Source organism: Schistocerca gregaria, chromosome 7 (genome assembly GCF_023897955.1).
Source record: "Schistocerca gregaria isolate iqSchGreg1 chromosome 7, iqSchGreg1.2, whole genome shotgun sequence".
Classification (NCBI taxonomy): domain Eukaryota; kingdom Metazoa; phylum Arthropoda; class Insecta; order Orthoptera; family Acrididae; genus Schistocerca; species Schistocerca gregaria.
The window spans coordinates 297,306,255-297,378,343 of NC_064926.1; positions in this window are offsets into that span (position 1 = coordinate 297,306,255).

Below are 72,089 nucleotides of genomic sequence, written 5' to 3' on the forward strand. Positions count from 1 at the left end.
TGATCACATAGCGTAGCATCTTCTACACTGGTCTACTTGAGAAGGCGTTTGACAATCATCCGCCTTCTTCAGAGTTTCTGATTGCAGCATAAACAAAGATCTCATCCAACCATACCACCTAGTCAGCACCTTCAGCGAATACTGTTTCCTGGGTGACGGATAGCTCTCTTCTTCATCTGTTAGACAGATAACTCAAAGGTCAGGACTCTACTCACCCCTTAAAAATTTTTCAGAAGGATGCCAATGGTATTATCTTTCTTTATCAGTATCAATTTCTCTGCGAAAGATGGACATATGTAGGTCGACTGGGCATTTTCTTTGCGGATAGTTTCAGATTACGAGAGATAAGTAGTCGCATGTACCATCTGTGAAACAGGTGACTTACGGCTGTGACAGTTGTATCTCTGGACTTGTGTATCTACGGCTCAGGTGTGGAGCGGAGAGTAGTCGAGTATTGGACGTGGGGTAAGCTGTCACGACTTTTAGCGTAGTGCATATTGGGGGAGGATTTTACTGAAACGAATTATTAGGAACTATTAATGCAACGGAAACGCAGCATTTATGGACCAGAAAGAATGGATTTGCATTATGGATATGTTTTCAAGGTAATAATTTTTGCTGGCGCTTACTAATAATGTTATGGACTCATGCAGCGGAGCTGTCCACCTCTCCACGAAAGTTTAATTGATTTCAAATTGCATAATCATAAAATCATTACCTTTTTCTGTGAATTTTATGTTCTTGTGAAGCAAGAGTTTAAAATATGGCATTGTCATTATAACGAACGATTAGTGTTTCCATTTCAAGAAAGAAGTTCTTTTAGTATGAGAAATCATCCCAACCTTTCTACCATAGTTTAGTTTTACTTTAGCATACTTTAGCTAGAGTGATTTCTTCATGCTGTGCTGTTGCTGCTGATTATGCTGTAATTTTTCAGTCGAGATTATTTTCATACTTGTTGGTTCTTTCGCTTCTCTTCTCACATTTCCACTGTGCAAATTCCATGCATTTCTTGGTAATTCTTATTTTTGTTGGCCTTGTGAACAGTGTGTGTTTCATGTGCTGCTGCGTAGTTTCAGTCTTTCAATATGTTTGGGCAGCGCAGAGTCTGATTTTGGTTACGGTTTTTGAGTGATGGTTTTGAGTTAATTTACTCCACAGTGAATGCCAGTCAGTCTTATCTTTATGTAAATGTGTGCACTGAGACACGCTGTAGGCAAAATTGATTTCAATGTACACCATGGTGCCACTCTGGTAGTAATATAGGGTTCAACCTGGGTGGGCAAGTCGAAGTGTGATTGCAAAGCACATACGGCTACTACAGATGTATTCCACGGCCGCTGGCGAGTTGCTTCGTAATATCTTAGCAAACAATGATCACATGTTTTCAACGATTGTTAGATTTAGAGAATGTGCTGATGTTTTCACCGTTTGCGATATTTAGAGAACGTGGATGCCAGGTTACCAATAGCAGACTGCTAGAGAGGTAGCTCAGGAGGGCACAAGCTGTCTTAAATTATTTTCCTGGAAGATAACGCAGTGGAGCATTCGCAAACACTGCGTAGCCACCGACCGGAAGACATCAGAATTTTAAATATTGCTGTTAAAATTAGCACCATGGCAAGCGTAACGTGATCGTCTTGTGTATCCAGTAACCCCTTAAACCATCCCAAAAGGCACTGTGTCTGCAGACGGATGCAATCTGGCACCGATTGTTATATCCAGAAGATTCCACACACAGTGTAAGTAGGCTGTTTAGGTTTTCTTATTGGTAACGCCACGTAGCGCTCCGTATGAAAATCGCTGGCTGTGCTGTGTGCTGGTTGTCATTGTTGTAATACTCGCCATTGTAACGTTGGGCAGATGGATGTGAACAGCGCGTAGCGCTGCGCAGTTGGAGGTGAGCCGCCAGCAGCGGTGGACGTGGGGAGAGAGATGGCAGGTTTTGAAATTTGTAAGAATGGATGTCAAGAACTGCTATATATATATATATATATATATATATATATATATATATATATATATATATATATATATATATATATATAGAGGTAAATACATTCTTTGTTCTCTGTCAAAATCTTTCATTTGCTAACTATGCCTATCAGTAGTTAGTGCCTTCAGTAGTTTGAATCTTTTATTTAGCTGGCAGTAGTGGCGCTCGCTGTATTGCAGTAGTTCGAGTAACGAAGGTTTTTGGTGAGGTAAGTGATTTCTGAAAGGTATAAGTTAATGTTAGTCAGGGCCATTCTTTCGTAGGGATTCTTAAAATTGAGATTGCGTTGCGCTAAAAATATTGTGTGTCAGTTTAAGCACATTCGTGTATAATTGTTCTAAGGGGACGGTTCAACAGACACGCTCATAGTGCTGCTGTAAGCAGAAAGTGAACTCCTCTGGAGAGACTAAGGGCTGCGCCTCCTGTGCCCAGTGTTTTTTGTGCGTACCACTGTCGGTGCAATCTCTCTCATTTGCCTTGTCAACGGTAGCCGCAAAAATGATCGATATGCTGGAGTTGTGTTCCAGATGTTGTCTCAAAACCACTGCGGGTATATCTTTACGGTCCAGCACGGCTCAGCGATCAATAAGCGCTACTGAAAGTTTTTGGGATGTATCATTCTTTCGCCTATGTGATGGCTTGAACTCTATACAGGACACTTTCAAAGAAACGTCTGTATGTGAAGGAACGGCGGTCCATTCTTCGTCAGGGGGCTGAAAACAAAGGTAGTGATGCCGCTCACTAGGATCAGGAGCGAGATCGATGCTCTAACTGATCCCAATTCTTTCCTTCGGTTTCAAGTGCAGATTATGAACAGGCCTATTCACTTCAAGAATGTCACTGACCACACACCATTGTTTCATAGACTCTGCTTTATGACAGGGAGCAGTAGTAGTAAGTTCGGAACGTGTGGAAGTTGTGGTTTGACATCGCAGATAAGACCGATCTTGGTGGCGCAGTTGTTAGCACACTGGGCTCGCATTCGGGAAAACGACGACTGTTCATACACGCATCCGGCCATGCAGATTTAGGTTCTCCGTAATTTTCCTAAATCGCTCCAGGCCAATGCCGGTATTATTTCTTTATGAACGCCGCCAATTTCCTTTCCCATTCTTGAAACAATTCGAGTCTGTGTTCTTCCTTTCGAAGATGCGGAATGACGTGGGTAGACCTGCTACCAGTAGATTCATGCACCCCTGTTACACTACTGCTTCCTGACAGAATCAGTTGGAATGTGGGAGGTTGTTGGTTAGGGATTAGGCCGCTGTTATTTTCTTTCTTAGGGAACCGATTTAATCTTTTTTGTTTCACATGTAAAATGGTAACAACTGGACTGCTGGTAGAACTTCGGAACCCAAGAGAGTTTCCTTCCGCTCATTGTATACAAGTTTTTAAAAAAATCTTCCAATGTTCTTGACAGCTCCTGTCCGTCACTACATGAACTTTGTCTGATCCTCGTTTAACGGTGTTTGTTGTGTTTCCACTTGATAATTACATCGTCAACAGTTGACTTCACCTGTTGTAGGGCGGTAGAAGTGTCCCTGATCGATCGGTTTAGCAGCCCACTTTCGAAGTCACTGCTGATCTCTGTTGAGCGAGTAGTTCTGCTGTAGCTCCTTGTCTACTGACAACACAGCACTCCCCTGCCGTTTCGGATCCGCCTAGTGGTCAGTTCCACGATACGTATTTATGATGAAATAGTGTGGGTCAAATGGTTCTGAGCACTATGGGACTTAACTTCTGAGGTCATCAGTCCCCTAGAACTTAGAGCTACTTAAACATAACTAACCTAAGGACATCACTCACATCCATGCCCGAGGCAGGATCCGTACCTGCGACCACAGCGGTCGTGCGGTTCCAGGCTGTAGCGCCTAGAACCGCTCGGCCACCCAGGCTGGCGATTAAATAGTGTGTCTGTCCTGTGAAGTAAGACCCTAATCTGCTCTTTGGTCCTCGCTGAACCATCGAGTATATAACGGTCACGATATCTCGAGCAATACCATTATCAGCATCACGAAACAATTAACACTGTTCTCGATATTTCACATCGTATCTCAATGAAGAACTTGAAATTGTTGGTTCTTTTTGCTACGGATGCACTAACACAAGCGAAAAGTCACCTGTTACTTTTAGCCGGTAAATGCTGTAGCTAAACATATAACAACTCTTAGCCTGTATACTCTGATTTTAGGACACATAGTTTTCCAAAGACACCCCAAAGCAAAGTTTTTGGATCAAGGAACTGTGAAGCAAAGACTGGGAATACAAAAAATATAGCAGAATAAGCTCAAAGCATTTCCGAAGGGCTGACACTGATCGAAAGTCGTGATGTTTTTGCCCCAGAGGCGGCGTCATGCTATGCACTTTCGTATCACTTCCCTCATACCTAGAGAGTGAAATTTGCACTAAATCTTTCATACATGACCGTAACTTTTAGGTGCATGATAACTACTTACATAATATTATTGGCTGACAGTATTGTACCATGTGGTATTAGCGTGTCCTCTTAATTTTACGTTCGGCCACAGCTCGTGGTCTCGTAGTAGCGTTCTCGCTTCTCGAGCACATGATCCCGTGTTCGATTCACGGCGGCATATGGGGTTTCACCAGCGCTGAGATGATTGGGTATTGCTGTGTCGTCTTCATCATCATTCACCCCCATTACGGTCGGAGGAAGGCAACGGCAAACCACCTCCACTAGGACCTTGCTAGTACGGCGGTGCGGGTCTTCCTCATCGTTCGCCTACGCTCTGTCAAGACTTCGTTTGTATTTTTTCCATTTCCGTTTGAGAGAATGCATTGAGTGAATATGGTGGCCAAGACCAATCGTCCATTTAAAATGTTTAACGTACACTATGGAAAGTCATCGAGTAAAACAGAAGGGATTTCTGGTGTTTCCAAAAGTAGTGTAATAGGCCCTTTGCTGTTGTTTATCTTTATAAACGATCAGTAAGACAATCTGAGCAGTTGTTTTAGGTTGTGTGCAGATGATACAGTCGTTTATCATCTAGTAAAATCATCAGAAGATCAAAACAAACAGCAAAATCGATTTCGAAAAGATATTTCAATGGTGAAAAAATTGGCAGTTTGACCATAAATAATGAAAAGAATGGGGTCATCCACATGAGTGCTAAAAGAATTCGATAGGCTTCGAGTACACGATAAATCAGTCTAAAGACAGTAAATTCGATGAAATTCCTGGGAATTATAATTACCGACAGTTGAAATGAGAAAGAACACGTAGGAAACGTTTTGGGGAAGACAGACCAAAGACCGCCTCTTACTGGAAAAACACTTCGAAAACAGATCTAATAAGAAGACTGACTACACTATGTTTGTCCGTCTTCTTCCGGAGAACTGCTACACGGTCTGAACTCCTTACCAGAAAGGATTAACGGAAGACATCGAGGAAGTTCAACGAAGAGCAGTATGTTTTGTATTATCGCGAAATAAGGGAGACACTATCACAGACATGGTACACGGTTTGGGACGGACACCATTAAAACAAAGGCGTCTTTCTTTACGGCGGAATTTTCTCACGAAATTTTAGTCACATCCTTTTGTTGGTGTTGACCTACACAGGGAGAAACGATGGCCGTAATAATGTAAGGGAAATCAGAGATCGCACGGAAAGATATAGGTGTTGGTTTCTTCTGCGCGCTGTTCGAGAATGGAATAATAGACAATTATTGTAAAGGTGGTTCGATGAACCCTCTCAGAGGCTTTTAAGTGCGATTTGCAGAGTATCCATTTAGATGTAGATGTAGATTGTGATCATTACATTTGTCCACGTAATTGTTGTAATGATTGTGTTAGAGTGTTCTTATGCTTTATGGAAAAACTGTAGATATTGTGATTGTTTGTAAAATATGTATTTCATTGTGAAATTAAGGAAGTATCTATTTTAAAATGGATAAACGCGGGCTGCTGAGAATTACCTTCTGATGTGTGTATGCTACGTGAAGCAGCCTGAAAATATTCGTATTACTGTTTTCTTATACGTGTTTTGTTGAGGTGACTAGTATAGGCAAGATTCATTTATAAAACATAAATGGGATGTCATCGTTAGTTCCGCTCCATTTAATAGTTAATTTCCAGTGATAAACAATGATATATATGCTAATCTCTTCACATACTTCCCCGCAGTGCAAATTTCTACCCACGTCCTGTTATCTACACTCCTGGAAATGGAAAAAAGAACACATTGACACCGGTGTGTCAGACCCACCATACTTGCTCCGGACACTGCAAGAGGGCTGTACAAACAATGATCACACGCACGGCACAGCGGACACACCAGGAACCGCGGTGTTGGCCGTCGAATGGCGCTAGCTACGCAGCATTTGTGCACCGCCGCCGTCAGTGTCAGCCAGTTTGCCGTGGCATACGGAGCTCCATCGCAGTCTTTAACACTGGTAGCATGCCGCGACAGCGTGGACGTGAACCGTATGTGCAGTTGACGGACTTTGAGCGAGGGCGTATAGTGGGCATGCGGGAGGCCGGGTGGAAGTACCGCCGAATTGCTCAACACGTGGGGCGTGAGGTCTCCACAGTACATCGATGTTGTCGCTAGTGGTCGGCGGAAGGTGCACGTGCCCGTCGACCTGGGACCGGACCGCAGCGACGCACGGATGCACGCCAAGAGCGTAGGATCCTACGCAGTGCCGTAGGGGACCGCACCGCCACTTCCCAGCAAATTAGGGACACTGTTGCTCCTGGGGTATCGGCGGGGACCATTCACAACCGTCTCCATGAAGCTGGGCTACGGTCCCGCACACCGTTAGGCCGTCTTCCGCTCACGCCCCAACATCGTGCAGCCTGCCTCCAGTGGTGTCGCGACAGGCGTGAATGGAGGGACGAATGGAGACGTGTCGTCTTCAGCGATGAGAGTCGCTTCTGCCTTGGTGCCAATGATGGTCGTATGCGTGTTTGGCGCCGTGCAGGTGAGCGCCACAATCAGGCCTGCATACGACCGAGGCACACAGGGCCAACACCCGGCATCATGGTGTGGGGAACGATCTCCTACACTGGCCGTACACCTCTGGTGATCGTCGAGGGGACACCGAATAGTGCACGGTACATCCAAACCGTCATCGAACCCATCGTTCTTTCATTCCTAGACCGGCAAGGGAACTTGCTGTTCCAACAGGACAATGCACGTCCGCATGTATCCCGTGCCACCCAACGTGCTCTAGAAGGTGTAAGTCAACTACCCTGGCCAGCAAGATCTCCGGACCTGTCCCCCATTGAACATGTTTGGGACTGGATGAAGCGTCGTCTCACGCGGTCTGCACGTCCAGCACGAACGCTGGTCCAACTGAGACGCCAGGTGGAAATGGCGTAGCAAGCCGTTCCACAGGACTACATCCAGCATCTCTACGATCATCTCCATGGGAGAATAGCAGCCTGCATTGCTGCGAAAGGTGGATATACACTGTACTAGTGCGGACATTGTGCATGATCTGTTGCCTGTGTCTATGTGCCTGTGGTTCTGTCAGTGTGATCATGTGATGTATCTGACCCCAGGAATGTGTCAATAAAGTTTCCCCTTCCTGGAACAATGAATTCACGGTGTTCTTATTTCAATTTCCAGAAGTGTATATTGGATCGATCTAGCTTCATATTTATTGCTCAAATGGGTATACAAAACAGTTGAGCGTGGTATTTTAATGCTTTAGTAGTTACAAATAGTGATTTTCAATCAATTACACAACTGCCAACAAGTATCTGTGTTAAATATTAGTCCTCCAACCAGACAGTTATTTGGCATCACAATGGTGCCAACCCGTTGTCTTATAAATAAAGTAACTCTGTTATATGTCAAAAATATTACAGTTTCAGGTCGTAGGACTCGAGCATAGCCTGCTGAATACATGCTGTCTGTATATTTGGGCAAATGTTGTAATGCAGCAGGTTTCCAAACAGAGAAATGTTTTGCAGTAATCATCGTGGGAGATTATCCTATGTATAAAACAAGATGTAAAGGTGAATCAACAGTCAAGAAGACCTCAAGAAAGTAACTTTTACAGTGAATATCAAACAACTAGTGCATAGTTCAGTGTTTTCCAACTTTTTTCTTCTCTGGATCTCTGTGATGAATTTGTATGGCGATGCCTCTTTAGCCTGCCTTACATCTTGTTTCCTACTCGTGTGTAAGATTTGTGATAAGAGTGCGGGAGAGATCGAGTTTTCATTTGACTTTATTGTAGTGGGCGCAGAGATCTTTAGGTTGAGGGCGGGGGGAAGGCTGTATGCAAAACAATTAGGTATTATGAGGCTAAGGGGCTGATGACCTCGAAATTTGGTCCATTTTAATCACAACAACCGACCAAATAGGCACAGAATAGAGATTGTTCACTACTGTCCCAAAAACGATAATCTATGGAATTAATAATTTTGTAACATGTTTTGATTCTTTTTGCATTTCATGAATCTCTTTGTTTCCTAGTTTTGCCAGAAGATGGTTCCATCAATAAACATACACGACACAATGGCCATACTGCTCATCTGAAGGGAAATCTGATCGGGGTGTGAAGAAAACAAATAGTATTCTAAGAGGATAGAGTTTATTCCGGAATAAAAGCAGTCACCTCAAGAAGCAAAACACTAATTTGAATAATATAATGAAGCCACTTTAAAAGAAGAACTATGTGGAGGAAGAAAGTGTTGAAGTGCTAAAAATTGTATCAGGATTCAGTAAACAACCGTTGGCACGACTGTTTGCAACGACTACAGGTTCTGTTGTTCCTAGTAACCTTTGAGGTCTTTCGTTTTGAAGCTTAATTTTTATTCACCAATAGCTTATTATTGTATCAGGAGCACATTTGACACCTGCTTGCCATATCCTCGAACAATAACTAAGTGGTGGCAAAGTGTGGATGGGTGGGGCACCAGGTTTCGCACATGAGACATCTGAACTTTCGAGAGGGGGAAGCTGCCTCAAATAGTTTAGATTGTCCTGTTATTTGTAGTCTCATAACCTAGGACATGGCAATATGGTACCATGTGGAGTGTGATGGCTATAAGTACTTCGGCTATGTAGACATGGGTTCTGATACTGAATCAGATAATTTACTTTTAATAAGAGAGGTAATGGTTTCCATGCTTCTGGGCATAAATGGCAGTTGGAAATTGCCAATTGGCTAGTTTTTAATTGAAAGTGTGCGTGAAGCTGAAAGAGCAAATTTGGTGAGGAAATATATTGTTCCTGCACGGTCTGCCGGAGTCAAAGCTGTATCTTCGACGTGTGAAGGTGCATCGTCAAATCTTGCCATGACAATTTTTCTTGGTTGCTCCCAGGACCCTTTAACTTTATGTACTACTTTGAAGGTTATTACTATAAACACTCCTGTCTCACTTTTCCTTGATCCACCTTATATGCTTAGGATGGTGGGGAATACCTCATAGGACAACAAGGAAGTATTTGATTCTGGTGGTAATATTATTCCATGGAGTTACACTGAAGGGCTATATAAATTTCATGAAAGTGGGGGCGTTTATTTAGTCAATAAGCTATGTACAAGTCACATTATTTGGTTCAAGAATAAGACGGAATTTTCAACAGCTGCTCAGGCTTAGTGACTGAGTTGCTGATGTTCTGGAGGAGTAAGTGCATATGCCCAGTGCTACTGCCAATGCATTGGAGATAGGAATCGCTTTTCGACATAATTAATTGAATCAACATGGTTCAAACTAATTGGATGAAACCTATGATTACTGCTAACTTAGAGGAAGTTAATGAAGTCCTCATTCAAGTGTGCCAATACTTTCACTAGAACTGAAAGTTACTGGTGAACTGATTATGCAGTCAAAACGCAAAACTGATTTTGTTGGTTTTCTGGTTTTCATTTCAAGTTTTCAGCATCTTTATGCTCAATTAATAGAAGAAAATATGTATGCAACTATTCTTAAGAATTTGCAAATGCACAAATGTTCTCAACATTATTTGGAAATTACATTTTGCATCATAACGTCAAGCAGAAATTGGAACAATTTTGACTGTACTGATAACTACACATTGAAGTTTGAATAAGGAGGCTCGAGACCCCACGTGCTATGGCACAAAGATATACGTATTTTTTACACTCAGCTTCATTGAGTGGCCCAGAGCTTTGGCTGCTCTCAATATTTCGCCCCCCCCCCCTCCATGAACCGTAGACTTTGCCATTTGTGGGGAGGCTTGCGTGCCTCAGCGATACAGATGGCCGTACCGTAGGTGCAACCACAGCGGAGGCGTATCTGTTGAGAGGCCAGACAATCGTGTGGTTCCTGAAGAGAAGCAGCAGCCTTTTCAGTAGTTGCAGGGGCAACAGTCTGGATAATTGACTGATCTGGCTTTGTAATACTAACAAAAACAGCCTTGCTGTGCTGGTACTGCGAGCAGTTGAAAGCGAGGGGAAACTACAGCCGTAATTTTTCCCGAGGGCATGCAGCTTTACTGTACGGTTAAATGCTGATGACCTCTTCCTGGGCCGGCCGGAGTGGCCGAGCGGTTCTAGGCGCTACAGTCTGGAACCAAGCGACACCTACGGTCGCAGCTTCGAATCCTGCCTCGGGCATGGATGTGTGTGATGTCCTTAGGTTAGTTAGGTTTAAGTAGTTCTAAGTTCTAAGGGACTAATGACCACAGCAGTTGAGTCCCATTGTGCTCAGAGCCATTTGAACCATTTTGAAACTAACTAACCTAAGGACATCACACAACACCCAGTCATCACGAGGCAGAGAAAATCCCTGACCCGACGGGAATCGAACCCGGGAACCTGGGCGAGGATGACCTTAGAAGTTATATCCCGTAGCGCTCAGAGCCATTTCAACAATTTTTTCGTCCTCTTGGGTAAAATATTCTGAAGGTAAAATAGTCCCCCATTCGGATCTTTGGGAGGGGACTACTCAAGAGGACGTCGTTATCTGGAGAAAGAAATCTGGCGTTCTACGGATCGGAGCGTGGAATGTCAGATCCCTTAATCGGGCAGAGAGGTTTGAAAATTTAAAAAGGGAAAGGGATAGGTTAAAATTAGATATAGGGGGGAATTATCGAAGTTCGGTGGCAGGAAGAACAAGACTTTTGGTCAAGTGAATACAGGGTTATAAATACAAAATGAAATAGGGGTAATGCAGGAGTGGGTTTAATAAAGAATTTAAAAAAATGGTGTGCGGGTAAGCTACTGCAAATGGCATAGTGAACGCTTTATTGTGGCCACGACAGATGCGAAGCCCATGGCTACTACAGTAGTACAAGTTTATATGCCAACTAGCTCTGCAGATGACGAAGAAATTGAAGAAGTGTTTGATGAGATAAATGAAATTAATCAGATAGTGAAAGGAGAAGAAAATGTAATAGTCATGTCCGACTGGAATTCGATAGCAGGAAAAGGAAGAGAAGGAAACGTAGTAGGTGAACAAGAATTGGGGGGAGGGGCAGAAGAGAAAGAGGAAGCTGCCTGGTTGAATTTTTCACAGAGCATAACTTAATCATAGCTAAAAGTTGGTTCAAGAATCATGAAAGAAGATTGTATACATGGAAGAAGCCTGAAGCTACTGATAGGTTTCAGATAGATTATATAATGGTAAGACAGAGATTTAGGAACCAGGTTTTAAATTGTAAGACATGTCCAGAGGCAGATGTGGACTCTGACCACAATCTATTGGTTATGAAATGATGATTAAAACTGAAGAAACTGCAAAAAGTGCGAATTTAAGGAGATGGACCTGGATAAACCTACTTAACCAGTGGTCTTACAGAGTTTCAGGGAGAGTATTAGAGAACAATTGACAAGAATGGGGGAAAGAAATACAGTAGGAGAAGAATGGGTAGCTCTGAGGAATGACGTAGTGAAGGTACAGGTGATCAGGTAGATAAAAGGACGAGGGCTAATATAAATACTTGGGTGACAGAAGAAATATTGAATTTAATTGATGAAAAGAGAAAATATAAAACTGCAGTAAATGAAGCAGGCCAAAAGGTATACAAACGTCCCTAAAATGAGATCGACAGGAAGTGAAAAACGGCTAAGCAGACATGGCTAGAGGACAAATGTAAGGATGTAGAGGCTTATCTCACTAGGAGTAAGAAAGATACTACCTACAGGAAAATCAAAGAGACCTTTGGAGAAAACAGAACCACTTGCATAAATATCAAGAGCTCAGATAAAAACCCAGATCTCTGTAAAGAAGGGAAAGCAGAAAGGTGGAAGGAGTATTTGAGTGTCTATACAGGGGCGAAGTGCTTCAGGGCAATATTATGGATATGGTGGAGGATGTAGATGAAATGGGAGATATGATACTGCGTGATGAGTCTGACAGAGCACTGAAAGACCAAAGTCGAAACAAGGGCATGGGAGTACACAACATTCCATTGGAACTACTGACAGCCTTGGGAGAGCCAGTCCTGCAAAACTTTACCATCTGGTGAGAAAAATGTATGAAACAGGCGAAATACCCTCAGACTTAAAGAAGAATATAATGAATCCAATCCCAAAGCAAGCAGGTGTTGACAGATGTGAAAATTACCGAACAATCAGTTTAATGAGCCACGGCTGCGAAATACTAACACGAATTACTTACAAACGAATGGAAAAAGTGGTAGAAGCTGACCTCGGGGAACATTAGTTTACATTCTGTAGAAATGTTGGAACACGTGAGGCAATACTGACCCTACGACTTATCTTAGGAAATGGATTAACGAAAGACAAAACTACGTCTCTAGCATTTGTAGACATAGAGAAAGCTTTTGACAATGTTGACTATAATACTTTCTTTCAAATTCTGAAGGTGGCAGGGGTAATATACAGGGAGCGAAGGCTGTTTTCAATTTGTACAGAAACCAGATGGCAGTTATAAGAGTCAAGGGGCACGAAAGGGAAGCAGTAGGTTGTATAGGAAGTGAGACAGGATTGTAGCCTCTCCCCAAAGTTATTCAATCTGTATATTGAGCAAGCAGTAAAGGAAACAAGAAAAATTCGGAGTCGGTATTAATATCCAGGGAGAAGAAATAAAAACTTTCAGGTTCACCGATGACATTGTAATTTTTTCAGACACAGCAAAGGACTTGGAAGAGCAGTTGAACGGAATGGACAGTGTCTTGAAAGGTGGGTGTAAGATGAACATCAACAAAAGCAAAACTAGGATAATGGAATGTAGGTGAATTAAATCGGGTGATGCTGAGGGGATTAGATTAGGAAGAGAGACACTTAAAGTAGTAAAGGACTTTTGCTATTTGGGGAGCAAAATAACTGATGATGGCCTAAGTAGAGAGGATGTTAAATGTAGACTGGCAATGTCAATGAAGGTGTTTCTGAAGAAGAGAAATTTGTTAACATCGAGTTTAGATTTAAGTGTCAGGAAGTCGTTTCTGAAAGTGTGGAGTCTAGCTATGTATGGAAGTAAAACATGGACGATAAATAGTTTTGACAAGAACTTAATAGAAGCTTTCGAAATATGGTGCTACAGAAGAATTCTGAAGATTAGATGGGTAGATCACATAACTAATGAGGAGGTATTGAATAGAATTGGGGAGAAGAGGATCTTGTGGCTCAACTCGACTAGAAGAAGGGATAGATTGGTAGGGCACATTCTGAGGCATCAGGGGATCACCAATTTAGTACTGGAGGGCAGCGTGGAGGGTAAAAATCGTAGAGGGATACCTAGAGATGAATACACTGAGCAGATTCAGAAGGATGTAGGCTGCAGTACGTACTTGGAGATGAAGCAGCTGGCACAGGATAGAGTAGTATGGAGAGCTGCATCAAACCAGTCTCAGGACTGAAGACCACAACAACAACAACATATGGGGAGACTTTCATAGCCAAGCTTTAATATGGTGTGGAAGTGTTCAGTTGGTCCGTTATTTGAAAGTTTTCTCTTAAGTTTTGCTAGGGCTCTGAGTTTCTTGTAATCAAAATATATCGAGTCAGAGGTTCTGCCGAGCGTGTCTGTGTTTCAGAGTGATTGGAATGTCTTTGTGATTCGCGCAAAAACCTCCCCTTGGCGGGGAGTGCAATGTCAAATAGTTCAGATGGCTCTGCGTACTATGGGACTTAAGATCTGAGGTCATCAGTCACCTAGAACTTAGAACTACTTAAACCTAACTAACCTAAGGACATCACACACATCCATGCCCGAGGCAGGGTTCGAACCTGCGACCGTAGCGGTAGCGCGATTCCAGACTGAAGCCCGTAGATCCGCTTAGCCACTCCGGCCGGCAGTGTTTTAGAACCTGGACACCACCGGGAGTTGTTCACATACCGCCTTGCAAAGTTTAAAATTTATCTTCCTTCCGCTAAGGCGGGTAACGCTGGTAGATATATAAATATTTATTGTAGTTAACCTGTTCTTATACGAAACTGTTTTCTTAAATATTAGCTACTAGCAACTGGCTAAACTTTAAATTGCATATCATGTGCTGGTTTCCCTGCGTAGCCCTTTGTAGTAGCCTTTTATTAACACGTCTGAGCACGTGAACATTTATTTTTAAAGATCAGTGTTTTCAATGTGTTTTTATGTAATTGAAATTTAGTTTGGCACTAATGTAGAAGTGTCGTTAAGTCACACTTTATTTGCAACTGTTTTCATTATATGTATTTTGAGGGAAATACCCTTTGGGATTTTGAATTTCTGAAGTTTGTCAGTTACCCTTTTTTCTTTATAAGGGAAAATAAAGCGAGGGCAATTAGTATCCGGCAACATTAAGATTGTAATCCATCTTTTAACATGTGCTTCTTTAACGAAATTAAAGAGTAAGTTTATGAGGGTATTTTAGTGAAGAATGTTAAGTGTGGCCATCATAATGTAATAACTGGTTTTAAGCTATGTTAAGTAATTGATAATTGCTGTGCTTAAGTTTTCTGTAAATGCCTGGCCCATTAAGGTTTTTATAACTTTCTCTTAAGGCACTGTTTGAGATCTGTGTACGTTGTGTTTTTAACTGTATTTGCAAAGCTCTACCTAGTGGCTCGTCCACAATCTGTAATTGTCAAATTCCTTAAAAGGCGTAATGTCAATAAACTGTCTTACCAACCATGATTCCATCCCTCTTTCTTTTTCATGGAATCTAAGAAATGGTAAGTGTAGTACGAATAGGGAACTATGTACCATATACAGGGTGTCCCAGCTATCTTGTCCACCCAAAATATCTCTGGAACAATATTAGCTATTGGAAAACAACTTTCACCGATATCAATGGAGGACTGGGGCCCATGAATGTACATATATGGAAACATTCTAAAACGAAAGCATATGTGTTTTTTAACACAAAATTATGTTTTTTTTAATGGACCTCCTATATTTTTCTTCAGCAACTCATAGCATGACCAAGCACATACACAATGGCGTTGATTGCATCGCAATATTCCCATTACATCCCTAGATATTATGACGCGAAGTTGACGCATGAAACACCCGACATGAGCTGCTAGCGCACGTCCTGAGGTTCAGGTATGAACCCCATGCTGCCGGTAATCGCGATGTGATTAACATGCGTAATCACTCTTCCATACTTATCAAGAGGTCAGAAACAAATAATACGGTCTGCTGCCATCCTACATTAACGTCGTACATTCCAGCAGGCATTTATCTCATAGGCTAGGGGTGATGCGGTTCTGTAACATATCTGTGAACTTCAACGTTAGTCACAAAGTTAACTCAGCTTATCGTTAATCCGTTACTAAAAAGGTAGTGCCGTCCAACGTTAAAACTTTACTTTACTGTAGATCTAGCGCAAGTGACTGTTAATCATTAAATCGTAATAGTAAAAGTTATGTTGATGGTTTTAGTGAAACGAGCAAGTGGACTAAAAGTTTTACCGTTGTTTAGGTAAAAATGTTTTGGTTTGGGAAGTTCAGGTAGCACATAGAAGATGAATGTAAAAATGTTTAACCAATTAGTTTTACTATCACATAATTGTCAGTGTTATGTTTATCTAATGCGTTAAATGACAAATTGTTGCAAACAAATGTTTCTTAACATCACTGGGTAAAATGGCCCTTTGTAGAAACTTCCACTGTGATACCAGCACTACATACTAAACATAGCGTTCACATCTCATGCTCAAAGTGATGCCCATTGGCTTGCATACATAGGGTCACTGTGTGGAGAAGGATGCCCTACTTCGTGCTACTGTTTCCTCTTTGATGGCTGTACAAGCATCAATAATGCGTTGCTTCATGTCCTCTGGTGTTGTTGGTTCATGTTGGTAAACAGCATCCTTCACTGTTCCCGAAAGAAAATAATCTAGCGGTGTTAGGTCCGGAGATCAGGCAGGCTATCTAACTGGGTCACCTCGTCCAATCCACCTACCAGGGAACTTACGGTTCGGAAGTCGTCGTTCTCGTAAGGCGTTAGGTGCAGGGCATCCGTCATGCTAATACCACATGACAATTCTCCGGTTCAGAGGTACGGTGCCTAAGAGAACAGGAAGATTGTGTCGCATAAATCTGGAGTATTGTCTGCCATTTTGGATGCCATTTATAAAGAAGTGTCCTATAATAGTATCTCCAATAATCCCACACCAAACATTAACTTTCCACGGACGTTGATGCTCTACCTGATGGAGCCATTTTGGATTGTCTGTGGACCAATAATGTATATTCCTCATATTGACAATTCCTTTGTTGGAGAATGATGCCTCGTCGGTAAAGAGAACATACGCAAAAAAAATTTGGATTAGTCAGAAGTTTTTGTTGAGCCCACCGACATAATGTTACCCTACTGCGGAAGTTAAACATGGTAAGGATGAAACTTATGACGTTTAAGAATACGCTGTGCACTTGATTTCGATGCACCAACTTCACGTTCAGTTTGACGTGTGCTGATTTGAGGATTCACAGTTATGGTAGCGAGCACAGCAACTTCAGAACGTTCATCTGTGCGTGTTCTAGGACGATATCGAGGTCTTGGATTTAAGCTTCCTGTTTCACGTAGACGAGATATGAGACGACCAAACATCCGGCGCGAAGGCGATGTCTTGTCAGGGAATCGTCTTCTGTACAGTCGTTCTGCCTGAACAGCATTTCGTCCACCTACAACAGGGTACAGTACAGTTATATAGAGTAGGGTAGAAAACAGACATATTAACTTATTAATCACAATGTTCGCTAACAGTACTATCAACAAACAAGCAAACTCAAACGTTTTTCCCGCCAACGTACATTCTCCATAGATCATCAGCATTTCTACCATATCTTCATGTGTGTACATTATGTTATGTAGAAACTGTAACTCGTTCAATCTGAGTATGCCTGGTTAGGTGTAAGAGAGGACCTGAAGGCCCTAATCTTGCCAGGTAAAATAAATGCATAAATAAATAAATAAAATAAATTATATTGTACAGTATACGTTTCAAACACAACGTTTATTCACAATGCGTACTACCTCCGTGCCGTCACTAGATTACTCTGATGCACGACTACACTGGTAAGTGGTGTACTGCACGCCAAAGCAACAACAAATGGGATGCTCGGAGCGTGGTGGAGTACAGGAGTTTTCATGGGTCGCAAATTATAAAGAAGGCGAAGTGGTAACTGTGGCAGTAGTGGGAACTACGTTGGGCACTTGACTAGGTAGAGCCAGGCCCTGCGCGACAGGCACAATGGGTCATATAACGCATCAGATAAACCTTATTTTGGGTGTGCAGGATAAATAAGACAACCTGGTGGGTGTACACCGATCGGTAATGGTTTATATTGTGTACGTAGATACGTGAAACGTGTAAGAGGGAAACCATTATGTTCTTATGAGAGTTGATGGCAGCAGACCGTACTATTCGTTTCGGACCTCTTGATAAGTATGGAGTTGTGATTACACGTGTCAATCACATCGCGATTACGGGCAGCATGGGGTTCACGCCTGAGCCTCAGGACGTGCGCTAGCAGCACATGTCAGGTGTTTCAAGCGTCAACTTTGCGTCTCAATATCTCGGGATGTAATGGGAATATTGCGATGCAATCAACGCTGTTGTGTATGTGTTTTGTCATGCTATGGATTGCTGAAGAAAAAAGATAGGAGGTCCATTAAAAAAAAACATAAGTTTGTGTTAAAAAACACATATGCTTTCGTTTTAGAATGTTTCCAAATATGTACATGCATGGGCCCCAGCCCTATATTAATACCGGTGAAAGTCGTTTTCCAATAGCTGCTATTGTTCCAGAGATATTTTGGGTGGACAAGATAGCTGGGACACCCCATATATTCACTAAACACTTAAAATGCAGTCTGAGTGGCTCTTGCGTAAGGGCGGCTGTTAATAACTGATGCTTCAACATTTCACTACAAAATTCATATGTCGTAATCGTGGCACTCGTCAGTCTGTTCACAATTCACAAAATACAGTTCTACCTGCTCTGCTAAACTACTATATTGCGCTAAACTTGATCGCTTTCGAACGTCGCTACACACATACGTGTCCCCAAAAATGGCAACCAATCTACTACTGTCACCAGATGCATGGCACGTCCGGCTTTTAGCGTCGCTCAGAACCCACTGCACTGCCCTCAAAGAACTTTCCATATAGCCCATATCAGTTTTTAATTCAGTTCTGAATTCCCCCATTTGGCTTATCTCGCAACATTCTGACTCCATAGCTAAACTGGCTATGAGATAGATAACTGAGAAATTAATGCGCCTGTTGCCAACACATAGCTTTGTAGAGACTATTGCTGTGTGACGACTGCTGCCTGATGCTGTAGGCTGCCGTGTGGTGAAATGCGGTGCGGTGTGATACGCCTTTCCGGCTGACGGCGGAAACAGCCCCAGCTGCGGAGTTAGGCGGCGAAGTTGTCGCGTCGATATTTGGCGGCCAGCGGCGCTTCAACTGCCGTTTTGGTGGTCGACGTCGGACACAGCGTACTGCTCGGCGATCGGCAACGCGTTTCTCCCAATCTTCTTCACTTTGAAACTCAAACCTGCACTGCTTACCGAGCCTGTTGAGTTGAGACAATCCCTGACGAGATACCCCATATTACGACTATACTGCGCACTCAACATTGAGGTTTGAATAGTCTGGCTCGAGCCCCCACGTGCTGTGACACGAACAAATATGTATTTGTTACACTCAGCTTAATTGACTGGCCCAGAGAGGTTGCTGGTTTCAATGTTTGGTTACCTTTTTCGTCACAGGGTGGCCTGTTCACATATGTCGTAAACTCAGTTTATGAGCTGAAATAAAATATAACAAAAGAATGCAGGCAGGTACTGCGGTGAAATTTAAAACACTGAGTTTTAATTTGAACAAGTAGTTTATTTTGGGGGCTCTAGCCAAACTATTCAAATTTCAGTGTGTAGTGCCAGTACATCCGTATTATACTCTAACTGCTAGTCAGTTTACGTCAGTTTACAAATAAAAAACCTTCTTTAAACATGAGTTAAGGGAATGAGTGAAAGCCAGCTGTAGTGAACTTGAGCACATACCAATTCGAAGCACCTTCACACCCGTGGAATGTATTAATTTATCAACAAATAAGACGTGCCTAATTTCATATGAGACTGACAATGCAGTTAGCCATGATCATAACTACATTCAGCAGTGACTCTCTCATGTTTTTATGGTTGTTACTATCTACATAGATGGTTTCATGTAACGTATTTATAACAGGAATTAAATTGTGTAATTTGTGTGAGTGATGTGAGAGGTGATCTAGAAAGTCGTGTTGCACTTGTTACGTCAGCAGGTGTCTATATCTGTGCATAGGAAGTGTTTTATGCTAGCAATAAGGGGGACAAATATATCTATCAGCAGAAAACTATAAATTTAATGTTCATAAACAAGTATTTGTTTCTTAACATGAGTGATTGCCCCTGGAGAAACACTTTATGTTACTTTTAAAAACCATTGCTAAACGATACCTACAATCTAGAATTGCTCATAGAGTTAGCATAAATGTGAGCTAAATATAAATTAATGCAGGTAATAGGAAAAATAATCCCGTAATGTTTGAATACTCCATTAGTAGTGTAGAGCTTGAGACGGTCACGTCGATTAAATATTTGGGCGTAACATTGCAAAGCGATATGAAGTGGGACAAGTATGTAATGGCAGTTGTGGGGAAGGCCTATAGTCGTCTTCGTTCATTGGTAGAATTTTGGGAAGATGTGGTAAAGGAGACCGCTTATAAAACACTAATACGACCTTCTTGAGTACTGCTCGAGCGTTTGGGAACCCTATCAGAGCCGACCGGAGTGGCCGTGCGGTTCTAGGCGCTTCAGTCTGGAACCGAGCGACCGCTACGGTCGCATGTTCTAATCCTGCCTCGGGCATGGATGTGTGTGATGTCCTTAGGTTATCTAGGTTTAATTAGTTCTAAGTCCTAGGTTACTGATGACCCCAGAAGTTAAGTCGCATAGTGCTCAGACATATTTGAACCATTTGATCCCTATCAGGTCGGATTGAGGGAGGACATAGAAGCAATTCAGAGGCGGGCCGCTAGATTTGTTACCGGTAGGTTTGATCATCACGATAGTGTTACGGAAATGCTTCAGAAACTCGGGTGGGAGTCTTTAGAGGAAAGGAGGTGTTCTTTTCGTGAATCGCTACTGAGGAAATTCAGAGAACCAGCATTTGAGGCTGACTGCAGTACAATTTTACTGCCGCCAACTTACATTTCGAGGAAAGATCACAAAGATAAGAGAGATTAGGGCTTGTGCAGAGGCATATAGGCAGTCATTTCTCCCTCGTTCTGTTCGGGAGTGGAACAGGGAGAGAAGATGCTAGTTGTGGCACGAGGTACCCTCCGCCACGCACCGTACGGTGGATTGCGGAGTATATATGTAGATGTAGATGAACATGAAAAATAACTTGGTCAGCACCAATTAAATTGGATGTAAATACACAAAGCTTATTATATCCCAAGGTCAGTAACAGGTTTATGAGAGAAGGTGATTCCATTCTTATGGATGTGACAATTGTGAAATTGGAAGTGAGGTAGTAATATGAAAATAAAACACTTCAGTATTACAAATGTTACACGTGAGTGTTACAGATGTACCACACCCATTTCATTAATAGTGTAGGACAGAAAACAAATACCTAAGAATGTTCAAATCACTGTGTAGTCTCATTTATGAATCAATGAAGATCATTCAGATAACAGATTTATTTCAAAATGTTTACTTTCAGTTGAGCCGAAGTCGATCTTAAGAGGGATTCTGTGATAGGATCTTATGAACAACACACCACTTGGAAAACGTCAGTGTCATTAGTATCAACCTATTATTGCCATAAATATTTATTGCCCACTGTGTTAAGGAATTTAATTAAAATATTTCTCATATTATTTACTTACAGTTTGCCCAACAAATATGTACAAATGTCATTCATCTGATTCTAGTTTAACATTAACCCACTGACCAATACATGGTGAAAAGTTTTCGTTATTGAAAACGATAATGCAAGGATTCATCGGTGCATCTCTTCCAACACTGAGACCTGCAACAACTTTATGATATGGAAAGTGCACAATCTTCCATGGAAAACAAACAGATTTAAGAGAATGCGATTTTCACTCTGCAGTGGAGTGTGCGCTGATATGAAACTTTCTAACAGATTAAAACTGTGTGCCCGACCGAGACTCGAAATCGGGACCTTTGCCTGTTGCGGGCAAGTGCTCTACCACCTGAGCTGCTCAAGCACGACTCATGGCCCCTTGTCACAGCTTCAATTCTACCAGTGTCTCTCCATGAGTTCGATTCTCGGTCGGGCACACAGTTTTAATCTGCCAGGAAGTTTCATAACGGATTTAAACTATACATATATGTTTCGGAAACTGTGTACTTCAGTGTTTCGAAACGAACTACTACTTCAACTCGTCAGCATACATTTTCATCATCATGGTATATTAACTTTGTCAGTTACAGATCTTGCGTATTGTTCCGAAGTTTGGCAGTGAGTAATGAGAGTTTGTCCAGCTTTCACACTCTGATTTACATAATACTTCATCATTCTTCCGTAACAATAAGCAGCTCTTTTGCGAGGGATGTAAAAATTAATGCCTACTGGGCAAGAGACCATTGGCTATTATATTCTGTTGTACGAATTTCTGAGAGAATATCTCCACCACTTAACTATAAGAAGATTTTTTCTGTAGGTTCTGAAGTATTTTCTTATTAAAATTATAGCCAGATATTTATCATGTTGTTAATAACCAGATTTAATGGCGTATGAAACTGGCCTTCTAACTGTGTTTGCCATTCCTGTGTAAATAATGATTTGTTCAGTACTTCAATGAGGACTCTGTACTTTAACCTGACGAGCAGAAGCGAATTTCACGGTGAATTCAATGTGAAAACTTAAATTACTATAACTGAGAAACTATAAGCTCTTCTCATTTCAAACAAAACGTAACTTATTTTTCATGAAACATCAGATAAGAAACGATTGTAATTGGTTGTCCAACATTTTGAAAACAACATTAGTAGAAACCTTCATCATCACTGACTTGTCAATATTCCATTGATATTAGCTTGTAAGTTCATCTAAACAAGAAGGCAACAAGTTCAGGAATTCTTCACACTTCTTTAAATTTTCCATATTTAAGGAATATGCCGTATATACAATGTTTTTTAGTGTGTCACTTTGCAAGCGGTCTGCTTTTCCTTGAAAAATCCTTAGATACTCTTGACTGTGCTGGACTATAGAAGACTGAAGTTATTATAATAATTGCAAATGCAAACATTTGATATGATTTTGGAAGAAAGAAATAGACATGGTCTAAAATCTACAAAGTATGAGAAAGCAATTTTCACATCTGGATGCTCCCTTTCAGATAATTCTTACACTTAGAAACTGTTGTCTACGAATACCACTTTTGTTGTTTCTTTATGATTATTATTATTGTTGTTGTCATTATTATTATTACTATTATCTCAAATATTAGAGAAAAGCAAACAGTTACATCTGTACCTACATTACTTTAGCCATAACGCTTTAAAATATTTTTTAACTTAAAGATTATCTGTAACAGTCGACTGAAAGAGAATAATAATTTTTGTTTCATTAAACAAGAAACTATAGGTGCATGGCCAACTTTTCCATTGAATTTACTATGGAATTTAATGTGTTTTGTGACTTATTCTATTCTTGTATTTCTAAATACTAAAAATATTTTCAAATTGTATGGTGATGTCTATTTACTCAAAGCAATGCCATAGCAAAGCAATAATTTTTTGTCATGAGGCATTTATTTTTATCCACTTGAGTAAATCATCAGTTCTTTTTCAGTGCTAAAGTCAATTGTAAACAGTTGGGTGTGAAATCTTGTACAACTTCATCAATTATACATTCTGAATTTTGAACCGATCTACAGGAAAACAATCAATTCCATTTCAAAATTATGCATTTTGCTGGCACTTTTCATAGAATCATCCTAAACTGTTACTTAATAATTTTGTGAAACAAAGTAATCAATTGTGAAACAGATTACTGGAGTTGTAAATAAAATGGTCATTGAAGTGTGATATCCATTTTTCAAATTTCCGTTGACTAAATCTGCACAACTGAATGCGGTGGTTATGTAAAATCCTCATAGGTATTCGTTCTGGAATATTTATAGCTATTGAATGAAATAGACAGCATTTATACATATCTGAATATTTCGTGAAGATAATATTTCGTGAGAGAAAGAAAGGCTTTGCCTGACATTAGGTGTAAAATTCTCGTTTTAGGGCGCTTGCTTAGATGAGCCGAAACAAATTTCACACCAGGTTTATATCTGATTGAAAGCATCGTTCTAGTGATGACAATCTGAAAATCGTTCAATTTCGTAGGTACATAGAGTAAAATGATTGCAGGACATTCTTCTATGAATTAATACGACTGTTAATGAGTCTCAAAACGGGATGCCACGCCCCTGGTTTCAGCTAATGCTTGTATTCAGCATAGGTAGCACCGTACCGCCTTATTGGCCCTCCTTGGTTCCACATTGACATGTGCGGTTGTATCACGTATTGTTGGTTTTCTGTTGGCACTGACAACTCCACGCTATCTACACTACAGCCCATTAAAATTGCTACACCAAGGAGAAATGCAGATGATAAATGGGTATTCATTGGACAAATAAATTATACTAGAGCTGACATATGATTACGTTTTAACGCAATTTGGGTGCATAGATCCTGAGAATTCAGTACCCAGAACAACCATCTCTGGCCGTAATAACGGCCTTCATACGCCTAAGCATTGAGTCAGAGCTTGGATGGCGTATGCAGGTACAGCTCCCCATGCAACTTCAACACGATACCACAGTTCATCAAGTGTAGTGACTGGCCTGTTGTGACGGCTACTTGTTCCACCACCATTGACCAGACTTTTTCAGTTGGTGAGAGATCTGTAGAATGTGCTGGCCAGGGCAGCAGTCGAACATTTTCTGTATCCAGAAAGGCCCGTATAGGACCTGCAACATGCGATTGAGCATTATCCTGCTGAATTGTAGGGTTTCACACGGATCGAATGAAGGGTAGAGCCACAGGTCGTATCTCACATGTAACGTCCACTGTTCAAAGTGCCGTCAATGCGACCAAGAGGTGACCGAGACGTGTAACCAATTCCACCCCATACCATCACGGCGGGTGATACGCCAGTATGGCGATGGCGAATACATGCGTCCAATGTGCATTCACCACGATGTCGCCAAACACGGATGCGACCATTATGATGCTGTAAACAGAACCTGGCTTCATCCGAAAAAATGACGTTTTGCTATTCGTGCACCCAGGTTCGTCGTTGAGTACACCATCGCAGGCGCTCCTGTCTGTGATGCAGCGTCAAGGGTAACCGCAGCCATGGTCTCCGAGCTGATACTCCATGCTGCTGCAAACGTGGTCGAATTGTTCGTGCAGGTGGTTGTTGTCTTGGAAACGTCCCCAAGTGTTGACTCAGGGATCGAGACGTGGCTGCACGATCCGTTACAGCCATGCTGATAAGATGCCTGTCATCTCGACTGCTAGTGATACCAGGCCGTTGGGATCCAGCACGGAATTCCGTATTACCCTTCTGAACCCACCGATTCCATATTCTGCTAACAGTCATTGGATCTCAACCAAAGAGAGCAGCAATGTCGCGATACGACGAAACCGCAATCGCGATAGGCTATAATCCGACCTTTATCAAAGTCGGAAACGTGATGGTACGCATTTCTCTTTCCTACACGAGGCATCACAACAACGTTTCACCAGGCAACGCCGGTCAACTACTGCTTGTGTATGAGAAACGGGTTGGAAACTTTCCTCAAGTCAGCACGTTGTAGGTGCCACCACCTGTGCCAGTCTTGTGTGAATGCTCTGAAAAGCTAATCACTTGCATATCACAGCATCTTCTTCCTGTAGGTTAAATTTCGCGTCTGTAGCACGTCATCTTCGTGGTGTCGCAATTTTAATGGCCAGTAGTGTAATTAACTTGCGATTTGCGAAAGGCAATGTCATATGCGTCTAGCTCCGATTCCGCAATCAAAGTTTGTTAATTCAAAAACGTCGAAAACGTTTACAGATCACCAAATTAAAAATAACAGCTCCGCCAGTACACTGCTCCTTTGTACCTAGGATACGCGATACCACCATTATCTGTGTAAATTAAAGTAAGACAAACCTACGCCTGGTAGTCAAACCATGAATTAAAGTACCCGGTGTGGGTTTTTACCTTATTCGATGCTTTACCCCCACCTACCCAACATGTCTGGTCAATATAACGTTTGTTCCATGATACATGATGTATCAAGGTATTGCAATTTTAATCGTCAACATTGTAATTGTAAGGCAGTTTTTCCTAGCGATCCACATACCCCTTGTCGCAGCAGGTCCCACGAGGCCTCAGGTGTCCTACTAGTGGCATGGCGGTTGGTCAGATGTCTGGCACGTGATTGCGTTCTCCGGCAGGTGGCGCACCTGCCGGCGCGTCCCCAGGCGCCGTAATTCAATTACACTGCCGCAACCACACATCACGCACCGCTGCAGTCTCGCCATCTTCGAGGTAGCAAATGGCGCGGTGGAGCTCCTGGACTACTACGTCCCTATGCTGTCGCGATCTAACATTGCTGCAGTCTGGGATCTCATCTTAGGTACGTACCGAACTGGTATTGGGAGAAACCCTGATTGCGCAAGGACGCATAAAGTTACAGACAAGATGTTAACTAGTGCTCTACTGCTAAGTTATCCACTGTCTGAACTGAACTGCTGAGTTATCCACTGTCTAAACTGAAGGGTGTTTCGCTCTAAACACTTTGACTGAACGCTATCATCGTGACAATCTTATTTTTCCATTTTCCATATTTATTGTTGGTCACCAAAACTTCATCCCTGCAATACACTAAGACAAAGAAAAGGTAGATATTATGTACAAGTACTAACAAACAAATGATTACAGTTTCAGAAAAAGTAGATCATTTATTCACGAAAAAGAGCTTCATAAATCGAGCAAGTCGGTAAAGAGTAGTTCAATTCTGGCACTTACGCAAGCCATTATTCGACTTGGCACTGATTAGTGTAAAACCGATATAGACTCAGATCACAGTTTGTAATGGTGATGAGTATGCTGAAGATGTAGAGACTAATTAGGAGGAAGCAATGTGCAAAGAAGTGGGACACGGAAATGCTAAAGAATTATGAGATACGCTTGAAATTCTCTAAGACTATTGATACTCCGAAAATGAGTAGCTTGGTAGGCACTTCAGTTGAAGAGGATGTTACTTTTCTCTTAGCACGTTCCATATCATTAGGAGTATTATATCTAGTTCCTAATCCAGTCCATAATGATCCACAGCATGTCCAGGTACTTTACCAGAACTTGTAAACAAAGCTTTGCAATTTGAAGTGCGGATCCAATTTCTCAATCTGGTCAGCTCTCGTAGCGGAGGTGGAAAATGGCGTCAACCTAGTTGCAGGCTCGTCTACATTATCCACCTTGCTATAGAATCCGTATGACCTAGAAAGTGACTTAGTGATTACTAAATTGGGTAGACTATGTAATCGAATTCAGTTCCTATCAGCGATCTCGTGATAAATACTATGAATTTTATTGCTTCTTCTCTCTCAACTCAGTATTGATCACATTCCATACATCTACACAATCCGATTCAACATACATGGAGTTCCCCACGTCCACCAAGTGTCTAGTATGTTTTCAATCGTCTAATATATCTACATTCGACGACTATCGGCCAATAAACGTCATTACCTTAATTAACAAGTTCTCAGACACAGGCTGAATCGCCATTTCCGGCATGAAAAGGTGATACTATAAATTGACAGCTATACAAATGTGAAGCAAAGAAGTTAGAATGAAAAATATAGGTACAAGGAAGGTAGTTGCGAAAAAACAGAGGAAGTACTTCAGCTGATGGACGATAGAACGAAGCACGAAAACATCATGAAAATTCAGGAACACTGAGACACAAGTCATTTACCAATGAAGTAAGCAGAAAGCACAGGGAAGTGAAGGTAAAATGGCTGCGTGATGAATATGAATAAATCGAAAAGTAATTCATTGTCGGAATGGCATGTAGGATAGTCAAAACAGCTTTCGGTGCAATTAAAAGCAAGGGACGTAACATCTGACGTGCAATGGAAATTTCGCTGTTAACAGCAGAGGAGACAACAAATATGTGGGAAGAGTACATCGAAGGTCTCTTTGAGGAGAAGGGCTTGTTCGATAACGTGATGGAGTAAGATATAGGAGTCAATAGGGTAAAGGAAGGGGATAAAGTAATAGAGTCAGAATTTAAAAGAGCTTTGGAGGACTTAAGATCAAATAATGCAGAGGAGGCAAATAATATTCCGTCAGAAATTCTAAAGTAACTGGGGGGCGCGGCAACAAAACCCTTCTTCTCTTTAGTATGCAGAATGCGATATACTCAATCCAGAAGACAGCAAGAGCCGAAAAGTATGAGAATTACTGAAAAGCCAACATAACAGCTTCTGCATCCAAATTGCACGCAAAAATAATATACACTCCTGGAAATTGAAATAAGAACACCGTGAATTCATTGTCCCAGGAAGGGGAAACTTTATTGACACATTCCTGGGGTCAGATACATCACATGATCACACTGACAGAACCACAGGCACATAGACACAGGCAACAGAGCATGCACAATGTCGGCACTAGTACAGTGTATATCCACCTTTCGCAGCAATGCAGGCTGCTATTCTCGCATGGAGACGATCATAGAGATGCTGGATGTAGTCCTGTGGGACGGCTTGCCACGCCATTTCCACCTGGCGCCTCAGTTGGACCAGCGTTCGTGCTGGACGTGCAGACCGCGTGAGACGACGCTTCATCCAGTCCCAAACATGCTCAATGGGGGACAGATCCGGAGATCTTGCTGGCCAGGGTAGTTGACTTACACCTTCCAGAGCACGTTGGGTGGCACGGGATACATGCGGACGTGCATTGTCCTGTTGGAACAGCAAGTTCCCTTGCCGAACTCGGTATGGTAGAACGATGGGTTCGATGACGGTTTGGATGTACCGTGCACTATTCAGTGTCCTCTCGACGATCACCAGAGGTGTACGGCCAGTGTAGGAGATCGCTCCCCACACCATGATGCCGGGTGTTGGCCCTGTGTGCCTCGGTCGTATGCAGTCCTGATTGTGGCGCTCACCTGCACGGCGCCAAACACGCATACGACCATCATTGGCACCAAGGCAGAAACGACTCTCATCGCTGAAGACGACACGTCTCCATTCGTCCCTCCATTCACGCCTGTCGAGACACCACTGGAGGCGGGCTGCACGATGTTGGGGCGTGAGCGGAAGACGGCCTAAGGGGACCGTAGCCCAGCTTCATGGAGACGGTTGCGAATGGTCCTCGCCGATACCCCAGGAGCAACAGTGTCCCTAATTTGCTGGGAAGTGGCGGTGCGGTCCCCTACGGCACTGCGTAGGATCCTACGGTCTTGGCGTGCATCCGTGCGTCGCTGCGGTCCGGTCCCAGGTCGACGGGCACGTGCACCTTCCGCCGACCACTGGCGACAACATCGATGTACTGTGGAGACCTCACGCCCCACGTGTTGAGCAATTTGGCGGTACGTCCACCCGGCCTCCCGCATGCCCACTATACGCCCTCGCTCAAAGTCCGTCAACTGCACATACGGTTCACGTCCACGCTGTCGCGGCATGCTACCAGTGTTAAAGACTGCGATGGAGCTCCGTATTCCACGGCAAACTGGCTAAAACTGACGGCGGCGGCGCAGAAATGCTGCGCAGCTAGCGCCATTCGACGGCCAACACCGCGGTTCCTGGTGTGTCCGCTGTGCCGTGCGTGTGATCATTGCTTGTACAGCCCTCTCGCAGTGTCCGGAGCAAGTATGGTGGGTCTGACACACCGGTGTCAATGTGTTCTTTTTTCCATTTCCAGGAGTGTACATCAGGATGGAAAAGAAAACTGAGGATGTGTTACATGACGTTCAGTTTGCCTTTGAGGAAGGTAAAGGTACCAAATAGGCTTCTCTGACGTTGCTGTTGCCACCAAGACTAAAGGAAAATCAAGAAACGCTCATAGAACTTTTCGACCTAGAAAAAGCGTTCGACAATATATAGTGGTGCAATATTTATGAAATTTCGAGAGAAGCAGAAGTACGCTCTAAGGAAAGACTGGTATTATATAACATATACAAGAGCAGAGAGCGAACAGTAGAATTGAGAGACCAAGAACTAAGTACTCGTATAAAATGGAGTAATATAGGGATGTAGCATTTCTCCCTTTTCAGTCTATAGCTAGAAGAAGCAATCATCGAAATAAAGGTAGATTCAAATGCAGGGTTACAATTTAAGGTGACAGGCAATCAGTGACAAATGATCATGATATAATGTAACTGCAATCTATCCGTATCTTCCGGCCTTTTCCAAGCATATCTCTCCCTCTTGTGTTTTTGTGATACTTGAACTGAGAGTTCGCTATTACTAGCAGAAATTTACTGCAGAACTCAGTTAATCTTTCCACTACAAGGACATTTCTTTCCCTCCATGATTTCTAGATCTTCATCCCTCTTTACGTGTTGAACTATCCGTTTTCTTTCCTCCTGTACTTCTCTAGCTCCTCATCTTCGGCGGGAGTGGTGGCTGAGCGGTTCTAGGCGCTACAGTCTGGAACCGCGCGATCGCTATGGTCGCAGGTTCGAATTCTGCCTCGGGCATGGATGTGTGTGATGTACTTAGGTTAGTTAGGTTTAAGTAGTTCAAAGGTTAGGGGACTTATGACCTCAGAAATTAAGTCCCACAGTGCTCCGAGCCAGTTTTTCCTCATGTTCTGCTTGAGATGTCGCGATGTACGCCTGAAATATTGCTGTCAGAGGTGGCTGTCAGTTCTGATGAGAACAACAATATCACCGATTTGTTCAAGGTAACTCACTGTAGGTGGTTTGCTGTCAGTTCTGATGAGAACAACCCTATCACCGAACTGTTCATGGCAAATCACTGTCTATCCTATCTTCCTATCCATGGCGAATGCTGCTCGCGTAATACCATTTCCTGCTGCTGTTAATGTTACCTTGCACTCGTCTGAAAAGAAATTCTTGTCTTCTTTCCATTTAATTCACTGACCCCCACTGTATCTACATTGAGCAGAATTTCCCTTTTTTGGATTTTCTAGCTTCCCTACCACGTGCCATAGTAAGAGCCATTCAAACGACGGGATTCCTTCACTATCTGGTCAAAAATATTCAAACGTCTCTATGTAACGCTGAATTGATCAATAAATGTCAACAGAGGTGGATCCGCAAGTACGAAAGGGGGAGAGTATTTTGCCGGGTGAGAGGTTGTAAAAGCAGAATCGGTCGATCTGGAGAGCTCGGTGAGTTCCATCGCTTTCGGAATGTCGTTTTCTTCCCATATTTGAGCACATTCTACAGCACTGAAAACTGTGTCCAGTGGAGGAACAGTTCGGAGACGATGATTCTTTGTGTCAGCAACAAAAAGCGCCATGTTATGAAGCAGCATCTGCGAATCAACGGTTTGTGGACGATAACATTCCTGAAATTGTCTGCCGTGAATCCCGACCTGAACCTGACGGAAAACCTCTGAGTTAGAAGGTCGACTTTAGACTCCAGCGTGAAACATCACCTTATTCTCTCGTTTCGGCTCTTGGGGAAGAATGGGCTGCCATTCCTCCACAGACACTCAGAAAGCTCCTCGAAAGACCCCTCATAAAGGGTAAAAGATGAACACAGCTCATACTAACACTTAACAACCAAAGAAACTGGTAAACCGGCCTAATATCGTCTAGGGCACCCGCGAGCATGCTGAAGTACCGCAACACGGTGTGGCATGGACTGGACTAATGTCTCAAGTAGTGCTGGAGGATTTCACATGATGAATCCTGAAGGCTGTCCATAAATCCGTAAGAGTACAAGGCACGTTGCAGAGCATCTCAGATAACATCAAAACTATTCATTTCTGGTGAGTTTGGTGGTCAACGGAAGTGTTTAAACTCAGAAGAGCGTTCCTGGAACCACTCTGTAGCAATTTCGGAGATGTGGAGTGTCGAACTGTCCTGCTGTGATTGCCCAAGTCCGTCGGAATGCACAATGGACGTGAATGGATGCAGGTGACTAGGCAGGATGCTTACGTACGTGTCACCTGTCAGAGTCGCATCTAGACGGATCAGGGTCCCATATAATTCTAACTGCAAACGGCCCACTTCATCAAAGAGCCTGTACTAGTTTAAGCAGTCCGCAGGTGATATGGTCCGTGGATTCATGAAGTTGTCTCCATACACGTACACGTTCATCCGCTTGAAACAATTTTGAACGAGACTCGTCCGACCAGCCAACCGTCCACTGTTAGTGCTGACGGGCCCAGGCGAGAGGTAAAGCGTTGAATCGTCGAGTCAGCAAGGGTACACGAGTAGGCCTTCAGTTCCAAAAGCCCAATGAATGGTTCGCACGCTGACACTTATTGATGGTCCGGCATTGAAATCTGCAACACTCTGCGGAAGGGTGGCGCTTTTGTCACGCTGAACAATTCTCTTCAGTCGTCGTTGGTCTCGTTCTTGCAGGATATTTATCCGGCTGCTGCGATGTCGCAGATTTGATGTTTTACCAGATTCCTGATACACTCGTGAATTCGTCGTACGGGAAAAATCCCCTTTTCATCACTACCTGAAAGATGCTGTGTCCCATCGCTTGTACGCCGACTATAAGACCACGTTCAAACTCACTTAAATCTTGATAACATGGCCCTGTAGCAGCAGTAACTGATCTAACAACTGCGCCCGACACTTGTTGTCTTATATAGGCGTTGCCGATCGCATCACCGTATTCTGGCATTTTACATATCTATGTATTTGAATAGGCATACATATACCACTTTCCTGGGGCGCTTCAGTGTAGTTGGAACTCGTGGTCTAGGGTACGCATCTTTGACTCCTAAAGTCCTTGACACCACATAAAAACTTCTTGCACACTGCGTTGAAACCACTGCAGACATTTTAAATAAATTCATCAGCAATAGTTTGCCGAAGACCTTCGGCGTAATATGTCACCCTTGTTTTAGCAGACCGGGGGGGGGGGGCTTAGTAGACAGAGGCTCAGAGTACTCTCGTGCCCTAGGACTGGAAACTTGAGAGAGAACAAGTTTCTCTCCCACCTACTTTTCGCAAACGGAAAATTATTAAATATTTCTTTACAGCTTGACGCACCTTAAGTGAGACTCTAGAAAGTAAACGACCTGAACAGACGTTGATGGAGCCTCATAGGGCGCTAAAAGCATGAGGTATTTTTGTGATTCTTAGCTTGTAGCCGGCCGGAGTGCCGAGCGTTTCTAGGCGCTTCAGTCCCAAACCGCACGACCGCTATGGTCGCAGGTTCGGATCCTTCGTCGGACATGGATGTGTGTGATGTCCTTAGATTAGTTAGGTTTAAGTAGTACTAAGTTCTAGGGGACTGATGACCTCAGTTGAACTACTTTTTTAGTTTGTCAAAACGGCTTGTTGGTGGTTCAAAACAATTGGCGGTAAGCCCATCCCTTAGTAAATCTTTCCAGACAGGCCCACAACCGTACAGGACAGACAGGGCAGCCCCTCATTGAGACAGGACTCCAGCAGAACACACGCAATACCTGCTGTTATGACAGCAGAAGTCTGAGCTGAGGCGACGGTTTAAAGGAAAGCGCTTACACAGTGGAGTCATTAACCAGGCACTATCTACAGATCCATGAGTAATAAAATTCACAAGTTTTCGTGTTCGCCGGCGTCTGAGAAACGTTTGGAGTAGGCAGCTGTAATGAGCCAAATGCAACAGCTCAGGTGAGGGGGATCAGATCAGCCACTGCGACAGAGCCGGCAACTGCGAGCTGACACACCTACATCACGCAGCCAAACTGGAGGCGGCATGTCTGAAGCCAGCGCACACTGCGGGACACCACCTTGCACTGGCAACAAATCCTACAAACCAACAACCTGCCACGCCGCTAATCGAGGGTCAACCAAGTCACAGGGCAGCACAGTCGATGTGCTTGCCAAGTCGATGTGCTTGCCAAGTCTAACCGACTCAGCGGGGTGCCAAGAGTGTCCCATTGACAAAAGGCAAGCTAATCCAGCGCCGGCAAGTGCGCAATCCATCTCAGAGGCGAACAGGTAGAATATGGCTGTCCAATGTCCTGCTAATGCTGAATGGGTTTCTACGCCAGAGGGCAGGTTGCACGTCAAATGCAATGCTGTCATACCAGTCGCTTGGTGCTGACTGCAGCTTGACCAGGATGACGCCAAGGGGCCAGTTGCAATCAGAAGCTGCCAAAGATGCTGGATGCTGCCCACACACCAGATGCTGCCAGAGACAAGAGGGAATGCCAGAGGTGTATGCCACCACTTGTGCCACGTCATGCGATAAGTGAGAGGCCATTCCACTCTGGCAAAAATTGCTGTTCTTCAGACCTACCACTCACGATCTGTGCATGTGCATAAGTGCCATGTTCTCAATTCGTGTGACATTTTCTATTACAAAATTTGTCTCTGCAGAGACCCTTGTCGAGGGAGCGATAGGATACCTTCCTTTATTATCATTGTGTTTTTGTGTGTAGCAATTGAAGTGTTTTGATTGTGAGGTCTATGTTTTTCTGCACATTTATTAATGCCCTGATTATGTGTCTGTATTTGATTTCATATCATAGAAAATAATATACAAATTTACGAACTTAGCTAATAACACAAACAGATTACACATGTGATTTCTTTGTTAACTGCGTATTTGGAATGTATGTGTTTGATGATTGAGACCAAATGAGCGACAGAGCAGCGGTAAATCAGTGAGCAGAGAACAGTTCATACTGCAGGACAATGTAGCTGATTAGGGATATTAGATATCTCTGAACTCAGGGCATGGTGTGAATGGGTATATTTCTTTGCTGCAAGGCCTTTTGACCATCTACCATATGTTTAATGGATGTCTGTGATGTAGCAATGACCCCTGCGTCTAACGTAATTCATACTGCTCACAGTAACGTTTACACTTACTCTTGCTGGGTTGCAGTTTCATGTTAGTGAATGACCCATGGAATGAATGAGATCAAGCTTGGATGCGTTTTAGCCATGCTCAATCCTGATATGCAAAGTTACATTTTTCACGTATACATGTTATCAGGATGAGATTCACCTACTATTTTCAATAATTTCTTCTGGTTTGTGTCACACTAAACAATATTGAAGTGAGACACTACCTATGCAGAAATTAGTGGCAGCTAGAGGGCAGTGGGAGAGGACATATTTCTCTCTCACCCATTTTTCGCTTACGAAAAATTATTAAAGATTTCATTACAACCTGACACACTATAAGTGAGACTCTAGAAATATTGATGGAGCCTGGTAGTGTGCTAAAAGGTATTTTTATGATTCTTAGCTTGTAGAAACGGCTTATTGGGAGTTGAAAGCAATTGGCAGTTAGTCCATCCCTAGTAAATCTTGCCAGACAGGCCCACAGCCATACAGGACAGATAGACTAACCCCTCATTAAGATAGAACTCTAGCAGAACAAAGCTGCAATACCTGCAGCGGCGCTAGCAGAAACCTGGGTTGAGGCAACAGTCTAAAGGAAGGTGACCACACAATGGAATCATTGTGTGCAGATCATTGTGTAGCAAAAATTCACACGTTTCTGTGTTTGCCAATAGAGCAAATAGGCCAGTGAACCACTTCCCCTGGCCGCCTCAGTTGTATAAGAAAAATCTGGCATTTGAGAAACGTTTGGAGACAGAATCTTTATGACACCTTATAGTTAGCACTAACAAGCTCCAAAGCACAGGCTATTTAGATAAAGATCTTTGAGATTGTGTATGTTCGCTTGTTGCTGTGGGAAGAGCCACAAATTCGGAGAATCATCTCTTCCCCCTCTGCAAAAACTTAAAAGAAGCCAATCATTGGCGGTTTCTTTGTTTTTCAGAGATGCAGGTTCCTTAACACTTGCCATGGTTCGACATGAGTTTGTGCTGTTGTGTGGGAGGGGAGATTTAGACCCTCTAGAGCTCTATGTTGGCTTTAGACAGTGTGAAGACCCAGTGGTTCGTGCACTTTGTGAGAAAGTGAATTCTTTTTCTGGAGAAGTGTGGAACACTCAGGTGCCGGACTTTGGTCTGGTAATTACTTGTATTCGAAGCTCTGGCATATGTTGTTGGTACTTGAGACCTGTCCTGAGACTGATTGCACTTGCGATTAGTGTAGAGTGGGGAGCCTGTGGTGAAGTTCTTCCTGTATCGACAATGTTACTTCAAACGTGTCAGACTACTCGTTTGCCCAGGGCACACTTTCTCGTTTTTGGCTTAGCAGTTTTGACATTTGGTGTCCTTGTGTGTTTTACCGTATACGTGAGACAATTAGGTCCTTGGTATGACCAACGAACGGGTGTGTCACACACTGAAATCTACGGTGATATAAGGGCTATGGTAGAGAGTACATTGTGGGCCGTCTGCCTGATGACTAGACCATGAGATATTTGCATTCCTTTCGTGGCCGCGATCGATTCTCAGGTACCGCCTCAACGTCTGACTTCCGCCTCACACATCTCGCTAGCTGCAAGTCACGTGGCAGCACAAAGTTCACAGGTTAAAGTAATGGCACTCTGTCACTGTCAGGGCATACAGATCTCAATCGCCACTTACTCTCAGCTGCACCTACGTAGAGAAACTTCAGTAGATTTGATGATTAAAAAATGTCTGCTAAGCGCCAGATCAGTTCATCTTCCGTTATCCTCATTTTTAGGGCTGGAGTACTTGACTCACGGATCACCTAGTTGAACAGTCTTTGCCACCGCGGGTCCACCCAGTGTAGAATTAAATTACCTGTCAGTTGTTTAGGGTATTCAGTCTGTAACTTGTTTAGCGTAACTTAAACGCAAACACGTAAGTTATATGTTTGGCATATCGTCTTATGATTGCAATACTACCACGGAATTAGTATAGCGTGAAAAGTTGCGATATTACATGTTTGCAGATTAAAACTAAGCGAAATATTGCCATTAAAGCAACTATCCTCACAAATTCGGCAGCAGGAGATACTTCTCCTATCTTGTATAGCAATGATCTCAAACGATTTATCAATTTGTTCACCAATCGAGTTTTAGTTGGCTGAAACAATAAACAAGGCTTAAGATTACCAAGGAGGCGGGGGGTAAGGGGAGGAGATTCTCAGAAATGTGGGAGGAGGTGAGGAAATGGATATACGGAGATGAACAGATAGAGGAGGGAGGAAGAGGTTGGTGAGCTATAGGGTGAGGAGGAGATGGATAGAGAAAGTGGTCATGATATCATGCACAGAGAAGTGGTGAGAATGAGAGTAGGACGTATTTCCAATTCCATTAGGTAGTTAGCAAGTGCGAAGCATGGCAGGGTTCGCTGGTACACTATATCTACAACAACCAAGAAAGAGGAGTAAGACTGGAAGACAAAGGACGTATTGCTTGAATTAAAAAGGCTGTAATACAGTAATTTACCATACTGTTCAACCTGTACAAATCGAATTACGAAAAACGGAAATGAATGGAATATTCAAGAGATGATTTGAAATTCATGGTGAGTGGACATCGACGCTAAAATTCCCTGATGACTTGGCTGTCATTGTGAATCTGAAGAAGAATTGTAGGACTTGTTGATAGATTGAACAGTCTAATGTCTATGGAATGTGGTTTGATAGTAAGCGGAAAAAAAAGAGAATGCCATTGAGCTGTATCATACATGAGAATAGTGAGATACTTAGCATCACATTGGGGATCACGAAACAGACGAAGTTAAGGAGTTCTGCTATCTTTGGAAGCAAAAGAACTAATGATGTAAGAAGAAAGGCGAGCGAAAAAAGTAGAGAAAGAGAGCTTTCCTAGCCAAGACAACTTTGATGGTATCAAACATTGGCCTTAATCCGAAGAATAATTTTCTAGCAATGAAAGTTTGGATCACTACGTTACTTGGTAGTGAATCATGGACACAGGGAAAACCGGAACAGAAGAGAATCGAAGCGTTTGAGATGTGAGGCTACAGAAGAGTGTTGAAAATTATGTGGACTGAAAAGATAAGAAATGAAGAGATTGTCCATAGAATGGTAAAAAGGAAGGGGCATGTGGAAAATACGGACAACAAGACATGACGTGATGAGCTATAGGCTCCAAGGAATTAGAGGTAACCGTAGAGGGTTCAAATTGTAGGGGGAGACAGCGATATGAATACATCCAACACATAACTGAGTATGTATAGTGCTTGTGCTACTTTGATGTGAAGAGGTTAGTACAGAGGGAGTATTCGTGGCAGGCCACATCAAACCAATCAGAAGACTGGTGACTCTTCGTCAAATAGTGTACTTATGCGCACTACGTGTCCTCACATGACAAGAGATTGGAAGACGTAAAACATCTAGGAACATTTTAGAAATTATCTGTTTGGTGATTCGGATGTTAAGATGTGGAGAGGCATGATGTCCTATATCGGTACTGACCTCCAAATCGTTCAACACGGAACACTCACCAGTCAGCATTACTGTCACACTGTAATCCTTCCCCGTGTGCTTTTTTTGGAGGATGCTTTCGTCCCTGCATTCATTTTATACAGATGACAATGCGCTGTCGCATCTAACAGTGCAAGTGAAGGAGTTCTAGAAACGAGATTACACTTAGCGAGCAGGCTGGCCTGCCCGGCGCTCTGTCTTTAATCCCCTTGACACGTGTGACATGAGATGGGGAGGCGTACTGCAGCACCTCTACATGCATCAACCACCATCCACCATCCACCCGTTACCTAACGCTATGGTCGAAGAGTGGAACGCCATACCACAAGAATTGCTTACCATCCTTGTGGCTAGCAGCGGAGGACGTTGTAAACCAGGGGCAGTCAACTTGATGCATACCGTCCAATAGTGAGCGTTGCAGCCTTCATGATGGGCCGTAGGTAGTAAACATTTTCATTGGGATTTCCTGAAATTTTAACGTAAGGTACTTGGTAAGCAAACATAGACACAGAGATGGGCGGTAGATAAATCTGATTGGCTACCCCAGTTGAAGAAAATGCACTGCCGTTCGTGTTTATAACACACCCTGTTACGAACGATATTCTACCTTTGTTAGTCGGTACGGGGCCATCATAAATTACAGTGATTTCAATGTAATTATTATCGTTAGGAAACGCTCATCTCTGACTCCCACACCTCGAGTCTCTTTCAGTTAACTTCTGTACTGTACTGTACTATACTGCAGAGTTTCGTTTTACTTGTGGTCCAAGTTTCATCGAGTTGTGTCAGTTGGCACATCATATGATACTTGCTTTCATCTTTATGTTTTACACTCCGCTGTATTTGGGATTAAAGACAGAGCTTACTCTTCATCGGGGATCCTACAGCATAGTATTAATTACCTCATCTTCAATCGCAGTAAGTCTGATTTCTGCTAAGAAATGGAGAAAGTAGTATAGATAAGTATACGAGAGTCACATTACAGTGATACAGAAATGAAGAGGCTAGTGTATTAGCACATTTTCATTCACTAATGAGCTACAAAATCACTTTTAGAGGACTTTTGTACCAGTTAGCGTGTTATACCAATCATATTATGATACATGTTAAAATTTCCCTGCAGAAGTCTGTTCAAAAAGGTTGTTATTTTCACAGGGTTTGCACTATGGATATATTCATCAATGTCCTTTATGTACTTTCCCCTTCTTAAAAATCATGCAGGGTGCGGTTATAAAACTATAACGGAGAGCAACCTCAAAACCTCAAGGACGTAATATTAGAGTCAGTATTCAACAACTTACCAAAGCATATAAAAATATAGTGTCGGCATGGTTTGGCATGTAAGACACTTAAACAGCCTGGCGTTGGGTGACACCTCCTTCACATTAAAAGAGTATATTAACAGAAGCTGTTAATAAGTACTGTATTTCATTAGAAATGGTAATTAACATTACTATTGGATCACAACAGCATTTGAGAAAGTTAAAACATTTCGTAGTACTGTACTGAAATGAAATGTATGTTCTCATTTCTTTCGAATCCCAAACATCTATCTCTACGGCAACCACTGAATGTAATTCTCGTATCAGACGCTGCTGAGGTAATATCTGAAGTAATTTCTTATTATGGGACTTTGAATATGGTTTCAATCTGATTTAGATTCTCCTACAAACACACAGCATGAAGACATGATCATTTCATTTCTGCCGCTTTTGAGTTTTTATACAGTGTATTTCATATCTTTCAGCCCATTGCACTACCTGATCAGAACTTTCCAGATGTTGTATTAGTCGTCTTGCCTACCATTTCCTTATTTTTTGGGAAAAATTCTGATATGAGTCGCATATGACCGACTACGTTAGTCAAATTAACTAAAATAGAGCAGTACTAAAAATACATTGACTTTTAAAAGCAGTATTCCGTGCTATTCATATTAGAAACCATCTAAAAATATTAGACGTGTAGAGAAACTGGTGGATAGAAGCAACTCAGATATGTTATCCAGTCCCGAAAGACTCTCTCTCTTTCCCTCTGTGACTTCGAACGTGTATCACCATTAGTGAATGAGTAATTTCAAACTCATTCGATGAAAAGCGTTAACGGATACATTTCCTGTTGTGACGTATAATTAATTCCATTAGCAAACATGCACTGCGTAACTGAACCACAAATTGTCAAGTGCACTCGCTGGAACGATCCATCAGCATCACAGGAACAAAAGTTCCGACTCTGAGGGCCCTAAAGAATTATTGGTGGCTTCCGTTCATTCAGAAACTGTGTTTTGATGCTTTTCAACAGCGCTGTTCAAACGGAACATAATTATCTGTAAATATTTGCAAATAGCTCGCACCTGTTATGTTTTCCCGTGCTTTTACTTTTTAATCCACACTTTCTATTCTACCACGGCAAGAAAGCGGCAATCCTACATATTTTAGTACCTTCACTTTCAAAATTATCGTATTTTTACAAGTTTTGGGGACAAATAATCTATACTGAGATTTTCACACGTACTTCGAGTATGGAAACAGGGTCACCACAGTTTTAGTAAGTAAAGACTTCATTACTGCACACTCAATGACTATCAGTGACTTTGTTATCCCCTCAAAATTCTCTTCTCCCACTTTCCACCTGCCTTAAATTCAGGTTTCGTAACATGGCCTGTATGATGCCTAGAATATCACGTTGATGAAACTGTAGCTAATATGTGTTACGGCAAATCCTGTTTAAACAATGAGACCTAATGTAGCGTTGACTACATTCTAATTCAAGAAAGTCGATATTATTTAAAAGTTACTGTATTTATTTAATACATATTTCCATACTGACATCCCAAAAACAATGTTGAAACTCTTAGAATCTTTTCACTCATTAGTTTGTAGATATTATTACATTATGGAATTCAAGAAATAGTCACGGATAGTGCCTAAGGACAGAGAATTAATGATATTATTTATATTTTTGCAAGCAGAAAGGCCCCAAATTAAGAATTTCGCTGCTTTATAGTTTTATTGCTACCAAATTACTTTGGAACAGTAACTGCCAGATAGTACGACAAGAAACATCGAACGACTCACTATATTTTTTAGCAAATTATATGGTTAAAGGTAATAAATGCCGTTCTTCTGAGGAATTTTAATGTGTATTCTGTATTCTTTAGTACAAGGTAGATTACTTAAAAAGTACCTCACGTTATTTTTCTGGTAATTTTCATTGCGTTTTGTGGACTGAGACATAAAAGCCGGTTTTACACATGTAGTGCCTATTTGTAGGGCAAATAAGTCTAATTTTTCTCTAATTGACGCTGTAAAGCTTGATTTTATAAGCTATCAAATATCACTAATTGAAATAAAGGTAAAGAACGAAATACTGCAGGATTAGCGGTAATCAAGCTTGTTACGAGTTTGTAACAAGTAGAAGTGAAAATTTTCAGTGCGTTATGTATAAGGAACGAGGTTTCCCTACTCTGAGGATTATGCATAGTTTAAAATTGGAAATTCTGACATGTTTTCTTTAAAGAAAAGAAGTTTACGCAGACAGCGGAAGAGTTTTTTAGTAGTCAAAAACACAGTGTTTCCACAGGTAATTAAGTCAAAAACTAATAATTGCTGAACCGCCGATATTCCTTACGGAATAATCTTACTTCGGTGGCTGAGAGGAGAATAAATTTCATAGCCCACCCACCCCGCAAGTCTGCCTCCTAGTACATGTTGAATTCCGTGTTCTGAACAGTTAAAATAGTAACTTAAAGACAACAGATATAGATATTTACAACAATGTTTCTGTTTAACGTAATGAAATACTTATAACATTACAAAGTTAAGTGAGGCTTATATAGTAGAATAGTGCGGCCAGTCGAACGTAATAAAAATGTTATTTGTCCAAGATACATTTTAAATTGTTTTATACGTTTGAGTCTGTGGTTCTAAAATCCAGGAAATTTACAAGCCAGCATTGCCGTACATATTAGCGTCAGTGTATATGTATCCACTGCTGAATAATGATTGGTCCCTAATAGCAGTGAAGCTTTAGAATTTATCATCCAACATCTCATACTATTAGCAATTTGTTTTTCAATTGTAGTTGCAAATACAGTTCCATGTGTGACATCTGCTTTTATTTTGGCGAGTGAGTAGAAGTATAACTTAATACTTCGTAGTGATTACCAGATGGACGATAACGTAATTTAGCAAGGCATCAAAGACCATTATCAGTAGGCCATTATTAAGAAGCTAGAGCTTAGAATACAGATATTTATGCAGTTAACAAAGCGTTGCTTGTTTGGTTACATAACCTCAGTGTAGTCAAAGTCCTTTGTCACACCTACCAGAGGTAACACTATATAATGTTATGGGTTCACATGGTTTCATCAGCCTCATTAGCTATAACAGCTATTTGTGTTCCTTTGGTTTCAACAACGTTTTCATCCTGAGGCAGATCATAGTAAACGGTTGTACAAAGCCCCACATTGTCGAACCTACTCTAACTGTAACTTACGTATCGACACTGTAGAAATGTCATTTAGTTCCTGTCGTAAGGATGTAATATAATAGGTTCACGTTAGTGTTTTTGAAATCATGGCGTTCCAGTCTCTCTGTATCCATAACATCGGTTTTCACTAATTAATATGATCACTGTGTGTGAAAATGCAATAGTGATGTGCTTCTCACTTAAAACAAGACGAGGAGGGAAAAGACAACTTCAAAAATAGTTGTAACTGCCCCCAAAAGAATGGAAGATTATTTCAGAGTACTGGGACTGCACAATTCTTTTGGACATAACAGCGTATTTAACATATATTTGTGTTTCCTTTGCAACAGATGGCAGCTTGTTTCGGTGTTAGCAGATGTAGCATGGTACACGCTTCCGTGTGGTGTTTCTAAACATATAGTTGTTATTCTGACCCTTATTTTTAATTGGTCACAGAGATTAGGAAACACCAATCTATAAAGTCCAAAACTAAAGTTGAACGTTTGATAGCAAATAAATAATAATAACAAAAAGGAGAATAACAATAAGGTACTAACATACTTAAATTCGATAAGAGCAAAAAATACTGTTCCAAGACATATGGAAAGATACAAAATTAAAAATTATTTAATATTTGTCTGTTAAAAGTCTGTTTGAGAAATTTACTATTTGTTGCTTCACAATAACTTGAGGAGCCATCGGAAAAATTTTAATAGCAATTTGGTACTTTGTATTCCATCATCTAAGTAGAAAGTCAAACTATTGATTGACCTGTGATGTGAAAAGTGGACAAAATCCTCACAAACGTTTTAAATGCTGCCGCCACGAAAAAAGTCCGTTCGTCATGTGCACCTCTATAGCTGGACCACTGTGTACTACGGACGAGTAGTTGATTTTACCAACCGCAGTGTATCGCTCATCACTTTCATTCACTCCCGCTCCCAGCGACATATGATCATAACTACCAACTACACTGTACATAGTGAAGGTCTCTTTGGATGCTGCATGCGCCATTCGTTTCTACTGTTCGAAGCGTGACCTGATCACAGAGCGGCAGAGGACTAGGCCGTTCTTAATTAAGAAGAAGTTGCCGCTTTCTCGACAGGACAGGGGTTGTAAAGATGGTGAGGGCTAGAACAAATTGGCGAGCCCTCGATGAAACATCCTTACTTACTGTTGTCATTTATTCAATTTTAACAGGCGGAAGCCTTTTGGCCCTCGACTATGTTGTGGCTGCCGACGCCCTATTCACTGTGTAACACCATAGCTCTAATGCTCTACTGATTTATTTTGCCTTTTGTTTTATTTAATGTCACATGGTTGAGTTTCTGTAAATGTTGTTTGATTGAATCGATAACACAAAATTGTATACTCCTATCTTTGTAAAAACTTTGATGCAAAGGTTTTGTAAGAGGTCCATAATTAGAGAACTTGTTGCTAGCGCATTCGAGCTGATGTAATTTCGATGTATTGCTCACGCGCTGCCTGCGATATATAAGCTAGAAGAGGATCTGAGACCAAAGAGCAGTATTGACTGCAGTGGGAACTGTGTAGCAGTAGCAGTATGTTGTTGCTAGCCAGCAGTCGTGTCTGGTGTATCGTGTTGGCTGGGCCGGTCGTGTGCAGCGATGGCAGAGCCTGAGCGTTATAGGATATGGTAAAAGCAGCCTCGCGCATATGTAGTATTGTTACGTCAAGTCCCATGTAACTGTTTTTAAAAAATATCTGTTAATAATAATCTTTCTCATAAAAAGTAACTTTTGACATTTATCTCAATTTAAAGAATTCACTAATTTCTCCAATTCTTGGCAATCCCGATTATTGAAAAGAAAAGTCAGTTCTTCCCTTTTTATAAGACAAATCTATCGGCCAGCATTGCACTTAGGTGCGCCAGGAAAATTTCTTACAGGAGCAGATATATACGCGTTATCCGGCAACCTAATTAAGGTAAGATTTTTCAGCTTATTCAGAATGATGTATCAGGGCCATGACGCAGCATTGCTGACGTCCAAAATTTACCAGGTTAACTTGACTGTCAATTATTGAAAGGTTATAGGTTTGTCACATTGTATTATATTTTCACTGTTGGGTAGTTACGCTAAATGAGAGTATTATTCTTTTTTTTTTTTTTGTGGGGAGGTTACACTTGGCGACAACCGGCCAGGATCGTATTTTTGTGAATTTCTGAGAAGTGGTCAGCTATATATCTGCTCTTATTTACTTAATATTAAAAGTAGTTTGCATCTGGCGCAACGCATTTACTAATTTGTCACTTTTTCTTTCACAGATCATCGGCAATTTACTGCTCTTTGTTGCAACTGTATTTGTTCCATTTTTGCTTTGTCTTTGTTTGATTTTGTGCTTAACTTTGAGTTGTGAAAATGCCGCGAAAAACTGCTAACAGTACATCGCGAGTCGTAATGAGTGAAAAAGCCGACTTTAATAATTTGACTGATAATACTATCGACACTCAGTGTCTTGATGATAATCCTCCAGTTACAGACAATCAGTGCGTACCGATCACTAGTAATGATTTTAATGCTAATGATGAGCAAAGAAATTCAATTGTGTCCTCTGTTAATTTAACGACACTTGATGATGCGGCACGTTCCGTTACGATGAACGCTGCCCAGTTTAACACACCTGATTTGCAAAATTTACACAGTGAACAGATAAATTTTTTTCACGAAGATGAACAATGTAGTCAAAATACGTCAGATTTATTTGATTCCGAGGTAGGGAACCACAGTGCACGTCCAATTAGCAAACCTTTTCGTGAATCAGACAATGACCAAATGGTTTCACAAAACGTGACAAATGCAGACACACCATCAACAGTACAGAGAATAGAGTCGGTAATTTTGGCTTGGATCAAGTTGTAGCATTACTGCTACAATTCAATGAAAAACAAGACAACAATTACAAACAACTTAATGAAAAACTAGACAACAATTACAAACAGTCTAAGAAAGAACAAGACGACAATTTCAAACGACTTAATGAATCGAACAAACAACTTAATGAAAGTTTGAAACAGTCGAATGAAAAACACGACGAGAACTTTAAACAGATTAATGAACAGATTGCAGGCGTTGCCGTGCAATTTCATGATACTAAAGAACAATTACGTGAGGAAATTAAGGGTTGTGCTAGGAATAGTAGTGAAGAAATTAGATCCGTTGCACAAGAATTAAGTAATACACATGCAGCCACATCTAAATTACTTAGAGATGAAATTAGTGCAGTCGCTAAACAATGTTCTCCAAACGTAACACAGTTACGCGACGAGTTTAAATTAACGTCAGCAGAACTTTCACGTACACTGGATGCGAAAGTAGACAAGAAATTCGAACAACAGAACAGCCTAATTGACGAACGTTTTAATCACCACGTACAAAACAGTGAAACGCGTTACCGTAAATTCATACAGGAACAGAACAAAGTAAAGAAACAGGTCATGGAAACAATTACTGCACAGAGACAGGAAGATAAGCGTAAATTATTTACGAAAGCAAAAACATACGTAGACTATAACATTGCTACAGTATCAGACGAAATCAATACTATTAAACAGTTGAACACCGAATTACATGATGAAATTTCCGACCTTAAAACAAATACAGACACACACAGTAGACTTTGAGACAGTGACCAACAGACTTAAACAATTAGAATTAATAAAGGATCCCGATGCCATTAAAGCAGACGTTAAGAAATTGAACAAAACTACCCGTAAAATCGAAAAACAAATTAATGCTTGTGACACTAAAAATGATGATCAGGTTAAAGCATTGACTGAAAAATTTGATGAATTGGCCAGTCGTATTAACGTTATCAAAAATAACAATGACACCAAATCAGACGGTACGTCACCAGTTTTCTTTAATCAAACACCCGAATTCCAAAATTTACAGCAGACAATAAGTGAGATAGGTTCGTCCAATAATACATTACGTAGAAAATTGTCATCTTTACAGCACGAATTAACGGAGATGAAAAATATTTCAGCCTTTAACACATCACAGCATACGCCACTTTCCGAACGTTTCTCACACTCACACAGCCAGTACAATTTAGGTAATTTACAGAGAGTACGACTTAGATTCCGAACAGTCACAGACAAACGGATTATCATACAATCCTGAACCAGTTCACATATTCAGAGACGATAACGTTGATTATAAGCAATTCTTATCCGTGAAAAAATATAAGGTATTTAAAAATGACAGAACACTAATACATAATTTGGACTGGATACGACAATTTGCTTTTGTATTTTCATCAGCTTGGCGTGTAATGCAGAAACTAGAATTGGCCTGGATACAACAATTTGATTTTGAATTTTCACCGATATTGCCTGTAATGCAGAAACTAAAATTTATTTGCAGCGCGTAAGTGACCTCAGGGGATTCATTACACTTCGATGAATATGTGGCGTAGCGTGCATAGGGCTCCGAGCTGTAGTAGTGCTATTTCATCTTTAGTTTTCTGCACTGCTGCCTTCTCTTTTACTATCCTTTATATCTATCAAAACAGCTCTTCAACTATCGATCTACCTAGGATTAAGAATGAGTAATGAAAACCTGATATGACAAGTTTTACCGAAAGTGACAGTTTTCTTTAGACACTCCCGAAGCGACAAGAACTACCAGCGTAATTTTAATAACAGACAACATTTCATCATCAGTATGTGCAAAATTATCAGCAATCGCAAACACATTTTTGGAACAATAGAGGGTTTTCACCGCAACAGCATCAAAAGCAGCCGGTTAGCATACCAAACCAACAATGTAGTCTGCAAGGTCAACCAAGCTTAAATGTTTCGCCGCCTACACATATAGCGTCGGCCCCACCAAATAGTAACGCACAGCAACAAGGAAATCACTACGTACAGAAAACACACCATTTCAACTCATATCGCAATGCGCCGTATACCAACGATTATTATGACAGACGTAAAAGTAATGAGCACAATTTTCAGCGTACATTTTATAGCAGTCGGTCTTACCAGCAGCAGAATCATGGGCAACAACAGATTATCATGAATGAACCAGACAGTAGATATCATCCCGAAAGTAATACGTCAGGAAGAAAAAACAGAACAGTACAAATAGTCGAGATGCCACAGCATCCTCCCGCAACTAACAGCACGTCAGAAAGAATTTGACTAGATACAGTACTGGTTGCATCTTCCACCAACGTAAGCACTACTTTTGACACGCAGAATGTTATTCACGAGAATGTTATTACTTTTGACGACATCCGAGACACTCTTTTGCATGAAAAACCAGTTATTCAAAAAATCATTTCCCACCCTGTCATTGAAGTAAAGATTGAATCATCCACATTTCCAGCAGTAATCGACTCTGGATCACCTATGTCAGTTATAAATGAAGAAACTTTGAACGAATGTAACGAAGACAATACTTATCCTACGTTACCATTAGGCAAAACTAAAGTAAAAGGAGCAGTATCTGGTAAAGGAGTAGATGTAAAATTACAGACACACTTATCATTTTGTATTGCAGGTCATACGTCCACTCAAATTTTTGGATTGTTCCCTTATTGACAACAGATGTTATTTTAGGTACGAATTTTTTGGTACAACACGACGCAATTATTGACTTTCAAAATTCCTATTTAATGTTAAAGGATGAAAATGTACAACTGGCATTAGAATTTCAGTCCGCTTTATCTGCAGACGAACAGGCAATTAATCGAACAGAGGTCGTCACGTAACATAGACTGTCATTCCACATCGTTAACAGATACGTATGTTCACAACTACAATACAGCAGACGAAGCCGACTATGAGGTTATACAAATGATTTCGGATAAGGTTAAACAGAGCAGTGCAAATACAGACGACGAACGTACGCAACTACGTAAAATTCTTTTACAGCAAGCTCCAGCTTTTGACAACATCCCTGGTACTATGTCCGGTTTCATGTATGAATTTCAAGTTAAACACCACGACACATTTAAAGCTAAACATTATCCCATTCCGTATATTCACAGAGAACAGGTTAAGAAAGAATTGCAAGCTATGCTTGACCAAGGTATTATTGAACCAGCAGTTAGTCCGTACATAAATCCGCTCCATATTGTTAAGAAAAAGGATGGCTCTCTTCGCCTCGTACTTGATTCACGTCACATCAACGACATTATTATTAATGAAACAGATCGCCCACAGACACTAGAAGAACTTCTACAGAAATTTCATGGTACTGCTGTTTATTCCACATTAGATTTGAAATCGGGATTTTGGCAAATTTAGCTCCATCCGAACTGCAGAAAGTACACAGCATTTCTCTGTTTTGGTGACTTATCAATTTTGCAAATTACTGTTCGGTTTAACAATTTCTTCAGCAGCATTTATTTGCGGTTTGAATTCTATACTTCCGACAGAACTTAAAGACAGAATCACAACATATGTAGACGACATCCTTATTGCAGAAGCTAACTGGTCTGAACACAATTTGATTCTGGAACAACTGTTGCAAACTTTTCGTGTACAAGGACTCACAGTTAATCTTATCAAATCACACTTTGGCAAAACTTCTATAAAATTTCTTGGACATGTAATTTCAGAAGAAGGCATTGCGCCTGACCCGGAAAAACTTCAAGCTTTACGTGACATTACTGTTCCAACGACGAAGAAACAACTACGCAGCTTTCTGGGGTTAATTAACTTTTTCCGTAAATTTATTCATTACTCTGCTTTAGACACCCCTAGATTATGCCAACTGACGGGTAAAAACACTATTTGGTCTTGGGATAGCCAAGCGCAGTCTGAATTTGTCAATCTGAAACAAGCTTTGTTGAATGCACCACTTTTATCACATCCAGATCCCACTAGAAATTTTTCCATTGCCATCGACAGTTCTAACACAGCTTTAGGCGTTCACATTTTTCAGGAAATTGAAGACGGTAATACGGTAATTAAAAACATTGCTTTTGCAAGTCGCGTTCTGTCACCTGCTGAACGCAATTATTCTGTTACAGAACTTGACACATTATGTGTTGTATGGGCATTTACCCGATTTAGGCATTTTCTTTATGGAAGACATACTATCGTTTACACAGACCACAGAGCTATCCAGTTTTTACTTTCCGCTAAATTTACACATGACAAATTAAGCAGATGGAAACTGTATTTACAGGAATTTAATTTTACAATTGTTCACATTCCCGATATACAAAATATTGTAGCAAACGCACTATCCCGTTCTATCTGCAACAATCAGCAAACATCGCAACCACCTTCTGCCAAGCAAATTCTAGCGTCATGTATATTCAACATGTCGCATTTGAAAATTTCATTTCATCGTCATTACGAGACATAGCACAAGAGCAGAGTAAAGACAACGTATGGAAAGAAATTAAACACCTTTGGCAAGATAAGATTAACGTTACCATTAGAAACCATTACACGGTCCGCAATAACATTCCGTTTCGCCGCTCTCACCCTGACGGCAACAACTGGTTATTATGCATTCCTGACGAACTTGTTAACAAATTAATTTGGTATACTCATTTAAGTTACGCACATTATGGAGCCAGAAATTGTTTTCTTGTACTGAGACAGAACTGTTATTTTGCCAACATGGAGAAACGTATTCGACGAGTTTTAGCGACATGTAAAATCTGCCAGAAAGCTAAATCAGACACGACTTCACATATTCCTCCGTTACATCCCCTTGTACCTGTTAAATTGAGACACATGGCCGCTGTAGACATTTTTGGACCGATTCCCAGAACTCATAGAGGTTATTGCTACATCTTTGTCGCTGTTGAACTCACTTCGAAATTTGTTACCTTCACTCCATTATGCAAAGCTACTGCTAAATCTATTTAGAATGCATTTGTAAAACATTTTTTATTTCATGCAGGGCATGTATTGAAAGTAATTTCTGACAATGGACCACAATTTCGATCTGCGATATGGACTCGTATGTTACGAGCTAGAAACATTTCTCCGATCTATATATCCAAGTATCACGCTTCTTCGAACCCTTGTGAACGACTGATGAAAGAAATTGCTAAACTGTGTAGAATGTACTGCCATAAAAGACATATTGATTGGGATACACACACACACACTCATTCCAGGATGTAATTAACTCCATACCAAATGAATCCACTATGCTATCTCCGACTGTTATATTGAATAATGTTGAACCACCTAACAAAATTAAAGAATTAGTATCCTTTCCTACATCTCGTCGACTACGCCACCATGAAATAATTGACATTGCACTCAACAACATCAAACGTGCTACAGAGCGCCGGAGAAGACAACACAAACAGGTTTGTACACGCCGTGACTTCCACATTGGACAGAAGATATTAGTACGCACGCATTATTTATCCAACAGAGGAAAGAGTAGATGCAGCAAATTTTAACTTCTATACGCAGGTCCATACAGAATTCGCAGCATTCCTCATCCCAATGTGGTACATGTTGAAACTTTGAGAACCAGAAAAAGCAAGGGCAATCACCATATTTCCAATATTAAACCCTTTAGTGAATGAACATACTTTAAGATCTATCACACTGTATCGCCATTTCCTGATATTTATATGACCACTCACGCAATTATATTTATGTGACTATTTAGTGATGTTTATCATTTTTTTTCCTGGCAAATGCCCGGCACGGTAAGGTTAGCAGGCCGCTTTTCTTATCGTTATATATCAGACCGTGCACATTTTCGATTTTTTGTGTATATATGATTGTTTTCCTATCGAAAGTAGAATTTTTGTCTGTATGCACTATGAAATCTTTAAGATGTAACAAACAACAGTTGACTTTGACATTTTTCCTTATGATATCTCAACATCTTGACTATTTTACATTTTTTGCTACTACATTATGATACTGTGTGTACATTTTTTGCACATGAAAACTGTCCATCTTTTTAACCTAATACGTTTTCTGTCATGATATTTTGCCTATTCTAGATTTTTTTTGGCACTGCATTATGATACTGTGTATTCAGTTTTTGCACTTGAAAATTGTCTATGTTTTTGACCTAATACGTTTTCTGTCATGCTATGCTGTATGCATAATTATATTACTAGAAACAAGTTTTTATTTAATGGGTATATGAATTAAATGCAAGATATTAATCCATATTCATTATTTTTCAGAAAGCAATACTTTGTAAAATAAATGAATCAAACAACCACAGTGGTTTACTATGAAATGGAAATTTTACCATCAGAATGAAGGAAAGAAAATGCAATATATTGTCATGAAGAGTAAATGGATGAGAATTAACAAGCATTAACCAGAATATACTGTATACATCGTATGATAGCAGTCTTGACTAATTATTTTTCTTTCAGAATACAAGGCGATTGATGCAGACTGTCAGTCAGAACTACAGATGTTCATTTTAGTGTTGAAATATGCTAGAAGTAAGAAACTCCATACTATATGAAGTAATGAATGATAATGAATAGTTGTATGAAGTAAATGGTAATATGAATATGCATAATGAAGTGTCTATTTTTTGCAGATTGTAATAAATGATGATGAATAGTTATATGAAGAATATGCTAATACGAATACTGAAGTTTTTCTTTGCAGGTGATTATAGTGATGAAGTTATGGTAATATGAATAATGAAGTTTTTCTTCGCAGATGATGATAATGATGAAGTTTATATATTTACTCTTAGTTAAGAAATGCTATGTAGTTAATTAAGTATTTGTTCCAGTTCCTTTTGACAGTATGTCTTATGTCGCATAGTATAATGACTGAATGTTTTGGAAAAGACAGCTAGAGTACATATATATTAAGTACACGTTTCATTACCTGTTAATTCGAAGTTCACTACTTTTCAGCATAACATGCATTTCTTCTTTCAACTCAATAATCCACTTTGTATTTTTTCCAGGAGAAGCTTTTCATGACACTTTCTAAACCTGTTACTTATTAACCTGTTCTAGTACTTGCATTGTTTTATCCAGTTGTGTCTATCATTTATGAATGTGATCACATATATACTGTACTTGTTTCATAACCTTGCTACAGCTGACTCATGACCAATGACGTTAATAATACTTATTTCCAGCAATAAATCAAAAGCGAATATTTTCATGCCCCAGAAATTGATTATCGATCCCAGTGCAATGCATTGCTAAAAAAAAATTTAGAGTCCGAACTATTACCACTATACAACTAAATAATGCTACCAGTTTAAGATATATTTTTAGTCCTAAAGATAATGCAAATTTTCTGTGTATTGATCCATTATGTCTATGTATTATTGGACTGCTGACCTCAAGTAATAGTTCCAATGTCTTACATTTTAAATATGTCTTATGTCACTTACATGATACCATATATAAACACCAGTAGCTTGATGCTACACTCTATAGCTCCTGTTTTAAATAATGACTTGTGAATAACACTGAATAATGTTTTGTAACACTATATGAATACTTTGTAACTAGCCAATGAATGTCAGTAGCTCAATAGCTCCTGTTTTTAATTATGACTTGTGAACAACACTGAATAATGTTTTGTAACACTATATGAATACTTTGTAACTAGCCAATGAATGCCACTGATTCAGTCAGATGAGTTATGAATAGTGTTTCGTAATACTCAAAATTTATTCAGATCGGTTGATACATTAGTGTAATTCTATGATGACTAGCATAAGACTTAATGTGTCCTTCAATTTCTGTCCTAATTACTGCAATATCCGTTTATCCTGTCCATCCTCATGACCATGGAGCACTATATTGGTTTTTGCACTAATTCTACGTTGCTGTAAGAGTATGGATTCTACAAGAATATGGTGTTGACATATCAAGCTGTCCACCACCTTGAACGATGGAGATGTTATTATGGTCCTACTGTTTGGTGTACCTAATGTACTACCAAAATGATAACATTGAATATTAATACAACATTCAGTGTCTTGGCTACACTTATAAATACTTCAGGGAAAGAACTTCAGATTGTCTCACTTGGTGTTGTGCTTCTGTAGAAAGATATGGATTTTCAGGGCAGCTACATGCAACCTACTGTGCTACAACCATGATGCCATCCTTCCAATTCCTTTCCTAGTTCCTGTAAAATAGTAAAGACTTATACAATGCATTTAAATTCTTGTGAAAAGATAAAAACTTTTATCGTGCTTGTGCACTCTATTTTGTTAAAATATTTTGTTCTCATTGCGTATATACTTTGTCATTTCTGAATATGTTTTGTACTCAGTGCATGTGCACTCTAATTTCTTAATATGTTCTGCACTTATCAATGATGTATATACTCTGTGACTGTAAACGCAGTAACTAAATAGATTATAGAAAAATTTGTTGCTCATGGCAAGTCCAATTGACTCACCATCGCTGCCAAATTTTTGCCCCCCAGGGGAGGGTTATGTAAGAGGTCCATAATTAGAGAACTTGTTGCTAGCGCATTCGAGCTGATGTAATTTCGATGTATTGCTCACGCGCTGCCTGCGTTATGTAAGCTAGAAGAGGATCTGAAACCAAAGAGCAGTATTGACTGCAGTGGGAACTGTGTAGCAGTAGCAGTATGTTGTTGCTAGCCAGCAGTCGTGTCTGGTGTATCGTGTTGGCTGGGCCGGTCGTGTTCAGAGATGGCAGAGCCTGAGCGTTATAGGATAAGGTAAAAGCAGCCTCGCGCATATGTAGTATTGTTACGTCAAGTCCCATGTAAATGTTTTTTAAAAAAATCTGTTAATAATAATCTTTCTCATAAAAAGTAACTTTTGACATTTATCTCAATTTAAAGAATTCACTAATTTCTCCAATCCTTGGCAACCCCGATTATTGAAAAGAAACGTCCGTTCTTTCCTTTTTTATAAGACAAATCTATCGGCCAGCATTGCACTTAGGTGCGCCAGGAAAATGTCTTATAGGAGCAGATATATACGCGTTATCCGGCGACCTAATTAAGGTAAGATTTTTCAGCTTATTCAGAATGATGTATCAGGGCCATGACGCAGCATTGCTGACGTCCAAAATTTACCAGGTTAACTTGACTGTCAATTATTGAAAGGTTATAAGTTTGTCACATTGTATTATATTTTCACTGTTGGGTAGTTACGCTAAATGAGAGTATTATTCATATTATTTTTTTGTGGGGAGGTTACACTTTAATTCTACACAGTGTAGTATATCTGTCGTTTAAATTCTTTGTCTCATTTCGAGGGAACAAAATTAATATATATATAATTGTAATTTTGTTTAAATAATTTTTTTGTAGAAATACCAATATGTGCAAATGTTCTGTTTTAATTAATATGTTTGGCTGTTGTGATGTAATTGCTTATCCTGACTTAGGGTTCTTAGTTATTTTGTATGTAAAAGGTGTTGTAGTTCCCTTCGGGAACGGAAGCATGCAGTTCGCTCAAATTGTGTTTGGCCTAGGTAGAAAAGGTGGAGTCAGTCTGGCACGAGCTACCAATCTACTCATGTAAAAGTTGTGTATTGTGCTGGTTCCGAGAGAAGATTTTTCTGACGCTTTCCAGTGCCTCAGATGGATGGATAGAGAGCTGGAACTATTCTGAAACTGGTATCTATCATCGCCACCATGAAATGACATAGACCATCAATTCTACCTGCAAACACACCTACCAACATGCAATCGCCACCGCATTGCGCAGTCACTGTAATGGAACACTATAGTATAGGATCAACTCATAGTATGTTATAGTGTATGCCAAATATAAGGTAAAAAAATTTACTCAACTCTTGAACATACCATGATTTATCGTCAATCACATATCCACTTAGGGTCCTTCCCACACTAAAGTGTTTACCGAGTATCCTTTATTGAAGCGATATTAAAATTAATATGGCAATAGAGTATGCTAAAATTAATATTATTTGCTGAAAGGCTCTTACAAATATCTGAAATTTGTGTTTCACTGCAGTAAAGGTGGAGAACTGCAACTGTTGAGAGTTATATGTTTATGCTTGCTAAGTACTTGTTTCTCTAGTGTCAAGATTATGGACCCCCCTCTATTGAAAGTAGTTCAAATGCACAAAGTTAATTATATACAGTTTTTATTAGTCTTGCTATTCAAGTCGAATTCTATTGTGTTCTTCTTGTGTATTAAAAGTGGATGTTAATAGTGTAATAGGATCTACAGTTTATCTTTTATGGTCATGATAAATAACAATTAATAGAAAGACCACTATTTCTGAAAACAGTAAATCTTTATTCAAAATTCATTGAGAAATTGTTTTTTTAGTGAAACACATTTAACTTTCTTTCTAGATAGAAAAGTATTTCGCTGAGAGAGACTTAACTTATGACCAGTTCAAAATTTTGCTGTAAGTTACATTGTTGTTTGAAAAGTAAATGCGAACCTATGTCCAGTTTACGATTCAACAGTGAATATTAAGAGTAACATTATTGAGATCATTCAGTTTGACTAATTCCTCAAGATCATAGTGTGTTTTGTTATCTGTTATATTTACACAAATAGTTTGTTCTGATCTGTTAGCTCCAAGCTTAACGTGAACATACCTCGAGTGAGTAAAGTATAGGCAGTGTTTGCCCATTGAAGTTACTTATTCTCAGTTCTTGAATAAGAATGTTATTCATTCTCTGGCCTAATTAGGCTTGCGACCGTTCTCTTCAGTCCTTGAACAGTGTAGATAGGTAAAACATTGTTTGTTACTGTTTAAATATTTAAGTAATTTTGACTTTCACTTCCGTTAGGTACAAAACGGTCAACATAACAAAATTCCTCTCAGAGTGTAACACTGCTCTGTTGCTTTATACCATAATTGCTTTAAGAAAATAGTTTATTCAATCTGCCTCCAACTTTAAGGTTATGGTATAGCAGTAGCGGACCTTATTGTTATACGTGGATTTTCCGTGACAGGACTATTTGTCTCTTGCGGCATAGTACGTAATAAACAAAACTTCGTATTTGTTTACACGAGCTAATTAAATGCAGTTGCAGTGTTATAACTGCAGTTAGTGACTGTCGGCCAGCTGCCTCTTAAGTGTACCATCTCGTAGGAGCCCGTCTATCTCGTGGTGCCACTCCATGATAAACGATCTTTAAATCATTACATCAAGTACGGCCAAAATCTGAGACTTATACCCGCAACTCTACTGTGGCCAGTAACGAAGGACGCCGCAGCGGAGTACCGGACATTTGTCCCACTACAGAAGCGGTTGCGAACAGAAGTCACTCGGTAAGTGGCCCAGTCAGCGAAAGAAACCAAGCCTCCAGCGTAAAGTCCCCGGCTCATGTGGTTTCGTGCTGCTACTGGAGGCGAAGTCCTTGGAAGGTGACAGTATACGTCATCTGGCACAGCAGTGTCGTCCACCTCGAACTGCGAAGCTGGTGGAGAAGGTGGTGGTTGGAGTTATGTACCCCTAGACACGATCGTGGGTGAGGCTCTGATTTCTTGTCACTGTATTATTTTAGGAGTGGGGGATAATTGTGAGAGTCCACTGGCCACCACTTCTCCAACAGCATCACCCACATCCTGAAAGAGACAATAGACAGTAGCAGCACCGTGTCAAGTTTCAACGGGAGTGACTTTATTCGTTCTGCTTTTCTAGTTCACTCAGCTCCTGCTGTAGCCTAGGTGGAGATGGAGTATTGCCCAAACATTCAGAGACGCTAGCTTGCTTCTTTCACTTCGCCGTCATCCTGAATAAGCGTTATCGGGTTCTGAACATAACTTCTTGTGAAACGACCTGTGCTTCAGGCTGACGCTTGCTTCCCTCTCCTGACAGTCACGAGAGCACTTCATCGCACCCAACAGAGTCACGGTACAACTCTACATATTCTGGTACACACAGGAATATAGCTTCTCTCCCAATTAGAGGTGTTCGAGAACCAATGTACTGGGAGGCCCTCAATCGTTTTTAAAGCGCCCTGTTAGTTGGAAGCTGGGTAACCGCATTGAGAACTTGTTTAATTTCCACTACTTCTAATAGAAAGAGAATGGGGCAAGCCATGAAAATTATCAGAGACAATTGCTGAATGTCAGTTTATCAGACTTTTCCTGGCCAAACCTTTGATTTTAATGTAGATGGATTTCCTTGCATAATCACAATGTGTGCACTATTTAATACTCAGAGTAAGAGAGTCATCTCTTACCTGATTGCGTAATTATGTTTCTGGCTTCAGTGCTGAGATAGGCCATTGCTCCTGTAGAGCAACGCATCGGTAATGGGAGACAAGTTTTCCGCCCACGCCTCAGCTCTGTCAACATACAAGCTCACTGTTCCTGGTGAAGGCTTTCTAGTGGATCTTCTTAAAGGCAGCATGTTGCCCTCTGACTGCAAAAATTATTTATTTCACTACTGAAATTTTGGCGTGTCGGAGCACCTTAAAATGCACATTCCATATTTTAAGGCGCTCCGAAACGCATACATGGCATGGTGGCATGTGCTGAAGCAAAATCCTTAGCTATACCACTCACTATAGCCCAAATGCTACATTACAATGGGGACACAATTAATCTCTATCGGAAATGGCAAAAATGATTCCCTTTAGAGAAAAGTTTTTATGTGATTGTGATCTCCAACGACAAGAAGTTTATCTCTTTAGGGAAAAACGCTCAAAAAAGCATGTTTTCGTTTGCATTGTAGGTGTTCTGAGGCTGGTTGGAAAGTAAGGCCCTTCTACAACTGTCTGGCTGGTTCGCGACGCAAAGGCGAGATGTTAAGCTGCAGTAACGCCCACCCCGCGCTTCTCACGCGGTCTGGCTTGGAGGGGCCTAGAGGGGTAGGGCTGACGAAATTACTCTTGTTGGTAGACACTTATTCACGTCTGCTGTTAAATAGTGGTAGAAAATCACTATTTGTAGTTCCGATTCAAGTTTAACGATAGCAAATTGTCTAAAGAGGCTGCTAAATTCCTGACAACTTGGAACCAAAGATTGTGCTGCGCTAACATGCACTTCCCTCACTAGCTCCTTCTCTTTTCAACCTGGTAATTGTTTATAAAATCTTGTGCTGCGTTACGCTTGGACGGGAGGATGAGAAGCCATCCTATGTCTGTCTCATTGGCTACTATCCAAAATTTAATGTAAATGGGATATGAGAAACTGCCGCCTTATAGGCTGATCGCTTTGTTGTTAGATGTCGCTACATACCCTCGTGGTACAAAATCTCTGCAAAAATTTCTCAGTACAGCTACGAATCCGTAGAAAGTGTCGTAGGTGGCGCAGAACTTAAACGGTCAACTTTCCCACTTTAGAAAGTTGAACTTTCCCTGGATTATCCTAATAAGTTGTTGTTTAGAATTTCTTCCTATCTGTTTTCTGTAAATGTGCCACTGGTACTGCCCTCGAAATAGTTTTTGTTTTCTGTAACAGACTGAATATGTAACCAGGAGACTCATGATAATAGACGGAGGTGCTGATAGCTAATCTAGTTGCTGTAAGCTTCGGAGGCTATTACGGTGCATTTCTTAGCGAATACTATATAACAGTTTGCAACGAAGTATTAGAAATACTTTATTGCAAAATGTTAGTAAAATACCAAGAATATGGCTAAGACAACTAGTAAAGAGAATAAGTTCAAATGGGTCAAATGGCTCTGACCACTGTGGGACTTAACTTCTAAGAACTTTTTTTTTTTTTTTTCGTCACCAGTCTACTGACTGGTTTGATGCGGCCCGCCAAGAATTCCTTTCCTGTGTAACCTCTTCATCTCAGAGTAGCACTTGCAACCTACGTCCTCAATTATTTGCTTGACGTATTCCAATCTCTGTCTTCCTCTACAGTTTTTGCCCTCTACAGTTCCCTCTAGTACCATCGAAGTCGTTCCCTCATGTCTTAGCAGATGTCCTATCATCCTGTCCCTTCTCCTTATCAGTGTTTTCCACATATTCCTTTCCTCTCCGATTCTGCGTAGAACCTCCTCGTTCCTTACCTTATCAGTCCACCTAATTTTCAACATTCGTCTATAGCACCACATCTCAAATGCTTCGATTTTCTTCTGTTCCGCTTTTCTCACAGTCCATGTTTCACTACCATACAATGCTGTACTCCAGACGTACATCTTCAGAAATTTCTTCCTCAAATTAAAGCCAGTATTTCATATTAGTAGGCTTCTCTTGGCCAGAAATGCCTTTTTTGCCATAGCGAGTCTGCTTTTGATGTCCTCCTTCTCCGTCCGTCATTGGTTATTTTACTGCAGAATTCCTTAAATTCATTGACTTCGTGACCATCAATCCTGATGTTAAGTCTCTGGCTGTTCTCATTTGTACTACTTCTCATTACCTTCGTATTTCTCCGATTTACTCTCAAACCATACTGTGCACTCATTAGACCATTCCGTTCAGCACATCATTTCATTCTTCTTCACTTTGACTCAGGATAGCAATGTCATCAGCGAATCGTATCATTGATATCCTTTCACCTTGTATTTTAATTCCACTCCTGAACCTTCTTTTATTTCCATAATTGCTTCCAGATTGAACAATAGGGGCGAAAGGCTACAGCCTTGTCTTACACCCTTCTTAATACGAGCACTTCGTTCTTGATCGTCCACTCTTATGATTCCCTCTTGGTTGTTGTACATATTGTATATTACCCGTCTCTCCCTATAGCTTACCCCTACATTTTTCAGTATCTCGAACAGCTTGCACCATTTTATATTGTCGAACGCTTTTTCCAAGTGACAAATCCTATGAACGTGTCTTGATTTTTCTTTAGCCTTGCTTCCATTATTAGCCGTAACGTCAGAATTGCCTCTCTCGTGCCTTTACTTTTCCTAAAGCCACACTGATCGTCACCTAGCGCATTCTCAATTTTATTTTCCATTCTTCTGTATATTATTCTTGTAAGCAGCCTCGATGCATGAGCTTTTAGCTGATTGTGCGATAATTCTCGCACTTGTCAGCATTTGCCGTCTTCGGAATTCTGTGGATGATGCTTTTCCGAAAGTCAGATGGTATGTCGCCAGACTCATATATTCTACACACCAATGTCAATAGTTGTTTTGTTACCACTTCCCCTAATGGTTTAGAAATTATGATGGAATGTTATCTATCCCTTCTGCCTTACTTGACCGTAAGTCCTCCAAAGCTCTTTTAAATTCCGATTCTAAAACTGGATCCCCTGTCTCTTCTAAATCTACTCCTGTTTCTTCTTCTATCACATCAGACAAATCTTCACCCTCATAGAGGCCTTCAATGTATTCTTTCCACCTATCTGCTCTCTCCTCTGCATTTAACAGTGGAATTCCCGTTGCCCTCTTAATGTTACCACCGTTGCTTTTAATGTCACCAAAGGTTGTTTTGACTTTCCTGTATGCTGAGTGTGTCCTTCCGACAATCATATCTTTTTCGATGTCTTCACATTTTTCCTGCAGCCATTTCGTCTTAGCTTCCCTGCACTTCCTATTTATTTCATTCCTCAGCGACTTGTATTTCTGTATTCCTGATTTTCCCGGAACATGTTTGTACTTCCTTTTTTCATCAATCAACTGAAGTATTTCTTCTGTTACCCATGGTTTCTTCGCAGCTACCTTCTTTGTACCTATGTTTTCCTTCCCAACATCTGTGATGGCTCTTTTTAGAGATGTCCGTACCTCTTCAACTGTACTGCCTACTGCGCTATTCCTTATTGGTGTATCTATAGATATAGTAGGGGTCAGTGAAGTGAAGTGGAACTTCAAACGTATCTCGTCATTCCTTAGAACTTCCGTATCCCACTTCTTTGCGTATTGATTTTTCCTAACTAATGTCTTGAACTTCAGCCTACTCTTCATCACTACTATATTGTGATCTGAGTCTATATCTGCTCCTGGGTACGCCTTACAATCCAGTATCTGATTTCGGAATCTCTGTCTGACCATGATGTAATCTAATTGAAATCTTCCCGTATCTACCGGCCTTTTCCAAGTATACCTCCTCCTCTTGTGATTCTTAAACAGGGTATTCGCTATTACTAGCTGAAACTTGTTACAGAACTCAATTAGTCTGTCTCCTCTTTCATTCCTTGTCCCAAGCCCATATTCTCCTGTAACCTTTTCTGCTACTCCTTCCCCTAAAACTGCATTCCAGTCGCCCATGACTATTAGATTTTCGTCCCCCTTTACATACTGCATTACCCTTTCAATATCCTCATACACTTTATCTGTTCATCTTCAGCTTGCGACGTCGGCATGTATACCTGAACTATCGTTGTCGGTGTTGGTCTGCTGTCATTTCTGATTAGAACAACCCGGTCACTGAACTGTTCACAGTAACACACCCTCTGCCCTACCTTCCTATTCATAACGAATCCTACACCTGTTATACCATTTTCTGCTGCTGTTCATATTACTCGATACTCATCTGACCAGAAATCATTGTGTTCCTTCCACTTCACTTCATTGACCCCTACTATATCTAGATTGAGCCTTTGCATTTCCCTTTTCAGTTTTTCTAGTTTCCCTACCACGTTCAAGCTTCTGACATTCCACGTCCCGACTCTTAGAACATTATCGTTTCGTTGATTATTCCATCTTTTTCTCATCGTAACCTCCCCCTTGGCTGTCCCCTCCCGGAGATCCGAATGGGGGACTATTCCCGAATCTTTTGCCAATGGAGAGATCATCATGACACTTCTTCAACTACAGGCCACATGTCCTGTGGATACACGTACGTGTCTTTAATTCAGTGGTTTCCATTGCCTTCTGCATCCTCATCTCGTTGATCATTGCTGATTCTTCCGCCTTTAGGGGCAATTTCCCACCCCTAGGACAAGAGAGTGCCCAGAACCTCTATCCGCTCCTCCGCCCTCTTTGACAAGGCCGTTGGCAGAATGAGGCTGACTTCTTATGCCGGAAGTCTTAGGCCGCCAATGCTGATTATCAAAATTTAGGCAGTGGCGGGGATCGAACCAAGAACTGATTATGAATCAAAGACGCTACCCCTGGACCACGGGTACATTGTTCCCTAGGACTTAGAAGTACATAAATCTAACTAACCTATGTACACGTCACACATCCATGCCCGAGGCAGGATTTGAATCTGCGACCGTAGTGGTCGCGCGGTTCCAGACTGTAGCGCCTAGAACCGCTGGGCCACTCTGGCCGGCACAGGGAATAGGCTCAGATAACATGTCATCGCTTACCGTCACAAGTGAACAGACACTGAGTATGTTGTAACGGTTTGGCGTAGAACCGAAACTAATGCCCACTTCGTATAACTTCGTTGCTATTCATAGATCATTCGCAGCTTTAAATTTCTGAATTGATTTAATGTGTTTAAAGCATTGTGCTACTGTGGCATAGAAGCTCTTATGATATGGTTTGTACTAATACTTTCTATGCCAAAAGTAGAGTTAGCTGACGAATATTTAATGGAGACAATTCTGACTTTCGTGCATGAATGTATGTGGTTCCGCTACATATTGATCACCTAGCATGAATAGTTTTAATGGCTCGAATACAATTCACTCGCTCCACTTACTCGCTGCTGTTCCGTAGATGTTCCTTAACGGAGCGAAGTACTTCTGTTATCTGAAGCATCCCAATAAAACATAATATTTAGAAAATGAAATCCTATCCAAAATAAGAAGAACCTCACATGAGATCGTCAGTGGCATTTTTTTTTCAAAATTGGGGTTTTTGAAACAAATATCAGTTCTGAAAATAAAAGGATCACGGTATTATAGTTCCCAGGAATAGCCTACACTTTTTGGCCATTTCTTATGTTGTAAACCTAACCCTTTCCCAGAGATCTAAATCATACATAGAACTTCATCATGAACAATTATGCACATAGTTTCCTTTTTTTTCACAGAATCTCGCCGGAGATTTGTTGTAAAGAATCATATTACACAAAATTACATAAATAGCAAGTGTCCACTGTTTTTCTGTTCATTCAGTTTACCGCAATGTTCAGTTCCATTTCTCAAGCTCTCACTATACTAATACCATGATCATTTTTAATGCGGTGAATAATAAATACAAAGTAATATAGGAAATGCAATAGCTTAAATTCAACTTTCAAGACGATGAAAGCAAAATTTGAAATTTTCACGCTGAATAAACATTTGATGGAAGCCTTTAGTTATATCTCACGTCAATATTATTCTAAATTTACAAAATGAATCCATTCGATTTGTCGGCGGCTTGGCTGCTTTCCGATAAAAATCCCTGGGTGTGTTCTTCAAGATTGTAACATTACATAAACGCAAAGCATGAAGGAAGATTCCTTTATTAGCGACTGCTTATCGCTGAAGATACGTGTAGGCACCACACATGGCATATCTATTTCCTGTTCATCCTATTACAGCACATGAACACCCCCCCCCCCCCCCACAACTCTTTTAAAAAGCATTAAAAAGTTGATAGTCATTTTTATAGCTCACTCCACTGACTTTATTTAAGTCATTTTTCAGCCTTTTTATCGGAACCAGATGTCGTGGTTTCTTTAGTTCCGTCATAATTCGTTGTTGGTCATCATTACCACAATGAATGGGATGAATGGGATGCTGTCATCTAGTTATCAGGGCTGCCAATTTTCCATGATTCCAGGTACCATCAGTTTTATTATAGATACATATAAAAAATTACTTTTCTCAAACACCGTACAAACAATCCTATACACCTTCCTTACTGTTTACTTATAATATTTATGTGATTATAAATAGTGACCATATTAACATTTTCAAGTTAAATTTATGAACGTCTTCTATATTGCCGCGCCCTACTGGCGTCGCCCTGACAGTCTTTTGTGTGTCGCCCTTGAGAGACAGCCGACATCTCTAAATTGGTCACTAGCATCAGGTCGATCACCTAAAAGTTACCGTTTAGATACCTCGTAAGACATCACTATCCAATTCATTATTGACCACACAGAGTGCATTCAACTCTGTTGGCCCCGCGTATGTTATAAATATTTAATAAAACACTCATTATACACAATTCCTTCCCATCAGCTGCGTGTTTATAGTCGTATCTCCCTCCTCTGCTACACATATTCTATTATACGCGATATTCGATTCTGTTTGTTGGCAAAAGACATGCATTCAAGCTTCACCTAGCGAAGCGTCTTGATTTTATGTAGTGTGCTCAAAAACTGCAAACGCGGTACCTCTGCAACTATACAGTTTACTGTAGACAAATGGCAATTTGTTGCGGACTATGGATCGAACCCGGATTTTCCCCTTTTCGCAAATGGTTTTGTTAGCCGCTTTGGCTATCTGAACAAGCTTCGTGGGCAACCCAAACTTCCGTATGTCCCAGAGTCTTATGCCCATGATGCTCAGGTAGAGATTTATTTCTTTTCTCGTCAGATTGCCTTGGCTTTGTTAGCAAATACGTTAGTAAAGTGTCTCTATTAGAAAGTTCGATGCAAAGTTCGTTCGGATATGCTTGGGTGATCATAGGCACACTGAATCGAACTTTACACATACCGTCAAATACAGACACTAAATGAATGTAATGGACCTCTCCTTAATTTCCGTAATCCTTTTTAAACATCGGCTACACTGTATTCACGTTTCGTCGATTGATGAACAGAAGTTTCCAATTCTACCACCTTTTGGTGACATAGCCTGTTCACTAAATACACCCAAAATTATCCAACTGTATCTTTAACTTCTCATTAATATAAATGATTTCTAGTCATAATACGTTTGTCGGCGTGGCCATCTTACGCAGCAGCTGTTAACATCTGTTACTGTAGGTTTTCCGTCTTGAGCTGATTTCAGTCTAACTGAAAAGAATTACAGCAGACGCGTTTCGGTTTTATTTATAAAGCATCTTCCGTGGTTATTCTGTAAATTAGATACATACGTTTGTATATTTCTTTTGTTTTAAGTTAGAATCAGCGTTTTATTTATAAAATTGGTCTTCAAGTTACTTACGTTGTTTCTTTACATAATGTGCTACTTCCGTCCTTGCAAGTAGAGGTGGGTGTCGAAAGCCTTAATTTTACATCAGAACTAGGCAGTTTTTGGCTTTCTGCAGTATTTCCTGCGCTTCATTATTTACAATTCACTTCCTTAAACTCTTTCTCATTCCGCACTGCCAAAGTGTTTATGTCTGTTCGTTTGTTTTCGTTCATGTTGTGAGTTGTTGCAGACCTGTGTCACTATTTTCTTTCTTTGTGTGTGTGTGTGTGTGTGTGTGTGTGTGTGTTGTGTGTGTGTGAGGGACAGGGAGGGACAGAAAGGGAGTTAGTGAAATTTCATGTAGGTAGAGACGTGAAAGGAGTGCGGGTGGGTTGATGTTTTTTGCGGGGTAGGAATGGGGTGGGGTGGGGGGGTGTGGGAAGAAGGTAGGGGTGGGCCTGGATAGTGATCATAGGACATAATCTGGAAGGACACGATAGTGGTAAATGGAGCCTGTGGTTATACAGCATGTGTACATTTCATGTAATATTAGGCGTTTAATCAGTTTAAAGAGTATGTGGTTTTCCAAGTTAGCCTCATCATTTATGAGTTACTTTATTTCTGTTACCGTTTTTTGGAAGTGGTAGTTTTCTTGTAAGGTGAGGAGGTGTTTCTTATTGTTGTTTATCGTTATTATTTCCATGTCTGTGTCTCTGGTTTTAATTTTATGTTGGTGTAAGTGTTCTGCAAAATATCAATGCTTTGTCCTATACTTCTATACTGTTACATGTTCTTTGTATCTGGTGTCAAAGTCCTCTTGGTTTGACCTATGTATCTTCCATCACATGAATTGCATTTCAGTTGGTGTATTCCTGATTTCTGATATAAATAAGTTTTTACTATTATTTTAGGGAAGTATTTCTGAAAGGAGTTGTTGGTTTGGTGGGCTATTTTAAAGCCTTGTTTTTTGAAAATATTGAATATTCTGTGTGTGTATTTGTAGTTGTATGTCATTTTGTACCATTTTCTACTTTCAGTTTCTTTCACATTTCGTGTTGCTTCTATTCTAGTATTTTGTGTATTCGTGTGTGATTTTTCTCTTGTGTTGGTGACAGTCAGATGTTTGTTTATTTTTCTGTTTCTTGATTTTCTTGTTCGCTGGCAGCCACCTGAGCTTTCCGGAAATACTCTGTGCTGACCTATAGCTCGTTGTCTGTGGCAAGCAGTTAATGTGAGCAGAGATGAAACGCAGAGGGAACTAATGACGGGCTCTGTTGAGTATGATCTAACACTTCCCATCAAAAACTGCACAGGAGCGTCTTCCTTGCCCCTGATGCGTGCGGCCGAGAATTGTCACGAAGACGGAGTCGTATGACAGTTATGTTAAGCGATCTGAGTGACATCAGGTGAAATCTCTCACCAGCTCCTCATACTTGGTGACTGCTTTCTCGGCATCTTTAAGTGCTCACCATGCGCTCAGAACTGAAAAGAGCGACGTAGCACGGTCGATGGGCATACTGTAAAACTGTCCAACACATATCAGCAAAGCTTTCAATGGATTTTCACAGTTGTTTCCATTTCGTCAGGGGTCGGAATTTGCTTTCTGAAAAACTCCCGTATTTTCAAATTTGGAAAAGTCTTATTTTTCGCAATTTGTGCTCCTGTCGAAATATAGGCAATGGTCGACAACTGAATTGGCATAAGGTATTTGAAAATTGTATAATTCCGGAAAAGCTGAGATCTCTCAGTTCTATATTAACCCATAAAATTTCTAATTTTTCCACTCAGTTCACAGGTGAGGCATCCATCCGGCAAAGTATCACACATAGTGTGGAGGCCACCTTATTACATGGGAATTCTGACTCACGCTGACTAGGCATCGGCGTCCAAGGCATTGGATGCGTGTGAGAGCCAGCCTGCGGCGTCTTCTATCGCTGTGGCAGGTTCCTGCATCTCCTAGACACAGGCTCAGGACTATTTGCTGCAGAGGAATGGCATGTGGCGACAGACTGCTAAGGCGCGGAGATGGGTGATCGTATGGAGGGCCTTCCATGCCGCCTCGTGTTCGCCCACAGAGTAGCTGAAGACAGACAGTTAGTGGGCAGTAAAGAACTGAAATGCCTCTCCGTGCTGGTACGCCAAGGAGTTGACTACAGGCCTCACTAATGTTCAGCGTGAGTTGGTCTTCTCCATGGACACAAATAATGCAGTGGGACAGTTGGAGTCCTTTCATGGGCGACAGGCAGGGATTCCAGTGGAGACAAGTACTTTCAAATCAATATGGGGATTAACTAGGTGCTGTATTTTGATCGGTTTACTGAAGAAACATGGTGTACAGTGAACTATACGCGCTCTGAAATGTGTGTATCAGGCGATCAGTGACTTAACACACGTACACAAGCAATGTGTATGGACAAAGTGTGGTGTGTTATGGCGCCATACTGATATGTTTATATACGGATATAAGATGTACATTAACAAAAGCAAAACGAGAATAATGGAATGTAGTCGAATTAAGTCGGGTGATGCTGAGGGAATTAGATTAGGAAATGAGACACTTAAAGTAGTAAAGGAGTTTTGCTATTTGGGGAGCACAGTAACTGATGGTGGTCGAAGTAGAGACGATATTAAATGTAGACTGGCAATGGCTAGGAAAGCGTTTCTGAAGAAGAGAAATTTGTTAACGTCGAGTATAGATGTGTGTCAGGAAGTCATTTCTGAAAGTATTTGTATGGAGTGTAGCCATGTATGGAAGTGAAACATGGACGATAAATAGTTTAGACAAGAAGAGAACACAAGCTTTCGAAATGTGGTGCTACAGAAGAATGCTGAAGATTAGATGGGTAGATCACATAACTAATGTGGAAGTATTGAATAGCATTGGGGAGAAGAGAAGTTTGTGGCACAACTTGACCAGAAGAAGGGATCAGTTGGTAGGACATGTTCTGAGGCATCAAGTGATCACCAATTTAGCATTGGAGGGCAGCGTGGAGGGTACAAATCGTAGAGGGAGACCAAGAGATGAATACACTGAGCAGATTCAGAAGGATGTAGGTTGCAGTAGGTACTGGGAGATGAAGAAGCTTGCACAAGATAGAGTAGCATGGAGAGCTGCATCAAACCAGTCTCAGGACTGAAGACCACAACAACAACCGATAAACCTCGAGGGGATGAAGGAGATGACTTGTGGAACGAAATGAGGGTATGAACCAGTGTCCGGAAACGTAATCCAATGACGCTACAGAGCGTCGAAGCAATAGGCACCGGCGCCGATGCATGTATGTAAATACACAGTGATTCTGTGATGATGTTACAGTCTGTCAGGAACGGAGGAGGAGGATAAACGTATCAATTTGAGATCATGAACATTTGTCCAAAATCAAACGAGTTGAAAGTAGTAATTGGTATCCCTGACAGTAGAACCCATGTATCGGTACTTTTGTTGCCAAGAACGTAGAATAAGCAAGTTTCAGAGGTGGCGGTATGGACCAAAACAGGAAATAAATTCTCAGTAAACGTGATCTCTAACATGCATTTCTCAGGAGTACCTTCGATAGTGTGAAACGCACCTGCTTTGTTGAACATGAGCTCATAGCACTTAAGGTTTGCGTTTTAATACCCAAGTCTTTGGACCATTTTCCTTGTTTTGGTTCCATATGAGCAGCTCTAAATATTTCCTACACTACAATCTCAGCAACAACAGTACCAGTACATATACTCAAAATAACAGGTATCAGAACGATTTTCGCTTTAGCTTACGACTCTCGTTTCCGGACCACTGTCCCTGATCTCAAATTCATGTATTCATTCTTCTCCACCATCCCTGAAAGTTTGTAATATTATCACGAAATCATCCTGTACTTGGATGTATATAAACTCGCCACCATTTCATTTTGTTTCTCTACATTCCCTCGAAGTTTGTATGTGTAATTTAGAAACACCCTGTACACATGTGATGTGAGTAATAATGGGTTATTTTGTGCCACTGCAGAGAAGGAGATCTAGTGACTATTAAGCTGTGAGACTGGCTTATTTTGTTTACGCCATTTCACCGAATATTATCTTGTTATTTTATCAAGTAAGAAATATTTTATGTGTCACATTTGACAGGTAATTGTGTGGGCAAATTTGCATAGGTATCTCTGTACATTAATTCTAAATTCTATCATTTCTCGATCGTGGAGTAGTTTCTGTTTAACACATTACAGTTGGTAAAACTGAGTCCACTCTTTCACAATCCCCGGCCCGAATCCCGCTCCACCCACCCCCTTCGCTAGAGAAGACAACGATAATTATTATTTGGCACTCAAGCAGCCATGTCGTCATGTTGTACGCACCGATATCAGTCATTCTGTTCCTTGTTGTATCGGTAATGAACTTGTGGAACATCGACTGCTATGAAACAAATGGTGCCGTTCATACTCTTCGTACATATTCAGAATCTAAGAAATACATGCCATACTCTAAGAAACGGTGATTGCCTGCTCAAGTCTGCGTTACATTCAGGGGCAGCAGTAATTGTTCACTTTCGCCTCGTTAAGTTCAAGCTGGCTGCCGTACTTAACAAGCATGCTTTGAAACGAAGACGTACGGGCAAGAACGGCAAGTTGCTGCTAAAAAGAATACGCAATAATTTCAACGAAAACGGCTCTTTGTTCTGCATTGAAGTACGTGGAATAATAGCGTTGTTGTGCTCTAAGAGGTTCTCAGCGGCTGAGCTTTCAACATGCTGCTATGCTCATTGCAGCTTCTTCGGCGAAAGTCAATCCGAACAATAGGTTGCAGAATCCTTTCAGAAAACAAGCATTACCAAAAGAATGCCTGTTTGCTTTCCAGAGGCAGGATTTGCTATCGTTACGTAGTGAGAATGAAACTCTTATCTGGAATCCCACAAGACAAGACACTTCATTTGAAAACTTAACTATTCTCCACAATGTTTCCAGAGGAAGTTCACTATTTTCAGTTGCTGAGAGGAATGGTGTGAGGTCAGGAACGCTCGTGAAGATAGCTGACGTCTATCAGAAGTTCCCTGCAGTAAAAATGAAAAAAATAGGGCATATTTCCGTCTACTTACATTCAGTCTAAATGATCGCTCAATGAAGAACCAATAAATGAAGAAACTGCAGTGGGCAGTGATCGAGAGGATCTATGAATCTATCACATCTCAGTCAACACGCAGAAGTAGGACAGAGAAAGTATTAGCGACCTGGCCAAAGTAAAGAAATTAATAAGTTAATATGCATTAACTTCTTGACATCTATATGGTCACCCATTTATCACGCATTCGGAAAGGCTGAGGCCTGCATAGTCACACTAGGCCTTGCGACACACTAAACGTTATCTGTAAAAGCGGCGGCAGTACGTATGCTTTATCTTGAGCAGTCAGGATATATTTCTGACTGTTAACAACCCACCGACAAACAAGATTGTTAGTGATGAAATTGTTAGCAACGTAAAACCACGAATATCTTGGACGTTTGTTGAACTGTAGGCTACCACTCCAGTAGTTATTCAGGTACAAGAGAATGATTGTTCAGGACGAGAGGGGTCAGACTCGATATTCATATAGTCATTCATTCATTCTGTAAAGGGCAGGCTTTTCTCTTTTTCTTGATAATTATAAGAAGAACAGGATTTTACGAATAGGAATCTAAGCTTACAAGTAATGGTCGTATCTAACAAGCTTCCTGTTTCAAAATAGAGAGATACACTGTCTTAAAATCTAAAAAGCCAATAGGTCGTTTAATTTTGTTACGGAACTGGGATTTTGTGGGCTTTAGAATAATTCTCTTATTGCGCTGGTCAAGAAACTTAAATTTTTAATGCATCTGGTTTTTAAGCAGACCGGTTTATCTAATTTTTGGATGCTGAATTCACTGTTAAAATCAGACTTTATCACACCACATTGATGAGAAACAAAATAATAAGAAAATCGCATTGATTTTATTCCTAATATGTGGTGAACTTTAGTAAACACAAAGTATGATACACACAATCCAGACATTGTCCAAAAGCAAAAACATCAGAACAGTCGTCATGCATTACAAAATATTACTTACATCTTAACAAAACTGCTAATGTATTACTAAGTCTAATGGCAATTAATTTGGGGGGATGTGATGAGTGTACTTTTCTTTTTTAAGATTTGTCATCACTTTCTCTGAAGAAGAATCAACAAGAATCTTTTTTTTAGCGAAGGCATCCCGAGTCCCGGACAGCGATGTTTCATGGTAAAAATTTTTTGGTTTAAGCATGCATCCTGCTCATACCTATCAACAAAAACGTTTTGTGGCAAAATGTTTAAATGTAAAAGGTTCGTTCAAATAAAATGTTCAAAGGTGTGTGAAATCTTATGGAACTTAACTGCAAAGGTCATCAGTCCCTAAGCTTACACACTACTTAACCTAAATTATCCTAAGGACAAACACACACACCCATGCCCGAGGGAGGAATCGAACCTTCGCCGAGACCAACCGCACAGTCCATGAATGCAGCGCCTTAGACCGCTCGGCTAATCCCGCGCAGCTAAAAGGTTCGTGTTTATCACTTTCGACACCGTACTTTTTGTAGCTGTCTAAATGTTCAGTCACTATAGAAACACAGTTCTCTGCTGTTGCCATTAAATCCTTTTCAATATCACAAGAAGTCTAAGTATGTACATAACTAGACAGCCGTGACTTAAGCATCTGTCTCATGGCTCATTAGCTGTTTGATTTGTGGTGCGCCAAACACACTTTCCGTAAAGACTTGCCTCGCTGATCACAGGAAAAGCTGCTTCATGTGATTGGGAACCACATCTTCTTTATCAATAACCTTCGTAAAATTAGTCTGTAATCCTAAATATGGAAGCAATAGGACTTTTCTTGCCACAATTAATGGTTTGTTCTTAACACTGTGCTTATGTTTGTCCTCTAAGTTGTAGCGTGAAAGTGATAG